General features: G+C 36.8%; 1 pseudogene; it reads left to right on the top strand.

Annotated features, from left to right (window-relative positions):
• Positions 1 to 42,405: 42,405 nt before the first annotated feature.
• LOC111894017 (protease Do-like 1, chloroplastic) lies at positions 42,406 to 46,710 on the top strand (annotated as a pseudogene).
• Positions 46,711 to 72,089: the final 25,379 nt, after the last annotated feature.

Raw genomic sequence — 72,089 nt, 5'->3', positions numbered from 1 at the left:
GATCTGATTGATACACAGGCAAATTAGGGACTTACAATTGGGCTACAAAAGAACATTGAGCTTGACATCTGTGTTTCGGATCTTCAAGTTGAAAATACAAAGCTTAATATCTGAACTTCAATCTGATAATTCAATGCTCGGTGTGCAAGTAGCTGATCTTCTTAAGGACAAAGCACTAAAGTCAAAGCAGATTTCTGATCTTCAAGATCATTTCAATCTTTTGACTTCAAGCTATTTTGAGCTAAAGAAGAAGCTTGAGGAAGACCTCAGTGATAAATATCCAACGTCTGCTGATGAATACAAAATCAATATTCATGTTCAAGCCTTTCTAATTACCATGCCAACTAGTCAGACATCAGGGGATGTTGCTCGCGTTGAGAATGAGGCTCCCCAAGCCCCTCATGTCTCAACAATAATACGTGATGCTCAGGAAGAAGCAGCTAAGAAGGGACAACTGTTGTTTAAAAGGAGCTATAACCAGAATGCTTCTTGGGATGAACCTGAAATTATTGTGACTGATCTTGAGGTTGTTTGATTTAGAGATACATTCGGCGATAGATCGGGAATTGTTTCTTGGGGATTTCATGATCCTCTCAAGATGTGGATCGTGCTAAGAAATAGTTGCAATTCTGAGCTTTACAGAGATAGTCATGATTTCAACTCATGGACTAGGGTAGATTTGATAAAATTGTCACGAGCTCCTTTTTCAAATCTCATAAACAATCCACAGGCGACCCAGTTCAAGCACTTCCTTGAAGATGAGGTTAAAAAGGGGTTTCCTGTCATGAAAACTACTGAGTCCGTTATGTTGGAGCATCCTGATATTATTGATCCAAAAAATGACAAACCTCTGGAAGTTGTGAAGTGGCCTGCAACTAAACAAGTTAAACAGTTCCTTGTGCTTCAGAATTATCAAGATAGATCTCTAAGCTCAATGGAGTGTTGGGTTTTCGATGAGACTACTTCAGCTGCGGTAATCAAGCTCAAGAATGGATGCATTCGACTCTATGATCGAAGAGATTTGTTACAATTCCGAAAGTGGGACATTCATCACCTAAGCAACTTTCAGATATTAGTTGCGGAGGATATTTTTGAGGATGCTGTGAAGTTATATACGACCATGGTTGCTGAGATTCTTAATAAGCGTATGTAGAACGGGGCAATGGGGCAAGCAGACGTTATGGTAGTCAACAAGGATTAACTTGAAGCTAACACCAAACCAAGGGGGAGATTGAAAGGCTCAATTAGTGGTTTCATCTAGGCTTTGCATTGTAATAGTGGTTTTGTATAGATAGAGTATTTTGGTTGGCTTGGTGGTTGTTTACGAGTCTGTAATGAGTTTACGGCCGTAAACACCGTACGGCCGTAAACTCTTTTCAGTCGTAGTTCCCTATATATACAGGGTTAGCCAGTCGTGTTTTGTTGTTGATGCCTAATTGTTCACAGTCGTGTATCGAGTTGTAGCAGACGTTTTCAGCAATAGAACGTGTGCAAGCTTGATTTCTTTTCGTTTCTACTATTATTCTCGTTTCTGTGATTGTGTTTGATATTGATCACTGGTAAGATCCATTCTCAGGACCTTATAATTTACTACCGGCAGAGTTAGGGATTTGACCCAACTATTCCACCAAGTCAATGCTCTATCGGTGAAGGTGCAGGCGACAAACGTCACTTTGATGGCCTCAGAACATACACAAATCTCGAAAATCGAGTCGATCTTCTTGAACCAACGGGTTAGGGCATTGACTGGTCCATTACCGTCGAAAGACTTGGGCTTCGCGTTCATGAAATCTTTGTAGAAACACTCCTTCTGGTGTCCCTGACCACCCTCAGGACTTTGGGGATGGGTACCACTCCCCGATCCGCTAGAGCCGCTAGAATTAATCTGCGACATCGCGGCAGCCACAACGACTTTAACTGCCTCCTGGAACATGGTAGGATCGAACTGAGGAAGTGGTGGTTGAGGGTCTGTCGGAGGGTTGTTGTTCTTTCTGTTGGGTATCTTCCTGGGAGGCATCTTTCTCTAAAAGATACAAGGGGAAAACAACTATAAGTCTTCTATATTGATCATCAATTGGATATTTCGAGCAGGATATTTCTAAATCCTATAGCAATAGTAGAGATCTACAATAAAGGTTTACTAACATAAACAATGAATTGCAGGTCTTTCATTTACGAGGATTTGTACTACTTGTGATAATTTTGTGTAGTGTTACAGAACCATAAAATACTCCTATAGTATTTTAACTATGTGCTTTATATATATATGACTTAGTGAGTTTTAGACTTGTCGCAACACCACAGTCACTGCCAAACACATGTTACTCATATCTCGGACAAATATTGTTGATCAGGTTATCTTGGGCCTACATATGACTACATAACTATTCAGGTTTAACTACAGTGTCCAACTCGCCGTAAATACTTTTATGTAGTTCTTAAAATTTTAAATCTTCTTGTACATATGTATACTTGTATACTTTTGTAAAATACTTTTAGTTTCAGAACGCTTCGTCCCCTTTAGTGTTTATAGGTGTATACCATGTAAGGTTCGGTATAATTAGTTCACTATAAACAATAGCTCTGATACCAATCTCTCACACACCTAAACAAAAATGGCGGAAACGTTCGGCGGTGGAGGACATCATATGTAGTATCACAACAAATGCATCATAGTAACCAAAATAAACATAACCATTACATTAAGATATGAATATTTACATTTGTTTGATACATAGTTTTTATACATCAAAAGTATAACAAAATATAAAAGACGTGATTCTATACGCTCCGTCTTCTCAAAAGTCTGCCGAGGTACCTGTCTACTGATTTCCTGAGAATACAAGCAGTTTTGAAAAGAGAGTATTAGCATAAAAGTTGGTGAGTTCATAAGCATGTTTTTGTAATGGAAATATGTTAATGAATTAGTGAAAATGTTCGTATGTCCTCAAGAAAATCCAATATTTTCTTAGTAGTGAAAAGTAGTCTCAAACCTTAAGACCAAAGTGTATGATTGTTACTAAATTATTTAATTGTATATGAAAATCTCTGGATGTCACAAGTAATGTAAATATTATATTGTATAAGAAAACCCTGGCCAACAAAAGTATGAATAGTTGTTTTATTACTTAAAATAAAACCATGTGTTTGTATCCCTGCAATCTTCCATTTAATGTATGATAGTTTTATTAATCAAAATAAAACTATTTGAAGAAATTGAAATCCCATAAACAAATGGTTAGTTTATACTGTTGTGAGTTCGTATAACCATGCTCGATATGACCTAGTGACCTCTACGACGTTCTTCATGCGTCGGATGTTAAGACATTTGTCACCCCAGGCATGCCTGTCTAACCATAGCTAGCGGTTCAGGTGTGGGATTGTCAGTCCATAAGAGATCTATTCATAAATCTCACGCTCTCCCTCCAGGAGACTCTCGTTATACTATGATAAGATTTAAACGACACCATGAAGGGTACAATTGAAGTGATGTCTCACAACTCTATATTAACTAGTTTACATGTCGTTCTGAATTGTTCTCTTGTATTTGAATTCATTTGTATACTTGTAATGTAACAATAATTATACTTAAATAATTGTCTAATGATATACCCTTGAAATCCGAAAGTAGTAATGTATATCAAAAACTAAGTCTGCCATACTTTATCTATTTGATAATGTATAAGCTCTGAGTTTGTAAAACTGTGTATTGAATTCCCAACTATACATATTATAGTTTGCATGAACATATTGTACTTGGTTCATGTATTGATCTGAAAACTATGCAATTTTGGCTGTAAGTTGAAAACGTCACTTATGCTCAGCATGTCACAAAAGGGATAAAATATTTAAATATTTATTAAAACATGGAAATCTTTTGGTTGTATCAATTGCATAAGTTTTAAACATGTTGAAATTCTTTTGTATAAGTTCACAAAAATCATTTGTGTTTGGCTTGAACTCCCCTTGAAAACATTAAAACAGTAAAAGATTAGCGGTATGAACTCACTGTTGGTCGTGTGATTAGTCGGAAGCGAGATAGGGAGTGGAAACCCTTGGTTGGATGGACGCAGTACTCCACGGGATCCTAATCAACAATTAAATACATAATTGTATTTTATCAGTGAAACCATTGTTTATAGTGTTAAAAAACACTTGTTATTGGTTTAGGAATATTACCAAGACTCGATCGATGTGGAAAAGTGGGTTTTCGTTCAAGGTTCATGGTGTGAAGGAGTTTGCGGTCGTGAAGGCTTTGCGACCGTGAACAACCACTTGAAGGGTTTATGACCATGAACACGTTGGATATAGTGTCTAAGTCCATATTTGTATTTGGTATGTACTTGACCCGACCCACCATGGTCCATTTGGGTTGCAAGGCATTCCAATACTTGGATAGACAAAATGAAAGAAAGGACACTTATGGTTATTAATATATTGTAAGTTCTAATATATTAATAACAGTATTATTTAAGTAGTGTTGATCAAGAATTAATTAAGAGTTAATTTGGTGATCAATATGAGACTAATTAAATATATAGGGTTGATTATGTCAATCATCTATTCTTTTATAGTGGGATAATGATCCATGGTTTATGAAAGTGGGGTATAACCAATTAAGAGCTCCATGGATAGTCCATGGGAGTTACAAACCTATGGATCATTAGAAATGAAGAGTCATGACAAATAAGGGCACTCATGTGTAAAGCCTAATTGTGACAATAATATAAAAGGGACCCTATGGCTAGCAAAATCGGATACTAGTTGATTCTAAGAGGGCATAACCGATTTTAAGTGTTAATGACATTCTCTCAAGTTATTCCAAGTCTTGTGATGTTGTGTGAAGCATTTGAGGCACAACATTTGGGGTGCTAGGCTCGCAAAGTCATCAAGGAATTTAAGCAACAACAAAGGTATGTACTTATACTAGTTGTATATTACATGTTCCCCATGCCATGCTAGTTAGGAAGTAAACCTTGGCAAAATAAAATTTTCATGCATATTAGAGAAAACATAGATCCAAGGTTTCTAGGGTTGCATGTACACCATAGGAGTGTTAGAATGCTTAAAACCCATCAATGGTATCAGGGCCTAGGATTGTTTTCTGTATACTTGATATAAATTGCTTGAAAAATCGAAAAAACGCTCACTGTTTGTTTGGACTTGCCGAGTTCATGGGGGAACTCGACAAGTCAAAGGCAAAATTCATCCTACTCGTCGAGTAGGATCATGCACTCGACGAGTAGGTCGTGATGTGCAGTTTTCTGAGTTTTGTTGCTGGAAATGGGCTAGAATCACTACCCCAAATTGTTTTGGACTTTTAAAATCTGTTTTCAATGTGGTAATGATTATGTTAATCCATTTCAAATGAGTATTAGCAAATTTCAAGTTTTATATATGTTAATATGATTTCTTAGTTTGATATGAATATTTGTTCTTATGAATTTTAAAAGATCATAGGAATTGTTTGTAACTTGCTTGGTTGCTTAATTCATGATCTTAATGCTTAATGATGGTGTCCATAACTTGTCCTCAAGTTATGGATAACCAAAAGTCACTTCTTTAAAATTGTCATTAAAGAATAAGAGGTTTTTATAAAATGAAGAGTCTTCATTTTTATGAACCATTAAACTCATAAGTTACAAATTAAAAAGTCTTGGAATAATTTCAAAACTTGCCCTCAAGTTTTGGAATTTGTAATGACTTACACTTTAATACTTTAATTCCAAAATTAAACCTTAGAATTTTAAAACTTTAAAATTCAACCCTTATACTATTATTGTAATTTTAATATATAAATATGTATAAGAATATGTCATTCTTACCATTAGTAGGCCTCTATCAAGAAGCCAGTCTATAAGGGGGTATAAGGTTACTGCCTATAAAATGGTGATTTAATGGGTGTCCACTCTCACCCACCGCTTCCTTGACTGGTGGAGGGTCATTAGCCGAAAAAGGTAGAATAGGACCTTAATACTCATTAAAAGTATAATGAAATTATAAATTAACTATACATTATAAATTCCCAATCTTAGTTACTTTAGGAAAATGTGAAATAGGTGCTAACCTATGAAATTACACTTTGTACCTTACCAAGTCATTAGTGGAGCGTGTGTGGTTAACTGACACACTAATAAGGACTAGTAAAAGTAGCAAAGGGTAACTTGACTTTATTATAGATCGGTGGAGCGTATGTGGTTAACCGGCACATCGATTATGTAATATAGTTAAGGGTACCAAGTCAATTAGCATGGTTATTCACACCTTGTTTCTGATCCTCGGCATCCCACTCACAAACTTGAGAAGGCACAATCGAGATTCAAATATGCCATTGAAAAGTTCAATGTATCTCAAAAGATCTAGGAGTTTCAAATCCAATAAAACCTAATAATAAATTTTGTTTTTATGATGGAAATTGGTAAATCGTCATTTAGCTACCTTCAAATATTTTATAGCTTAGACTACGGCATCCCTCTTCCAACTATAAATAGTTTGACGGATCCTAGCCTTAATATTTCATTTGGGTGACTTATTAAGGACTCTTTATCTAATAAAACTTGTCTTTCTTTCTTTCTGATGTCTTCCAACAATGTTGTTGGCTCAAACCCTACAAGCTCCTTTTCCCTTATGAACTTGTGTGGTACAGTCACTTTTCATGGATCCAACATCAATGAGTGGATCAGAAACATCAGGATGATTACCCGCTATGAAGACAAGGAGTATGTCCTCGATAGGTAGCTTAAGGTTGTAAATGAAGCCACTTCTACTCCTGAAGAGTTTGCGGAGTTTGTTGCACATGAGAAGGATGCTACTAAAGTGTCCTGCATCATGTCGGCCACCATGACTCCCGAATATCAAAAATCCTATGAAGATTTCTACCCCTATGAGATGCACTAGGATCTGATGGATAGGTACCATCAAAGTCTGCATTAAGAGAGGTATGAGATTATCTCCTCCATGATAATATCCAGAATGAAGGATGGTGAACCCATCACCGGTCACTTGCAGGAGATGCAAAGGGTCGTTGACCGGTTGCTAAAGCTCAATGTTGACTTCCCTGAAGACATGGCGATTGATATCATTCTCCATTCCTTACCTCCAAGTTATGATCAGTTTCATATGACTTATCATATGAACAAGGAGGAAGTCGCTCTTAGCAAACTTCAAGGAATCTTAAGGACAACTTAAAATGGCCTTAAGGGTAAAGCGGTTGTTACATCTACTCCTTCAACAACTCCTGTTCTGGCAATTGGGTAGGGAAAGGGGAAGAAGAGGAAAACCCCTTTGAAGGGTACCAAGGGAAAGTCCCTCGATGGCTCCTCTTCAAGTAGGACAAATAAAGGTCCCATCACTCCTTCTTTAAACCCAAAGGAAGCACAATGTTTCTATTGCCAGGAAAAGGGGCACTAGAAGCGAAGCTGCCCCAAATACTTGCAAGATATAAAGGATGGGAAAGTTAAACCCACCCATTCATGTATTTATACAATATTGTCTAATAACTCATCGAATGCTAATTCTTGGGTGCTTGATACAGGTTGTGCTATTCAAATTTGTATTGATTTGCAGAGCCTAAGAAGAAGTGAGCAAGTGGAGCACGAGAAAATAAACTTAGTCATGGGCAACAGGAAAACATCACCTATTACCAATATAGGAGTTTATTCTTTATTGCTAAATAATGGGTTAATGTTAGATTTGAATAAATTTTGTTACTCGTTTGAAATGGCGAGAAATACTATTTACTTTCATGGGTTGTACAAACAAGGGTTTACATTTTCGTTTGATAATAATAATCGTGCTATTAATGTTTTTTACAATGATGTATTTTACTTTAAAGCATTACCTTGTGATGGTGTATACGAAGCTCTAAATGTTGTAGACAATCTAGGAAATAATGAGTTGTATATTGATTCTTCAAATAGCTTTTATTGCATTGTCATCTTGGACATGTCAACAAGAAGCGCATAGGCTAACTCCAAAAGGCTGGAGTCTTGGAATCATTTGACCTAAAGTCGGATGATAGTTGCGAGTCTTGTTTACTTGGAAAAATGAAAAAATCACCCTTCATAGGTACTTGTGATGGGAGTGAAGGTTTGTTGGACCTAGTACACACAGATGTGTGTGGGCCCTTCAAAGTTGCTACAAGGGATGCTAATCGCTATTATGTGACTTTTACTGATGATTACAGCAGATATGGATATATCTACTTAATCAAGCATAAGTCAGAAACCTTTGAAAAAGTTCAAAGAGTTTAAGCAGGAAGTTGAGAAACAATTGGGTAGGAACATCAAGATGCTCCGATCCTTTCAGGGAGGAGAGTATCATAGCATTGAGTTCCTTGACTATCTTAAGGAATGTGGGATTGTCTCACAATTGACACCTCCTAGGACACCACAGTTGAATGGTGTGGTTGAGAGGCGCAATTGAACCTTTTTAGACATGGTTCGTTCCATGATGAGTTGAGCTTCGTTACCAATCTCATTCTGGGGGTATGCCTTAGAGACTGCCACCCATATTCTTAATCTATTCCCTACTAAAAACGTTGCCAAAACACCTCACAAGATGTGGACTGGGAAAGTTCCCAATCTCAACCACATCAAGATTTGGGGTTGTGAAGCTTTCGTGAGGCATGAGACTCACGACAAGCTTTAACCTCGAAGTGAGAGGTGTATTTTGATCGGCTACCCACAGAGATCCTTTGGTTACCTATTTTACCGAGCCAGTGATAATATGGACTTTGTAGCAAGAAGAGGAGTCTTTAGTGAGAGAGAATTTATAATCCAAGAAGATAGTGGGAGGCAAATTGACCTTGAAGAGCTTCAAGAGTCAAGTGGTGAAGGAACCTCAAATACTATCGGACAACTTGAGGAGGAAACTCCTGTTGAGTCGATAGATGAGTTTGTACCTCTAAGGCGTTCCACAAGAGTTAGGACCACACCTGATTTTCATTATGGTTATCACATCACTACTGAAGGTGATACATTTATCAGTGATAGTACTTTGATAGATTTGGATGAACCTAATAATTATAAGGAAACCATGACAGGCCCTAAGTCTAAAAAATGGAAGGAGGCTATGGGCAGCGAGCTTCAGTCTAGGTATGGCAATCAACTTTGGAACTTCGTTGACAATGTACCAGATCGTAAGACAGTTGGGTGCAAATGGATCTTCAAGAAGAAGACCGATATGGATGGGAAGGTACACACTTAAAAAAGCGACTGGTAGCGAAGGGCTTTACTCAAACTCCAGGAGTTGACTATGATGAGACCTTCTCACCGGTAGCGAAGATTGAGTCTATTAGGGTGTTGTTGGCCATAGTTGCATTTCATGATTATGAAATATGGCAGATGGATGTCAAAACCGCTTTCCTTAATGGAAAGTTGGCTGAGGATGTTTACATGGCTCAGCCAGTGGGTTTTGTCAATTCAAATATCCTAATAGAGTGTGTAAGCTTGAGAAATCCATTTATGGATTAAAGCGAGCATCTCGCAGATGGAATCATTGCTTTGATGAGAAAGTTAAAGAGTTTGGCTTTTCGAGGAGCAAGTATAAGTCCAGTGTATATGTTAGGGCTAGTGGGAACCTAGTTAGCTTTTTTCGCTATGAAGGACCTTGGAGAAGCTACATATATCCTAGGGATAAGGATATTGAGAGACAGGAGTAAGAGACTAATTGGACTTAGTCAAAGTACCTACTTGGATAAGGTGCTGAAGAGCTTCAGCATGCAAGAATCCAGAAAGGGGAATTACCTATCCAGAGTAATGACAAGCCGAGTATGACTCATAGTCCGAGTACAGAGGCTGAGATAGCTGAGATGATTCATATACCATATGCTTCTGCTGTGGGCTCCATCATGTATGCTATGACTTGTACTCGGTCTGATGTGGCCTTTGCTTTGAGCATGGTCAGTAGATATCAAGGGAACCCTGGCAAGGCTCACTGGACTGCGGTAAAGAACATTCTCAAGTATCTGTGGAGGACTAAGGTCTGGGTCCTTACCCTCGGTGGCAGTGATGACTTGAGAGTGGAAGGATAAAGCGATGCTAGTTTTAATACTGATAGGGATAATTTCCGCTCTCAGTCATGCTGGGTCTTTATCCTAAATGGTGGGGCAATTACATGGAAATGTTCCATGCAGGAGATAGTAGTTGATTCAACTTGCGAATCAGAGTATATAGCAGCAAGCGAGGCAACAAAGGAGGCGATATGGCTGAAGAACTTCATCAGAGACCTTGAAGTTGTACCAGCTATAAAGGAGCCAATGGAAATTTTCTGTGATAACGAAAGTGCGGTTGCTTTAGCTAAGGAACCAAGAGATCACGGAAGATCTAGGCACACTGATAGAAAATACCATTTCATCAGACATCGAATAGAATAAGGACTCCTCGTGGTAAAGAGGGTATCATCGGATAAGAACCCAACAGATCCCCTCACGAAGGGATTGAGTAGGGTTAAGCATCTACAGCATGCGAGGCGCATAGGGCTGAAAGATGATATTAGTTTTAATAATTAGATATTTTTCTGAAACTTGTAAAATGTAATTGACATTTGATGAATAAATAAAATTTGATATTTATTTATGAGTAAAGTGTTACTATCTTATGCTAATCGTTTACTATGGTTTCAATTTTGCATGTTTTGACTTCCTGAATAATTATGTTATTATTCGAACTCTCCACAGCCAGTTATACTTTGGAAGTAGGTATCAATTTAAGACTTTCATGAATTTGGCTTGTATGATTTGTCTAATGTGCATTAGACATAGCAATGGTTGTTGCAACGTTCATGAGTACTCATAAGGCTTGAGTATTGGATTCAACCCACGCTCACTTGCATCACTTCATGGAATTTATCTCGAGTGATCATGAGATGGTAATATCATATAAATCTTCAAACCTAGAGATATGAGTTGTTGACTATGAGTTGGTTATCCATTGATTGTACGAAAACACATTGGTAACTCGATATTATAAAACGTGATTTTGTGCATAATTCAACAAGTGGTCAGTATAAGCATATGAGTCGAAGTTTTTCTATTCCTTCTAGAAATAGAAGCGATATATGGGCCCCTCGATGATCTGGTTTTGACTTATGTACTGGGCCCGATCAGAACTAATTGATGTGTTCAATTTAGTTCTATGTCGAAACAAATCAGAGATCGAGAAACAAATGTTGGACAATAAGTAAGACCATGTTCCATGTATTTGTCCAGCTGATATCTTGAGAGCAGAGGATTATATGATCACTTATCTTAAATGGCGTATCATTATCATCTCAGTTCCCAGAGACTTTGAAAGAGCTAAGATTGCTAGTTGGATTCCAATGTCATATCTTCAAATATAGCTGTTAGACTTATCCAAGTGGGAAACTGTTGGATAAGTGTCTAAGTCCATAATTGTATTTGCTATGTACTTAACCCGACCTGGCATGGTCCATTTGGGTTGCATGGCATTGCAATACTTGGATACAAAATGAGAGAAAGGAAACTTATAGTTATTAATATATTATAAGTTCTAATATGTTAATAATACTATTATTTAATTAGTGTTGATCAAGAATTAATTTAGAGTTAATTTGGTGATCAATATGAGACTAATTAAATATATAGGGTTGATTATGTCAATCATCTATTCTTTTATAGTGGGCTAATGATCCATGGTTTATGAAGTTGGGCTATAACCCATTAGGAGCTCCATGGATAGTCCATGGGAGTTACAAACCCATGAATCATTAGAAATGAAGAGTCATGACAATCATGTGTAAACCCTAATTGTGACAACACTATAAAAGGGACCCTATGGCTAGCAAAATCGGATACTAGTTGATTCTAAGAGGGCATAACTGGTTTTGAGTGTTAGTAACATTCTCTCAAGTTATTCCAAGTCTGTTGATGTTGTGTGAAGCATTTGAGGCACAACATTTAGGGAGCTAGGCTCGCAAAGTCATCAAGGAATTCAAGCAACAACAAAAGTATGTACTTCTACTAGTTTTATATTACATGTTCCCCATGCCATGGTAGTTAGGAAGTAAACATTGGAAAAATCAAATTTGCATGTATATTAGAGGAAACATAGATCCAAGGTTTATAATGGTTGCATGAACACCATAGGAGTGTTAGAATGCTCAAACCCCATCAGAACAACCCCTTGAAGGATTTATGAATCTTTGATGGGTTTACGGCCGTAAACGGGTTTGTGGCTTTTGAAGATTTGAAGGTTTGAAGGGTGTACGACCGTAAACTCAAAAACAATGATCTTGGTTTTGATGAAAAACGTGTTTTAGATGCTCCAAAACAACTTCCAAAGGTGATTCTTGATGATTTTCGGAAGAAAAGAGGATGTTTTCGGTGTTTACGATTGAGGGGTTAGAGAGAGAGAATGAGAGAGTTTTCGGGCAGAAACGTTCAAATGAAGATGGGAGTCCCGTATTTATAGGCTGGGTGTATAGTCGGTGATCGGGGCCACTTGTCGCTGACCGTAAACGGGTTTACGGCCGTGAATATCACTCAGGCCGAAACTTTTGATTTTTCAAAGGAAACTCGGGTTTTTCGCATGATTTTGGTTCCGTCTCATATATATAAAATTCAAATTTTATCAATGGAAATCGGCTAATGGTAACGGAAAAAGTTTCGGGTTGTCATACACCAAGTTGTTTTAACATTAGGGTTTCACCGTAATGTTTAATGTATACTAATCTATACAAGTATATCCCTTTATTGAGGGGATAGTAACTTATTTATACTAAGAACCGATCTTCATAACAAAGATATTTGATCTACTATATATTTTATACTTATGTATATCATTACCTAAGATACAAAAGATTACATCGAATAACTATACTAAGCGTTGTCGTTGATAGGCTTGATATGTTGTCGTTGTCAGCATAGTAGACCCTAACGTTGATAAATAGTGTGTAAGAGTGTTTAACTCATTAGATCATAAGGTGTGACCTTACATACTGAATTGTTATCAACAAATTTTGGAGAATAAACATCACTTTGGTACCTCATTGCTTGATAGATATTGAAGTTGATGACCTCCACATCAATTTTTGTTCTTGGTGCTTTTTAATAATGGTCTACCTAAAAGTATGGAACTCAAGGTCAGGTTGTCATCATCTCCAGTATCAAGAAAATCAAAATATTCAGGAAGACAAGTTCATTAACTTGTACTAGAACATCATCTAATATGCCTTTTAGGAATACTATAGACTGATCTACAAGTTGGATAATCACCCTGGTTTTGCTTTGTAAACAGAATATGGTAAAACATTAATTGAAGCTCCTAAATCTAGCATAGCACGGGGGATATGAAGATTTCTCAATTAACAAGGAACAGTGAAAACAACAGGATCTAACACTAGCAAAACTACAGAAGCATTTTCACTTACTTTCACTGTTTCATTACCTCGCAACTTCTTTTTAGATGTGAAAAGCTACTTAAGGAACTTAGCATAATTGGTTGCCTATTTTATCATATCTAAGAGAAGAATGTTGACTTTAACTATCCAGAACACTGCCATGATCTCACTATCTTATCTTTTTTGTTGTTGCTTAATCTTGATGGCAAAGGTGATGGTGTGATCTTTTCTTCTTTCTCTTATGACTTTTTTTGGCCCCCATTTTTTCTTTCTTGTCAATTTTTATTGGCTCCTCTTCTATCACTAACTCCTTTTCTTTTTCTTTGGGTAACTTTGGGCCATCATATATCCTTACACTTCTTATATGATTAGAGAAATCCAGATGATACTTTTGAAGAATCAAAAGAAAAACTGATGCCACTTGCTAAACTATGATACCACATGTTAGGAAGTAAATAGGAAAACATGCAAAACGAAAATCACACAAGACACAGTATTTACGTGGTCCGGTCAAGGTGATCTACTTCCACGGGTAGGAGGGCAGTATTCTTTATTCATAGATTTCTCAAACAGAGATTACAATACAATTCAAAAAAGATTTGTCCTACTCACTAAGGTTACAAAGACCAGACACTTCCAAATGGCTTAATATCAATCCCTATTTGTACTTGAGGGATCAGACCTAAAAGACTAATGGGTCAAGCCTATTGGCCTATAGTCCCATGAATGGTGTCAACCAAATACATTCCACCATGTAGTAGCTTCTGGAATGTTCATCTATAACATACAACCCATGAGAATCAGCAACGCACATGATGGATACCTTGAGCTATAGGGGAGCATCGTGATGGATAAGTGGTACATCATGAACACCAGTAGGCCAACATCGATCTTGGTTGCATGACATGGTTTATTTATTGAGCATTACCAACTTCTGAGCATCCTTCAACAATCTTGAGCATGATAGAGGACATGATACCATACGTGGTTCATTAGGGATACTATGGCTCATCAACTAACAAAAATTGAGCACCTTGCACATTTTGCATGATAATGGACGATATTATGCATGGATGGCACACCATCTTTCAATCATGGTTCAACTTCCTTCGAAGTTACGCACCTTCCATCCAACATGACGCAAGATCTTCCACGTTTGCGCAACGTCTTCTACTTTGGCGCAACATATATCAGAATGGAGCAACATGGTTGCCTAGCGGCACAATATCTTTTCTAGTTGGCACAACACCTAATCAAATGGCGCAACTATGCATCAAATTTTACCATTCCATGCCAAAGTGATCCAAACTTCTTCTAGGTGCTCCATACCCCCTATTCGACGATCGTTCATTTGGCACTTATATATGTTAACATGTCTTGTGTGATTTTAGTTTTGCCTATTTTCCTAATGACGTTAACCTTCCTTATTCCATGACATTAAGCTTCCTAATGACGTCCCCTCTATCTCTGACATCTTTTATGTGTATGACGTGCTCTTTGATCGTTAATTGGGTCGTCAAAACATAGAAAACCATGATTAGAATCTATAATGTTCTTATGTAACATCGGGTCTTTAAGTGAATTTTCAAAAATCAAGTGTATGTGGCTTCTGTTCTGTTGCTGATGTAACCAACAGATGTGCAAATACACTTGGATGTATCACAAGTACCTTTCCATTCATATCATTGGTGTTCCTGTTGGCGCCAATATGATGTTAAAGTAACACTAGAAGCATGTAATGGAGAAAGTTCAAAACAAATTATCAATCTGGAAATCCAAATCCCATTCTTTTGGTGACTAATTTTCCCTAATCATGGTTGTTTTGAGTATTCTTCCTTCTTATGTTTGTTTCTCTTTGTTTAAAGCCCCTAAATGTATTATTGACTAGCTGCAAAAGTTTAGATGCAAATTCCTTTGGGACGGTTGTAAGGAAAAGCCAAATATTCATTATGTGTCGCATGACATATTATCTTAGCACCAAAAAGCAAGGGTCGTTTAGGCGTTTCACAACTAAAATTGAAAAATTGTTCTCTCATTTCCGAATGGTGGTATTGCATAAAATCGAGGGAAATTACACTCTGGAGCAAAACTGTCACACCCCACTAAAACGGAAACAGAGGTTCTAGCAGTACAAAGGGTTTCATAGAAAAAGTTAAAAGACAACACCAACCATAGTATTAAAATTATTACAATTTACAACGACTTTTAACAACTTTTTAAAATAAATTACAATGTAATTGAAATACAACACATATGAATGCTCCTAAAAGTGATGTGTCTCTATGTGCCACTTACTTGATCATTCCTGAAAAAGCATGTAAAATGAGCGTTTAACTACCGAAATAGTTGGTGAGTTCACAGATTAAAAATAATATTGGTTTCATGAATCGAAATCAATGTTTTGATAAAACTTTCCATAAATAAAGATATATTGCAAAGATGAGTAAATAAGTTAGCATAAACAAAGTTCGTTGTCATCATGAGAGGTAAAGTATGTTACCCAAATGAGATGCAACGTTCATATTCTCATGGGAAATAAAGTTCATTACTAAAACCAATAAACAAGTTTCATTTCTATAATGAGCAATCAAGTCATTGCTACAAGGAGCAAACAAGTTTGTTGCTAAGACAAGTAATTAAGTTTGTAATAATAAAAGTTTGCTGTTATAATGAGAAACAAAGTTTATTGCTATAATGAGAAAAAAAAGTTCATTTCTATAATTAATAAACAAGTTTGTAAGTATACGAGCAAACAATGAGTTCATAACCAAGCCTATGACTGATGCCCTATCAAGATCTTTGCTTATCGTTCCATATATGAATATGGTATCATGCACTCAAGCAATCAGGCAAGTGAGGATTTGTCAATTCCTAATAGCGGTATCCATAATGACCATTGTCTCAAAGAGTTAATGGTTGGAGTAAAGTGTAAGGCAAGGAACTTATGACCATGAGGCCTCATGTTTCAAGTTGCATAGACATACATAGGAATATATAACATTCAGGTTTAATACAAATCAATTTAAATACAACGAACAATAAATAGTTTTTCAGACATGTTTTTCCACCCCAAAACATTGAGATGATGCAAATGATCCCTTGATCTAAGTTCCACTTGTATCACTACCGATTCCTACCATAATGGTATACACTAGTGAGTCTCTAATCAGAATCTAACACTAGCATACTTAACTACTACAATAGAGTTACACCAATATTGGGTCAAAATTTTGATATTGATAAGTTACAAACATTTTTCTTTGAAATTTAGAATTCTGTGAATCAATTTGTTGTATAACAAATTCAAGTGGAAATTCCCATTATTGAAATGTTAAATTTTAACATTTTAGGTGGTGTTTAAATGATTAATTATTCAAAAACTAAATCAATTTAGTTCCAAAAATTTCCAAACTTTGTATTTTAATTCAAACAGAAGTCAAAGATCCCAATATAAATTTTCTTGAATTTTTGATTTGTCTAACTATTATCCACCATTTTAATTTCTTGAATAATCATAAAATCATGAAAAACACTAAACAATTACTAAAAATTACCAAACTTCGGATTATGGTTCTAACAGTACTAAAGGGTTTCCACATAAGTTTTCATGGATATTTGATATGTATAACCATTTTTCTAATATTTAATTCTCTAGATAGATATAAATTCATGAAAAATATCAATCAGTTAAGAAAATTCCCCAAACTTTGTGAACCACTTATATGAAACATATATAATTTGGGAAAAGTAATAAAATGTATTTTCAAACAATTTAACACAATTTTCTTATTTTTGTGTATTTATTCTTTTAAAATAGAGATAAATAGAAAACAGTTTCAAAAATTCTCCAAACTATTTATTCTACTGTTATTACATATATAAATATTGGAAAAATATAAAAGCTGGTTTCCAAACAGTTTAGACATTTTCTTTGTTTTATTCACTTAAATAAGTATTAATTCGTTAATAATTGTTAAACAGTTAAGGGAAATTACCAAACTTATTGTAAACTTCATATACAATGTACATAAGCTGGGAAAAATTCTAAATGTGACTTAAATATACTGGAGTCGGATATTTGGATTAATGTGTATTTAATCTTAGGAAAATAGAAACAAAATAACATACAGAACAAAAAAATCATCCAACATTTTATATAGCATCCTAATGTAATATAAGATCTTCGGGTAGAGTTTCATGATTTTTGGTTAAGTGTAGCTATTTTTCCTCAATTTAATCATTTAAACATTCATTAAATCGGGAAAAATAATAAATTATCTTGAAAACTTTTTTAAAATATTTCACGGAGTCTTTATGATGTCTAGAACATGTGTAAATTATCAAATATGGTTTTGGACATTCATAACTGCATTTTACAATTTATTTCTCTTCAATAAAAATAAATTTGAAATCAATAGAAAATTATCATAGAAATGTATGCAACTTCATGAAATGTCTTTAATCAGTGCATAGGTGATATCCGAAGTTTACCAGAAGTTATTGACCATCAAAAGTATTTTATATGAATTATTGCTCTATTTTCTTACAAAAATAACAATAAATCGAGAAAACTGATTTATTTTCTGAACATTTCCAAATCATCTTGCTTTGCTATCTGGATTCTGGGAAAAATCGGATTTGATCAGAAAAGTAGGTTTATATATTTATTTGTGAATAAATCTTTTATGACATATTTGAAAGCTTTTAACAACTTATATTGATCATCAAGAATCAAAGTTTGAAGATCATCACATGCATGTTGGTTTTTTGGTGAAATACTACCACCATCATCATAAAAATTGTGGTTATGAATATATGATTCATAATCCATCCATAGAATGGTGTAGAAGTAGAAAAATGTGCCTGAAATGGGGTAACATTGAAAGGAGAATAAGGGGTTTTCAGTTTTACCTTGATGAACACCTCAAAAAGGAGAAGTTTTTGAGTAACAATGGTTGCACTTTGCTAGAATTTTCGTGATTTTGAGAGAGAATAAGATAGAAAAGGAGTGATGGAGTATAAGAGATAAAGAGTGTAAGAAAAGTGAAGATGGAGTGTGAGAATGGCTCAAATGATCACTAGTTTGGAAAGAGTGTTAGTGGTAGAGAGAGAGAGAGAGAGAGAGAGAGAAATTGAGGAGATGAGAGAGGGTTTCATTTTCTTCCATTTTTAAAAAATACAACTCTTTTATAAAAATATCAATTTTTTTTATAAAATGTGTACGCTAATAAAGTTTTTATTCATAAAACCATGATTTTTGATTTATAAATTAAAGGTAAATGTTTATGAGTTAAATTTTAATTTCATTGGATGCATTTTTATAATTTTAGTTGTTATAAGATAATAGTATAAGGTTCATAATTATTTTTATAGAATTTTCAAGGTTAAAGTTTATAAATATGAGTTTTTAAGGCTTTTAGGGTTTTGGAGTTTAAAAAATCTTTGGATATAAAAATAAATTGAATCTTTGAGACTTCAAATTATTTTTTTGTTTCCTAACTCTTATTCAAGTCAGAAATAACATTTGTAATTTATTTTTATCGGTGTTTTGGTATTCTATGTAGTGGTTTTGAGATTCAAGTGAAATTGAGGAATCCAGTATACTAGCCCTAGTTTTCAACTTTAACTTAAGTTCCTACCAGACTCGGACCTAATTTCTACTACTAGGTCAAGTGAATGATGTGTCTAAACGATTCATACAAAGATGTTCGAGTCAAGGAATGACACAAATACATATATTTATTACAGTTAAGTAGTGGTAGAATTCACATATCAAAGTGAAATCTAAGTACACTATCCTTTGATTCTACTTGGTTCTAAGTTTCTAGTAGGTTATAAATTAGCTGCTAGTTACTAAGTCTAGTATGAGTCGTGCTTATACGTGCAACTAAGTTTATTCAAATCTAGAACTATCTCAAATTTTGACGGTTGTCACATTCTCCTGGATTGAAAGAATTTTGTCTCGAAATTTAATTTGTGACGTATTCTATTAGAATTTAGCCGAATACAATTATATAGTTGGAGAGGTGGTGACCTGAAGAGCACTTTGATTATTTTGGGTTAATTCCTCAAGGGAAGAGCCCAACTTTTTAGCTATAATCAAATTAGTGTTTCCCTAATTCGAGTTCTACAGTCAAGATTGTGGGAAATTCGGATCATGGGAATCCAGATCCAACCATGGCGACCTAGCAAAAAAAGATTATCTAGTTAAATATCACCTAAATTAAAGAGCCTTATAAGTTTTTTTTGAAGCACCAAATGCATTAAGTGATAAGTCTGCATCGATTTTAAATTCGTGTTCCGAATCAACACTAAGTGTAAATTCGCTATCTAATAAAGAAGAGATTAGAAACCATATGTTCACTTTTCGGACTAGCTACTATGTCTGGAAAAGGTATGTTCCAAAATAAAAAGGGGTAGCACGAATGAAAGAGAAGCAATTGAGGGTAAGTTCCTAATGATACATACTAAGGATAGGCAATGCAGTTCTGGTACATTGCAAGTGTAAGGACTATTTAATTGTCGTCTACTAAATAAAAGAATAAAACCGCCAAGGATTTCTGAAGCTATATTTACTACCACTGTTACTCTTGCTAAAACAAAACCATATTCGAAGAATATACATATTTAAAGATTCATGGTGGAAAATGGAAGCGATAAAGGTTTATGATAAATTAAATGACATTGTGTAGACAACATTTTGGGTGTTTAGAAATGGTAATTAATCTCACTGTTATCAAAATGTGTAATAATTCCAAGAAAATGAAGATACATGTGAGGCAATCAAACGAAGAAGTAAAAAAAATAAAGATATTTATTAATGTTAAAGGTTTTAGTCGTCATTGAGGGAATTTATATAGAAATATACATATTACAATTTTTGAAGAATTGTTAAATTGTTTAAGTCAGGACAAATTCAAGTTTACTAGTAGTCAGAATATTTATGAAAACAAGTTGGAAAGCTTAGGAACTCACAAGAAATTGCAAAGTATAATGCTATTTTAAGAAATATGTAAAAGTGTTGATCATTGAAAATCGTGCTTTCTTAATTCAGCGATTCTAACAAAAAGAATCATTTTAAGGATAGGTAATCGTAATATTAAAATCTTTTTATATTTTTAAGAAGAAGAAACCTAAGAAAATATATTCTTCACATATGCTTTCCGGTTTTTAGAAAAATGATAAGCACAAGGATATTAATCTTGTGTATTAATTGTAAGGAAAATAAAATGAAAATTACATTTTAAATCAAATTTCCGAATTTAGAACGAAAGAGTAAATATAAATAAGGATCACTTGTTTAAAGTAGATTTCAAAATAAAAACAAAATGTATATGATAAAAGACGTAATGGAATATATCAAAGTTGAACAAGTTAAAATTATGTCTCATGAATATACATGTATTAATCACTCAGGTTGATAAGGGTAGACTTCTAGTCTGTATGTGTACAAACATGGTATCAAAAGAAGCAAAATAGACAAAAACAAATTTAGACCATGCATTGTGTTATTATTATGAGTTTGCGATATCTCAAATCAGAAGGAGAGAGCAATAAATCAAGTTTGGGGGAAAGAAAAGGAAGGTATAGCAATGATTGCTATTCATAAAATTTTAAGAGCAATATATGTTGGTAGATTTAAAACCAGGTCAAGATATATTTCAAACTTTACCCTTTGATGTATGTTGATGCTTACATGGAAATGAAGAAGTTCTAAAGTGTTTGTTAAGGTTTGCTAAAAATTCATGAGTTATCTATTAAGTTAAATTTCATTTGTGAAAAAAGAAGAAGCACTACAACTGATAATTGAAAATCTGATAGTTTTGACTTTTTAGACTAGAGTCCAACAATGGTTAAAACGGATAAAGTAAAAACTCAATATATTTACAAGAATAATTACATTTTGTTAAAAGTGCATCACTGGAAATTAAAAAGTGAACACTAAGTTTTGAAATGCTGTAAATTTTAGAAGCTTTATAGATTATAAAACTAATGTGAAATAAACTAAACAAATGATGTATGTTTTGAAATGTACGTATAGGTGATGCCTTGTAAACACGTTTGGAGTAGAAATTTGTAAAAATATCATGATGGGTTTCATGAAAACAGATTTAAGTAAAGTATAATGCCTAAAAAAGAAAGTAGTCAAAAGTGTTAAAGCAAAAGTGGTTTAAAGATCTGATGAAGCTTTTACACATAATATGAACTTCAATGTCATATGTTTAAGTTTTATAGCATAGAGTTTAAACATTATTTTAAAAGAAAATGTTTCTAAGTTTTTCGAAAATGTGCCAAAATGATAACCAAGGTTTTAAATGGTGTATATGCCCTTTAAAAGCATATATATCCATTGAAATGGTTTTGAAATGAAATTGAAATAGCAAGGTTAAAACCAACATTGGTTAAATTGAGTTTTGAAGAAAAGTGTTAAGTTAAAGCAAGTTGTCAAAAGTAAAGTTTGTTGTTTTTAACGAGAACTATGGCCTACATTGTTAGGAATGGTCTAGTAAGCTGTATGAAGTGGTTATAAAGTATTGCACTGATGGTAAATAAAACTGGTGAGGTGAAATAGGCTTGGTGAAAGTTTAAGAAGCAATGGCTAAGCGGATTAGTGTAACTAGTCGAACCTAATACTAATGCGAGTATAAGGCGAGTACCGATGTCTTTTCCTCAAGATAAAGGACAAGAAAAATTATTTGTAAAATGTTTTATGGTGTCAATGTAGTTTCACGACCTTTTATAGAAGTCAAAGGTTAAGTTATAGGTTTGGCGTCTTGCTCACGACGTAAGAGGATGTAATCCTTGATAACTATAGAAATGTTAGGAATGTCGCTAAGGCTCAAACAAATGTATGAAAATAATAAGGTTCAAAGGAGGATTCAAAATTTATAGGAAGGATTCATACAACGAAGTAGTGCAATGTTGGTTAGGAAGCATGTTAGTAATTTTGAAAAGTATGAGATGATGGAATACTTGAGAAGATCACTACACATAGGGGTCTTGAACAAACACTTGTAAATTTTTTCGTAATGGGGATGGTTTGTAATTTAATACAAAGTAAAGATGGTAAGGTAAGAATCACCAAAGTTAAGGTTTTGGTTTAAAGAGATATCCTATGTTAAGTTTTAAGCTCAAGGTGGAAACAACCTAAAGCTAAACTCGTACCATAGTTTAGAAGTCTCATGTATTGGTAGCAATGGGCTAAACTTATGTAAATACTCGTGAGTCATATTAGGGATGCTCACCAATTGTATCCAAGTGACTACTCGTGGCGACTCATCTACCTTCTAAGATGATGCTCCAATTGTTATCCGTGTCAGTATTAGAATGCTTTTCCTAGTTGTAACTCTAGTACGGAGACGATGAAGAGGTATTGAGGTATCATTTTAGTTTTGACTTATGATTATTACTAGTGTCTATCTATCTACTAACCTTATATCTAAAGTCAATAGCTACCGAGGAATACTCATTCTTACTAATAAGTGGATTGCTCCTATAGTGGCTAGTAAGACAACCTAACTGGTTAGCCTTGCACTTGATAAGTATAAGAATATTTCTAAGTAGAGACATCATGATAGAAGTGTACTTATTTTCTAAGTGTAACTAAATGAATGCCTACAATATGCAATGCCCATACGCATACCGAAAAACTTTGTTTATCAAAAGTTTGAGTTGAAAATCGTCTTGAACATAATTATACTATAACCGTTTCCATCCTCGCATTAATTTTACTTAATTAAGCATAGTTGCCCAGGCTATATACTTAATTAAAGTCCAATAATGTGTACTCAACTTAGTTATACCAGTGGCTTGTTCAATATTTTGAAAATCATTTTCATTTTTTTTGCTATAGTTGTGGTTTTCCAAAGGAAAATCGGGCTTCTCTATAACCTTCGGCTTTGATACCATTTTTGTCACACCCCGCTAAAGCGTAAATACATTGTGTGGGAGTACAAAGAGTTTCATTGCAAAAGTTAAAAGACAACACCAACCGTAGTATTAAAAATATTACAATTTGCAATGACTTTGAACAACTTTTTAAAATAAATTACAATGCAATTGAAATACAACATATGCGAATGCTCCAAAAAGTGATATGTCTCTATGTGTCACTTACTCGATGATTCCTAAAAAAAGCATATAAAATGAGTGGTCAACTACCGAAATAGTTGGTGAGTTCACAAATTAAAAATAATATTGGTTTCATGAATCGAAATCAAAGGCTTGATAAAAGTTTCCATAAATTAACATATATTGCAAAAATGAGTAAGTAAGGTCGCATAAACAAAGTTCATTGCCATCATGAGAGGTAAAGTTTGTTGCCCAAATTCGATGTGATATTCATATTCTCATGGGAAATAAAGTTCGTTAATAAAATCAGTAAACAAGTTTCATTGCTATAATGAGCAATCAAGTCGCTGCTACAAGGAGCGAACAAGGTCATTGCTACAAGAAGCAAAGAAGTTCATTGCTATGACAAGTAAATAAGTTTCTAAAAATAAAAGTTCGTTGTTATAATCAGAGACAAAGTTTATTGCTATATTGAGAAACAAAGTTCATTGCTATAATTAATAAACCAGTTTGTATGTATATGAGCAAACAATGAGTTCACAACCAAGCCTATGATTGATGCCCTATCAAGATCTATGCTTATCTTTCCATAGATGAATATGGTATCATGCACTCAAGCAATTGGGTGAGCGAGGAGCTATCAATTCCTAATAGTGCTAGCCATAATGACCATTGGCTCAAAGAGTTAATAGTTGGAGTAAAGTGTAAGGGAAGGGACTTAAGACGATAACAGCTCATGTTTCAAGTTGCATAGACATACATAGCAAAATATAGCAATCAAGTTTGATACAAATCAATTTAAATACAACGAATAATAAATAGTTTTTCAGACATGCTTCTCCACCCCAAAACATAGAAACCGAAAATAGGGGGATACGTGAATACTCACAATGCATCGAGATGATGCAAATGATGCCTTAATCTAAGTTCCACTTGTACTACTACCGATTCCTGCCATAGTGGTATACACTAGTGAGTCATTAATCGAAATCTAACACTAGCATACTTAACTTTTACAATATAATTACGCTAATATTGGGTCAAAATTTTGATATTGATAAGTTACAAACATTTTTCTATGAAATTTAGATTTCAATGAATCAATTTGTTGTATAACAAATTCAAGTGAAAATCCCCATTACTGAAATGTTAAAATTAACATTTTAGGTGGTGTTTCAATGACTAATTACTCAAAAACTAAATCAATTTAGTTCCAAAATTTTCCAAACATTGTACTTTAGTTATAAATGAAGTCAAAGAACCCAATATAAATTTTCTTGAATTTTCTATTTGTCTAACTATTTTTCACCATTTTAATTTCTTGAATAATCATAAAGTCATGAAAAATACTAAACAATTAATAAAAATTACCAAACTTCGGATTATGGTTCTAACAATATTAAAGGGTTTCCAGATAAGTTTTCATGGATTTTTGATATGTATAACCATTTTTCCAATATTTTATTTTCTAGGTAGATATAAATTCATGAAAAATATCAATCAGTTAAGAAAATTATCCAAACTTTGTTGTAACAACCATAAAATTCAAGCCAATTTGAAACTTTTTAAAACATTGCAAAACCATTAATCATTACAAATCTGTTTTCAAAATAGTTCCATATCAGAGTATCCGAGAAACAAAGTCATAAAATGTAAGGAGTTGTACGATCACGCATTTGCCTTCTCGTGATCATCTAAGGTACCTGAAACCAAAATTGAAATTGTAAGCCCAAAGCTTAGTGAGTTTCCCCAAAATACTCATACACACAACATTATACATATAATCAGGAACAACATACTATGGTTCCAATCAATCGTCGGGTTGGAATACCCCGAGCCCTCAACCATCTTGTTGGAATGCCAACATACTATAGGTCAATTATCCTCAGGATGGAATACCCCAGGCCCTCAACTAACAGGTTGGAATGCCCACATACTACGAGTCCAATAATCCTTGGGATGGAATACTCACGGCCCACAACCATCGGCTTGGAGTGCCCATGTCTGTTGGATTTTGCACAATGAAGATAAGCCTCAACCACTAATCAAACATGTGTACGTATAACAGATATCCATGTAACAATCCATAAACAATCAAACCGATCTAAAAGATCATAACCGCATATAATACCGTATCTACTAGGATACTAATCTAACGGATCATAATAGCATATACCATCCTATCTACCGAGATACAGATCTAACAGATCATAAAATACTCAAGCATATAGCATAACAGGATAACAATCCAAAAGGACCGGCCGTGGTGCCTTAAACCTTGAGTATAGTGAGGAAAACTCAACTCATAATTGTCGAATTGAAGTGATAAGCTCAAACTCTCAAATCACCGCCACATACTCCACCGCCTATATTTACCATAGGACCATATTCATAATTTTCCAATTTACAAAAATACCCAAGAAGTCAAATGGTAAACCCTTGGTCAAAGTCCAAGTCAATGATCAAGGTCAACAGTCCATGTTGACCTGACTCATCGAGTGCAGTTAACCGACTCGTCGATTCCTTCCTGAACTCAAGAAGTCGTGAAATCCCCCATTGACTTGTCGAGTTTCTCTGCAACTCGTTGAGTTCATGCATGTCTAAATGTCGGGAAAACCCTATCTGACTCGCCGAGTCCATGGAGAAATCCTTGCACGACAATCTTCATCGGACTCGCTGAGTTGACTATGCAACTCGTCGAGTCCCTTTAGTCCATTATCCATTTAGATGATTTTTAAGCCATTCCAAAGCTCCATAATGCAGATCTAAGATCCTTAAGGCATACTTTTTACGTAAAGTTGCAAACTTTACGTACATGCAAGGTGATAATGACTCAAATCAAGCTAAAGAAGAGATTCTAGGCAAGGAAAATGCAGTAACAGGCTAAAGGCTAAAACTTTATGATTATAAGGACAAGATGTGCCTAGATCTGATGTTTCAACTTCAGATCTTGGTTCATCACCCGAAATGAACACCAACATGCTAAAATGGCCCTAAAACTCAAATATAGAAAGATCTGGGTAGAAAGAGATCAAGGTAATGACTTGATATATTCAAATGATGCTAAACTAGGGTAGACTTCTGATCCATACACATTTCTTGCCTCAAACTTCTTAATTTTCAAGCTCCTCTCACCAAGGTCCACCTTCCAAGCTTAAAACACACAAGTATGAAGATAAAACGGCAATTTAGGGTTTCTGGACTCACAAGGGGCTGTAAGGGAGGTCGATGACCCTTTAAATAGGGTGCACAACCCCAAAAATTAGGTTTTCATCCTCCAACTCCATCTCGTCGAATCATGCCTCCGAATCGACGAGTTGGTCAGTTAAACATGCGGCCAGCCTCGTTCCTACTTGACGAGTTAGGGCCTCCAACGTCGAGTAGACCTTTCAATATGAAACATAAAACTGTAAAATTAGTACCTGAGAGTTGTGGCGTTACAATTCTACCCCACTTGAACCATACACGACCTTTCAATATGTCATTGAGTAGACCTTTCAATATTATCCATACACGACCTTTCAATATGTCATCGATGTGGTGTTGCGTTTTAGTATACTACAACATGCTATGGTGAACATACAACCCTAAATGACTTGGATCTATGTTTTCTCTATTATACATGCAAGTATGAAGTTTCCAAGATATTACCCTATACTAGCATACTAATATCATATACTTGGGTAATAAAATAGATAGAATACATACCTTTTTGATGTAACTTGTCATCATGAAGCTTGAGTGCCTAGTGCCCCAAGTGTGGCACCTCAAATGGTTCACACAACACCATGAACACTTGGAATAACCTTGAGAATAAGGATACTTTGGTTCTCTCTAGTGAAATCAGCCTTGCCCTTTTGTGTACACACACTAGTGCCATTTCACCAACCGAGGACATCTTTATATAGTGTGGAGATTAGGGTTAAACACCAATACCCATGACCTTTCATTTCATATGATCCATGGGTTAAACACTCCATGGACTATCCGTGAAAGCTTAGCCGAACCTAAATGAACTTGGCCCATCAAACACATACATATTAGAGTCCATATTTAATTAGTTCCTTTTGATCACTTAATTAATTAAAAATTAATTCTTGATCAATACTAATTAAATAATATGATTATATTAATATATTAGAACTTATAATATATTAATATAAATCACTAGTATCCTTTTTCCTCATCTTGTCAATCCAATTGTCCCGATGCCATGCAACCCAAATGGACCATGTCGGGTTGATTCAAGTCTTACCAATTATAGTTATGGACTTAGACATTAATCCAACAGTCTCCCACTTGGATAAGTCTAAAACTATTATTGCAAATATGACTTCATAACCCGACTATCAATCGTAGCTCTGAAAAACTTCTGTCGAACTCTGAACTTGCCGATGAACTCTAACCTTTGTCAATGACATGTCCATTAGATAAGGGATCATATATTCCTCCATTCTAGATATCATATGTATTGAGACATGGATTATAAATCATTCTCTCTGTCCGTTTGTTGTTTCCCGATTTCTGATTTATAATGACTGACTAATTGAACATATCACATTAGTCCTGGCTTGGCCAAGCACTCACATGTGACATCATTAAATCATCGAGGGGCCCATAGATATCGCTTTTATCCCGAAGGTAAAAGGAATGGATAAACTTTGACTCATATGGCTTGTTCTACTACTTGTTGAATCATACACAAAGGCACGTTTTATAACATCGAGTTACCAATGCGGTTTCGTGCAATCAATGTACAACCAACTCATAGTAACAACTCATATCTCTAGGTTTGAAGAATATAAGTTATTATAGTCTCATGATCACTCGTGATAAAATCCATGAAGTGATTCGAATGAGCGCGGGTTGAATACAATACTCAAAACTTATGAGCACTCATGAGTGTTGTAGCATAACTTTGTCCACCAACTTGGACCTATACAAGCCAACCCATGACAGTCTTGATTCATATCTACTTCCAACATATGACCGACTGTGGATGGTTTGAATAACTTAGGCCTCATTTGATAATTGTTGGCTGAGAAAGTGCTGACTGGGAAATGTCTGTTTGGGTAAGAAATCTTGACTGAGTAAGAAATCATGTTGTTTGATTGTACATCTGACTGGATGTGCTGACTGATGACAAATGACCATTTTACCCTCGTTCCAAACAAATATCCTAAACATTACACACAAATCATTTAAAATCCAAATAAAATTTGTCATCCATAACTCTATCTATGAGATAAATATCAACCACAGCAACCTAAAAATCGAAACTTGTATCCATGTTGTTTGGTATGTATAAAAAGAGAAAATCGAAACTTGTATCCATGTTGTTTGGTATGTATAAGAAGAGAAAGAAAAGGATTGAAAACACTTAACAATCAACATCTAACTAACATTATCAAAAACATATCAATGTCTTTCCAACATTATCAAAAAATTATTTGATCATAATATTCATAACTTAAAAAAATTACAATTTCAGAAGAAAAAAAAATTATCCATATAAATAACATCAAGCAAATCCTTTACCCATCCAAATTTTTCAACATCCTTAATTGTGAAAAATATCACCAAAACAAAAACAAATTATTTGACCAAAGCATAAATATATCAAAAAGGTAACTTATCAAAGGGAAGCAAGAACCATTTAGCTAGACACAACTATGATTCTAAAACTAGTAGATTAAAAACAGGGTGAAGATGAAAACATACATAATATTGTTATGTAAGTAGAAAGCTACTTAACTGATATGGAAGAACAAAACTTATCGGTGCCGGTGACCACTTTTACCTCTTAGAAAACAAAAATGCAAACAAAAAACTAGTGACGCTAGAAGCATTCAACCAATCCGGTCAAAGGTAGTTGAATTTGGTTTACTAATGATGATACAGTTGAAGGCTACTAATTTGAGGTTCAATAAGGGTGCCTAATTTGAGGTTCAATAAGGGTGGCATTCATCAACTAGTTGAAATCTTTAAGGAAACATCAAGAGTTAGAAAAGAAATGGTACAGTAAGCAAAAAGTTTATTTTGATGGAAATAAATATAAATCTAATCAACAATTGTCTTGTTAAATTTACAGTCTACTATCCAAATAGCAAAAAGAGATGAGTAGGTAATGAAATCTACTATCCAAATAGCAAAAAGAGATGAGTAGGGGATGAAAAATGAATTCGATGGAAAATAAAATGTTAATTAATGCTTGACACCCATAATAAAGGGTTACAATCAAATACTTTGTAGTGGGGTATGATCGATAATTGCAATGTGATTTTAATTGACAGTGGGAGACTGGGAGTATGTGAAAATTAAAAGCATATTTGATCAATTAAGGATTCAATACACGATTAGGTTGTTTAAAATTCCAATTTCTCAAAATTAACCAAGTTCATTTGTTTTTAAAGAACAAAAAAAAGACGCAACAAGAAAAGCACAATTGGTAACGAGATGGTTTCATGAATTGGTTTCATGAATCAATTTAAAAAACAATTTTCATGAACGAGATGGTTTCATGAACCGGTTTCAAGAATTCATGGATCAATTTCAAAATCGATTTCATGAAATTGGTTTTATGAATCAATTAAAGAAGAAGAATGGAGGCGATGGATGACAAGAAGACGTACCTGATAAGAAGAGGAGAAGGAGTCGATCGATGGGGGGAAGAGGCGTAGAGGCGTGAAAGAAGAATGTAAGGAAGGGCACAATTGGTAACGCTTCCTCCTTTCTCAGTCATTCATTGGATTTCTTCTTACCGAGCCAGAGCTTTCTTTCCGAGTCAGATGACCAAAATTAATTTACCAAACATATTTAGTTGACGGAGTCAGCAAAAAACGTCTGACCCGACTCAGTCAGACGCATATCAAACAACCCCTCAGTCATTCCGGAAGAATAACCTAGTTATTATGGAAGTCAAAACATGCAAAGTGAAACACAAGAATAAAGGAATCAAATATGGTATCAAACCCTATGAATATAAATAGACCACTTTTATTTATCACCATACTGATTACTCATTATTCATTGTTTTGGTTTTATCAACTTAAACCTGAATTAAAAACACTATTTGTCCCTTGCTTCATGCATGTACACTATGTTTTTCTAAATAATAGCTTTGCCATACACCAAATATGCAATCTATGTTTGTATATGATCCTTTTCTTTGTGAACTATATCAATTGAACATAATTTCAATGATTCTCTTTTCACACTCCCAAATCGAAATCTGTTAGATTTTAAACTTAAATGCACTACCCTCTTGCAATGAATGTGTACAAACTCACAAAGACTTCTCAACAACCATTACAGGGTATTCCAATGAAGACCTACTCCATGGACACAAAGCCTTATGATCAAAGTATGCATTGCTTTTAACATGCTTCTTGCACTAAGTTTTTCCTAATCTTGCACAGATTGCTTCCATCTATGGAGACAACTCCATACTCCCATTTTGACTATCACTCCCGAACAAGAGTTGCCTCTTTTCAGAATATGTCAATATGGTCCTTCCAAAGTTAACAGTATACTTCCAACTGTCCTTGAGCAACCAATCTTTGGTAAACCTTAGATTGTCCTCGACAATTGCTTAATCCTTTTAGTCATATCCAATTCTAGACCTTTTCCCTTCTTAATGCCCTAGGCATTTGGAAAATTTTAGAAAGGATGAATATTATAGCACATGCAATCGATCCTATATCTGAATCATATGGGACACGATTCATGATGTCTCACATAAAGACATGATACTAGACCAATCCATTGCTATAGTATTTCCATTTCAATTTGCCAAGTTCTCATAACTCAAATTATGTAAAGGGATGTCGTCATCATAATCGAATTTTAGAATGCAAATAATGGACCCATATATAGAATTTCCTTATGTTGAGCCATTCCAACATAACATTCATATATATACTTTTCTAAATATGATTAAAATCTCACGATCTAAGCTTATAGATTTGAGATGAAGTATAATTTCATCTCCCTTAATTATAGCAAAACAGCTTTTTCCCAATTGAAACCTTTTGTTTTCTATAATTAATATTGCTAACTTGCAACCTTTATCATAATTATCATGCTCCCACTAACATGATGATTATTAGCAATACACACATACTCCCACTAGCTTTGACATGTACTCAGAAATCAGCTGGACTTCTAGAAATCAATACTTTATTGACTTTATTACCAAAGTTCAGACTTCTGAAACGAAATGATTGGATAGAACTTTATCAAATTCATACACTTTTCCTAAGATAGCACACATGTGTGTCTAAACAATTTCAGAACTATGAAAAGCGATGTCATAATCATAGTCTCAATTGTTTAGACCTTTGTCATTTCTCACAACTCCTTGTTAGTGTGCCGGTTAACCACACATGCTCCACTAACAACTTTGAGGATGCAAATATCACAATTGCTATCTAGTTAAAATCTACTTAGTGAAAGTGTTTCCTCACCATCATTTTCATGAATCGGAGAGAAAACTTATGACACTTAGATTTTATGGTGTATGTGTTCCTATCAATGTGAATTTCTCAAACCATAATCACAAGACTAGGTTGGTGACAAATCCTAACTCATATGGGTTGAGCTTGTACAATCTTAACCACTTGCCACCTGGCAGCACAAGGGCCTGCCATTGCTTCCAAGTATTTATGCAAACAATTGAGAACATGTAGAACTCAAATATATATAGCCAACTTAACTGGAATGGGCACAGAAATGTCAACACGATAGGTTATAAAACTCTAAGTTTGTGCTAGTACTGAAATACAGGTTTTATTATTGATTACTTCTTGAAACCCTTTCAGGATCGTTTAGACTCCCACTGTCTCCTTGACCTATAAGACTTTCATGCCAAATATTCAAGAGATAGTGTGGATTCTAATCAAGACAAACACTTAACACAATTGGCCTAAGTTGGTCTCTATTTTATCCAAAACATCACAACTTACCAAATTCAAATGTACAAGAGTAGAAAACCTTTTACTCTTACATTTCACTAGTGTTAATAAACCTTCTTTAAGATGTGTCACTCAAGTTACATTTTTGGTGGGCTTGATCAGTGCACAAGAATGTGTACTCGATCCCTTAGTCCTTTACTTGACTCACACATCCATGTGAACAAGTAATTAGTCTTAATTTTCCAATGCTTGAAAGTTCTCATTCATCATACTATACAACTTGCATGATTCCAAGTTTCTATCCAACTGAAACTTGGGTGATGTGAATATTTCCATATTTGGAAAATTTAGACACTACCACAGATGAAAGAATCAAATTCATATTTCCACTCTTGCTATTAATGGAATCATATAATCAACAATTTTTTTTCTTTTCACAAATGCCATTGTAAGGATGTTTTAAAATAAATAAAATCAATTTTTTTTCTTTTATATTAAAAACATTGCAGAAAAACTATCTTTACAGTGCAAAAGCACATGAAAAACTTTGTTGTTATCTATTCCTAAGCAATATATCATAACTTCTAAGCAACAGCTCAAAATTCTGATTACAGACCCATGCGATCAGAATCAACATTTACTTCCTTTAAGTTTCTTCACTTTTCTTTGATTCTTAAAACATCAACATGTGACCCAGTCACATCATGTAACAAGAATCTCAGAATAGAAACTTAACAGAGTTTGATAGTGGACTTTACCTGAAGTAGAGTCAATCTTCTTGACTTGATCAACCTTATGATCTTTCAGGTAAATAGGCTGCTTCGCAATCAATGCCCCTTCGCTTGGCAAGAGAAACATATGGACTCTTTGGGAATGGTACATGGGACTATCGCAGACTTAGCCTTTCTCTTTACCATTTGGTCAACCTAGTTGACTATGGTCAATCCCTTTCCTTGGGAAGAGAAGGCTTTTCTAGATATCCAATGTTACAATTGTCAATGTCCATGGTAGTTTGGGAAGTTGATCTCCTAATCAAATTTGCTCTCCCAGTGCTCCAAATTATTGTTGATTCAGCAGCACCAAGCAAATAGATAAGATCATTAAGGGTCATGTCATAGTCTGTTTCATATTAGTCCCAAAGGAATTCACTATGTGACTTAGAAAGTGATTGAACCACCAACTTTCTCAAGAGTTTGCACCCAACTCTCCCTGCTTGTCAATATCAGACTTTATCTCCAAGATGCGATCACACATAGACCTTGCTTGCCAATAGGGCTTGAGTGACCTTGAACTTGTGGGTTAGGGAGAATAGTTAGAGGAGGTGGAAGAATTGAACTTCCAAGAGATTTGGGAGGATTATAGATGTCTGAACCAAACATCTTTTTGGGAGATATTCAAGATAGTTGATCTAAAGTCCTTAATATAACACCCAATATGAAATATTAAGGCTAGGACCCAACAAACTATTTTATAACTTGGAAGAGGGATGCCGTAATCCAAGCTATAAAAGATTTGAAGGTAGGTGAATGACGATTCACCAATTTCCACCAAGATAAACAAAATGTATTATTAGGTTTTAATTGGTTTCGAAACTCCTAGATTCTTTTGAGATTCATTGAACTTTTCAAAGGCATGTTTCAATCTCGAGTGTGCCCTTCAGGTTTTGTGACTAAGATGCCGAGGATCACAAAACAAGGTGTGAATAACCATGCATATATACTTGGTACCCTTAATATTTACCACTCAATCGATGTGCTGGTTAACCACACATGCTCCACCGATACTATGATAAACATTAAGTTACCCTTTGCCTACCTTGTTAAATCAAGCTAGTGTGCCGGTTAATCACACACGCTCCACTAACTGACTTAAGCAAAGTGCAAAGTATAATTTCATGGATTAGCACCTTATTCACATTTTCCTAAGTAACTAAGATTGGGAATTTATAAATGTTTAGTTACTTAGTATTTATCATTAATACTTTTAATGAAAGGAGAATTATAGTCATTGTCCTACCCGTTCGGCTAACGACCCTCCACCGGTCAAGGAAGCGGTGGGTGAGAGTAGACACCCATTAAACTACCATTTTATAGGCAGTAACCTTATACGCCCTTATAGACCGGCTTCGTGAATGAGGCCTACTAATGGTAAGACGACTTGATCTTATACATATATCACTACTAGAAAACAGCCCTTTAATGACGCACAAACAAAGACATGCGCTGATAGAGTACATGCATTTGTGTGCGCCCTAAAAAATAACGGCAGTTTTTCAAAATATGAAGGATAGAGGACACACATTTTTACGTGCCTTAAAATTAGTGTCAGAAAAGAAAAAAAATGGAAATGCAGAGGGTGCCTTTCATAAAATGTGTGTCATCTAAATGTGTCGCTTTATAATTTTTTAACGAAGCACGCGTTTTAAGTGGGATTTCATCCGCCTATTGGATCCCAAAAATTAACCCCCCCCCCCCCCCCCCCGCCTCTTCCAATTAGCAAGAAAAAGCCCTAGGTCCTTCGTCTTCATAGCAGAATTGCTCTTGCTTTCGTGATCAAATGCCTCGCAATGACGATTGTTTTGATGTTTCCAATCTTTTTCTCAGTGTTGTAAGCCACTATAAGGAGTGGTGTTATGCATTTTCTTTACTCATTGACTCATACGCATTTTGCAATCAGGGAGCTGAACTCATGGAGTCGACGATTAGGGCTCACACTCAAAACGGCGGTGATTTTAAGGTTTTTTATCCCAAGTATCAAAGAAGGACTAGGTCTTTTATGCTCTGGATGTCACAAGTGCACACCCACAAACTAGGGCTTTTATGTCGGCGTGTTCAGCCCCATCATTCACTTTCTCTCTCCATCGCTGGCATAATTCTTAGGTTTATTAAAGGGTTTCTCTCTAAATTCTTCATCAATTAAATCACTATGTGAATTGAAATTATCTTCTGATTCCGAGTATACAGATACAATTTATATATCTACACAATTGTAATTATATGGTTGCTTATCAGCCGATTAGAGGAAGCAGATCAAGTTTACGGTTCTTGAATCATCCGTTTGGGGACACTACATATACAAAGGTGTTCGTTGGAAGGCTTGCATGGGAGACATAGATCGAGATGCTATAATGTTATTTTGAACAATTTGGGGAAATTTCGGAGGCCGTTGCTATAACTGATAAGCATAGCGGAAGACCAAAAGGCTATGGATTTGTGAATATTTATATTTATTCTATTTGAGTTTCACTCGTATCCAATAACGATGATTGTAGATACATGTTTCTTTGTTTACTACATTTCATAACTTCTAATATTACAATCTTATCAAGTCCACATTGTAGCACCTGGTTCTTAGTACGTATTCTGTTGTTAAATCTTCATTTATTTTAGCATTTTTAGCCTTGGAATCGGCGAGTCAAAGGACTAACTCGCCGAGTAGAAGCGGGATGAGACGTGGAGTTTATGTTGCGGACTCGGCGAGTAGCCGCTGTCTGGACAAAAACCCTAGGGGTTTGCACCCTATTTAAACAACCTTATGCAACCTCCATTCCCCCTATATGCTCCCAAACACTTCTCATAGCGAACCGTAGCTGTTTTTGAGAAAATCCAAGGCTTTTGAGTGATTCTTGTGAGTTTTGACCTCAAGGTAGAAGGAAGAGCATAGAAGGATCAAGCGGAGACTGAAGGATTCGAGTTTGGTTCACCATTTGCAGTCTACAGAAGGTATAAAGTCTGAACCTTGCTCATTCATTTGCTAGACCCCTCTTTAGGGTGATTTACGGCTTTTATAAGCCATTTTCGGTGGTCAACCATGTTAGCAAATATGGTTGGGGGTTTGAGCTTCTGGATCAAGTCCTTATTGGAGTCACAAGACAAATTTGGGTTGCTTTTGCACTCAAGGAAGGCCTCATGCAACAAAAGAACCATTTTAGAGCCTTTTAAGCTCAAAAGTCCCATGCATGCACGTAAAGTTTGTAACTTTACGTGCTAGATCGAGTTTATGGGCCTGGATCTATCTTTTGGTCAAGTGTTGTACATCAGAAATCAAAGTTTTAAGGAGGGGATGTGACCGACGAGTTGTTCATACAACTCGGCGAGTCGGATGAGGATTCAGTCGGTGTTCATTTAGAAGGAAAACTCGTCGAGTTATCGCCTAACTCGACGAGTAAGATGGGTATGAGTTCTAATGGAAGGATAGGGACTCGGCGAGTTGGTGAGCCAACTCGGCGAGTCAGGTCAACTAGAAGTTGACTTTGACTTTGACTTTGGTTAGGGGTAAAACGGTCATTTTACCCTAAGAGTAGATGTCAGTTTATGACTAAGTTTTTTGTGGGAATTATACCCGCAGGATTTCCGGAGCAGCAGCGGCAGCAGTCAGAGGATTCCCACACAGTTCAGCAGCTACTACGAGGTAAGTTACCTTCCAGTAGCGGTGGGTCTACGGCCATAATGTCGGCCCACCAGTAGGGTTCGTATGATAGATGATTGTCTTTGTGATATCATATAGGATAGCTACTACCTGATATGTTATATGCTAGCATGATATGTTTTATGTGATAGTAGTAGAGTTCGGTTGTTAGAACCGTAGGGTAGTCAGACACCCCAGATACGTCTGACAGTATGTGATGATATGTTTGCATGCTGGCGTGTTATGTTATATGCGATAGAGGTAGTAGGAGGGGACCAGTCCCCGAGTTCGGTTGTTAGGACCGAAGGGTAGTTCAGGCACCCCAGATATGTCTGATAATATGTTTATGTTATGTTATATGTGATAGTAGTAGTAGGGGGTGAAATAGTCCCTGAGGTTCGGTTGTTAGGACCAAAGGGTAGTCAACACCGCAGAATGGATCGACATGGGTAGGTCAGCGCCCCAAAATGGCTTGACATGGGAAGGACGGCACCCCAGAATGGTCGTACCGGGTAGGTCGGGCACCCCATAAATGACTGGCAGTATGTATGTGATATGATTGTATGGTATGTGGCACGATGGTGGAACTTACTAAGTTTCGTGCTTATAGTTTTCAGTTTTGGTTTTCAGGTACCTCTTCAGCGAAGGGGAAGGAGATGGCGCGGTAGCGGCACATCATACACACACACATTGGTTTTCCGCATTTGTGAGATGTTCTGGGATTGTACTCTGACATTATTATTATTATTTTCATGTTTTGGGTTTTCAGACACAAGATATGTTTTATGAAATGATAAAAATGGATGATGTTTTACTACGAATGTTTTACAAACCACTTAATTTAAATGAAATTTTTTGGGCGTGAAAATTGGGTCGTTACAAGTTGGTATCAGAGCCTTGGTTTGAGGGATTCAGACACACCCTCAGGGGTGTCTGAACTCAAATCAAGGGATTAAAAAGATTTTGAAAAAGGAAATGTTTTCTAAAAGTTAACTAAAGAGTTTTGAGAAAGTACGAAGTGTGTGATGTGCGCAACCGGCCGAGCTCAAGTAAGTATTCCCCAAAGTACCCATACAATATTATGCTATGTTTATCAGATACAGTAGAACATCATGCTAGAATAGGTCTAAGGATCTAGGAGTGATGCCTTATGTGCCTGCTTTATGTGCTATGAGAATTGCATGCTAGTATTGAGTAGACAGTAGTAGGATAGCCTATTTAGGTTATGCCTGGTAGTATGAGCTTAGCATTATATGCTAGTTCAGCTTCTCATTATGAGGACAGATTTGCTTGAGTAGTTTTCCTGCGTCCGAATGCTGCTTGCTTTGTGCTTGGTGGGACTCTAAGTGATGGGAGTTAGTCATAATTTATGGGAGTTAGTCACTAGGCAAATACATCACATTACATGTGATCAGGGTTGAATAATCTCAGAGTGCTGGATTTGGCCCTATTGCGCCGCTCTTGTTCGAGTCTAACCGTTGTAGGGACGAGTATGTTACTCGAAGGATTATCTGAGCCTCATCACATGTGATGGTATTCAGGTAATGGCTAATTGGCATTACAAGGAGGCCTTCAGCAGCTGAGGACCGGTTTGGGTGGAGCCAGAGATTTTCCCTAGGGCAAGCCTTAAATGGGAATAGTAGAGGATCAGCAGTGGTGAAAGGGATCTGGTGGAGTCAAAGCTATCCTTAAGGAAGGTACGGATAGATGTGGAAGGTAGTATGGGCCCGCACTACTAAAAGCAGAGGATCCGTACCCGAACTAAGGAGAGCTGAGGCAAGACTAGGGAACTTGTGATAAATGTGATCCCTTTAGAGGTATCAGTATCACTAAAAGTTGCATGTATGTATTGCAGAATGGTGGTACTATGTCAGAGGCCAGCAGTTGGCAGTTCTGGAGAGGGATCGGGTTCGGGATCAGGTTCCGAGCCAGTAGATGAGAGGCTACGTGAGTTCATCACGTCAGAGATCACCAGAGGCATCCTTGAGTCGACCCCCATCATTTTCGGGTCGATCAAGGAAGGGATAGTTGAGCTGATGCAGGACCGTCTTAGGGCGTTTAGGAGTGACATGGCATCTGGCCAGTCAGGATCTCGCACACTATCCTTTAAGGACTTCAGGGGTAGTGGTGCGCCGGATTTCCATGGGGCGAAGGACCCCATTGCTGCCAGACGATGGATTGCGGACATTGAGTCCGCACAGCTGACCAGCTTTTGCCCCGAGGGGTCGAAGGTGAGATATGCAGAAGGATGTTTACGAGACCGAGCTAGAGACTGGTGGGAGTCTGTCGGTGACTCATTGGGAGCCTTGGCTGTTGAGGCTATGACCTAGTCGGACTTTGTGACCAGGTTCAGGGCAGAGTTTCCGCCGGTTGTCGAGCTTGAGCAGCTGGGCAGGGAGTTTTTAGATATGAAGCAGACGACGGAGACTGTGGCGGAGATCACCGCCAAGTTCTGGGAGAGGGCATTGTTAGTGCCCCAGTACGCGGGAGACGAGGATATGAGGAGGACCCGCTACCATGACACGCTACGGGCTGACATCCGAGAGCATGTTAGCTTTTCAGCTTGCCCTACCCTGGAGTCCATGATTGCCAGGGTGAGGGAGAGGGAGATCGATCTGGAGCATGTCCGGAAGAGGAAAGTGGAGGAGGGGCAGTTGATTGGGGCTTCGGGGGAAGAAGCCCAAGGGATCAGATGGTAGGCCGAAAGGCCAGTCAGGACCGGGCCGATGCAGGAAATGCGGCATGCCACATTAGGGGGCATGTAGACTGGGATCGTCGGGCTGCTACAAGTGCAGCAAGACGGGGCATTTCAGCAGCGATTGTACTGCCCCTGCATTGGTCATTCAGACGTCTAAGTTGCTATGTTTCCACTGCAACCAGAGGGGCCATAAGAAGGCCAATTGTCCCCAATTGACAGCAGCATCAGCGCCGGTGAAGGCACCAGCTCCAGTGACCCTACGGATCACTAATGGACGGCAGGTCAAGGCAGAGGCTCCAGTGGTGAGGAGCCGGGTATTCCACTTGACTACCGAGGAGGCACGCGCCGCACTCGATGTGGTGATGGGTATGACTTCTTATTTATGCTATTATGATATGTTGTTGTGATTTTGAGATGTTATGTATGTGCTTTGTTTAGGATCGTTCCATGTGAATGGTATCCCAGTTCAGGTATTGTTTGATTCAGGCGCTACCCGATCGTTTATTTCTCTTGCGCTCAGCAAGAGATTTTCCGAGTCTTCAGGCATGTTGGATTGCCCTCTAGACGTAGAGATTGTGGATGACTGTTCGGTGCGAGCATTAACGGTGTTCCGAGATTGTGGGCTGAGGTTATTTGAGGAGTGTTATCTAGTGGATCTGGTTCCCATACCTTTGCGGGGGAACAAGGTTATTATCGGTATGGACTGGTTAAGCCCCAATGGGGAAGTGATCGACTGCGCACAACAGTTGGTGCGGATCAGGAACTCAAGTGGGGGAGAGCTGGTGGTTCAAGGCGAGAAGCCACAGCGAGGACCAGCCCTATGTTCAGCAGCGAGAGCTAGGCGTTACGTCCAGCGGGGTTGCGCATGTTATGTCGCGTATGTCGGGAGGTGGGTAGGGCGACAGTGGGCGAGGTGCCCGTATACTATAGTTCGTGGACGTATTCCCCGAGGAGCTTCCTGGGATACCTCCAGAGCGCCAGGTGGAGTGCATGATCGACCTAGTCCCTGGTACGGATCCGATAGCCAAGGCACCCTATCGGTTGGCTCCTCCCGAGATGCAGGAGTTGTTTATGTAGCTACAGGAGCTGCTAGACAAGGGATTTATCAGGCCAAGTAGTTCGCCTTGGGGAGCCCCGATTCTATTTCTAAAGAAGAAGGACGGGTCGCATCGTATGTGTATAGACTATAGGGAGCTGAATAAGGTAACGGTGAAGAACCGTTACCCACTCCTGAGGATTGATGACCTCTTTGACCAGCTACAGGGAGCATCTTGGTTCTCCAAGATTGATCTACATTCATGATATCATCAGATGAGGGTCACGGAGGAGGATGTGCAAAAGACTGCGTTTCGGACACGCTATGGCCACTACGAGTTTGTGGTGATGCCCTTCGGGTTCACCAATGCTCCTGCCGCGTTCATGGACCTCATGAATCGCGTTTGTAGACCGATGTTAGACCGGTCAGTGATAGTGTTTATCAATGATATCTTGGTTTATTCCAAGACGCAGGAGGAGCACCTGCGGGAGGTGCTGGAGACTTTGAGGAGGGAGAGCTTGTATGCCAAGTTCTCCAAATGTGAGTTTTGGTTGCGTGAGGTGCAGTTTCTTGGGCACCTTGTCAACCAGAACGGGATTTCGGTAGACCCGACCAAGGTGGAGGCCGTGATGAGATGGGAGGTTCCGAAGTCTCCATCTGAGATTCGGAGTTTCTTGGGATTAGCAGGCTTTTATCGGAGATTTATCAAGGATTTCTCCAAGATAGTCGTACCATTGACTAGGCTAACAAGGAAGGTCGTGGTATTTCATTGGGGGCCTGAGTAGCAGGCAGCGTTCGAGACATTGAGAAAGAGATTGTGCGAGGCGCCAATCTTAGCCCTGCCAGAGGGCATGGAGGATTTTGTTGTGTACTGCGATGCGTCCATCTCAGGTTTGGGCGCAGTGTTGATGTAGAGAGGGCATGTCATCGCCTACGCGTCGAGGCAGCTGAAGCCTCACGAGGCCAACTACCTGTTGCATGACTTAGAGCTGGGGGCCGTAGTGTTCACCCTCAAGATTTGGCATCATTACCTCTATGGGGTTCGCTGTACCATTTACATGGACCATAAGAGTTTGAGGTACCTCATGGATCAGCCGAATATAAACATGAGGCAACATCGATGGATGGATGTGGTAAAGGATTACGATTGCGAGATCCTTTATCACCCGGGTAAGGCCAATGTGGTGGCCGATGCGCTTAGCCACAAGGCGGCGCCGATCAGGGATATCTGCATGCGGATGACAGTGGTGACTCCGCTATTGGAGCAGATTCGCTAGGCCCAGCAGGAGGCCATGAAGGAGGAACATCGGACGAGTGAGCGCATAGTAGGTCAGGTTTCCTCCTTGGACTATGACAGCAGGGGATTATTGACATTACACCGCAGAGTGTGGGTGCCATACCTCGGAGGCGTGCGCCAGATCTTGATGGAGGAGGCGCACAAATCCCGATTCTCCATTCATCCCGGGGCGACGAAGATGTATAGGGATCTTCGTCTGGACTATTGGTGGCCCTGCATGAAGTGGGATGTGGCATGGTACGTGGAGCGGTGCTTCACCTGCAGGAAGGTCAAGGCCGAGCATCAGAGACCTCACGGAAAGATGCAGCCGTTGGATATCCCGCTGTGGAAATGGCAGGATATTACGATGGATTTTATCATTAAGCTTCCCAGGACCGCACAGGGAGTGGATTCGATATGCGTCATCGTGGATCAATTGACCAAGAGCACCCATTTTATCCCGATTCAGGAGTGCATCTCAGCCAAGATATTGGCCGATATCTATATCAGAGAGGTGGTGGCCCGACACAGAGTGCCAATTTCAGTGATTTCGGATAGGGATGTGCGCTTCACATCCAAGTATTGGAAGAAATACCACGACGAGTTGGGTACTCTTTTGCATTTCAACACCGCCTTTCACACGCAGATGGATGGCCAGAGCAAACGGACCATCCAGACTCTGGAGGACATGCTGCGGGCTTGTGTTTTAGACTTCGAAGGTAGGTGCGATACCTACCTTCCGTTGGCGGAGTTCTCGTATAATAATAGCTATCATACGAGCATCGACCGTCCTCCCTTCGAGATGTTGTATAGAAGGAGGTGCAAGACCCTGATATGCTGGGGCGAGGTTGGCCAGAGGTTCATGGGGAGCACCGAAGTAGTGCTCAAGACGACAGAGAAGATTTAGCAGGTCCGGAGCAGGCTTCAGACTGCTCAGAGTCGGAAAAAAATTTATGCCGATACGCGTCGATCTGACCTGGAGTTCCAGGTCGGAGATATGGTTCTCCTAAAAGTGTCACCTTGGAAGGGTGTCATTCGATTCAGGAAGTGGGGCTAGTTACGCCCAAGGTATATTGGACCGTTCAGGGTTATAGCCCGGTTGGGCAAGGTGGCTTATAGGCTGGATTTGCCAACCGAACTTAGTCAGATCCACACCACTTTACACGTCTCTCAGCTACGGAAGTGCCTGGTGGACGACATAGCGGTGATACCCTTGGAGGACATTCAGTTTGATGGCAGCCTGAATTACATCGAGCGGCCTGTAGCGATCCTTGACCGGATGTCGAAGGATCTGAGGAACAAAAGAGTAGAAATCGTAAAGGTGCAATGGCGGCACCGGAAGGGGTCGGAGTGGACTTGGGAGCCCGTGGATGAGCTGATGGAGCTACCTCGAGCTGTTTCAGGATCGAGCAGTAGACTTCGAGGACGAAGTTTAAAATAAGTGGGGGAGATTTGTAGCACCTGGTTCTTGGTACGTATTCTGTTGTTAAATCTTCATTTATTTTTGCATTTTTAGGCTTGGACTCGGCGAGTCGAAGGACAGACTCACCGAGTAGAATCGGGATGAGACGTGGAGTTTAAGTTGCGGACTCGGCGAGCAGCCGCTGTCTGGACAAAAACCTTAATCCAGGGGTTTACCCCCTATTGAAACGACTTATGTAGCCTCCATTCGCCCTTTATGGTCCCAAACACTTCTCATAGCAAACCCTAGCCGTTTTTGAGAAAATTCAAGGCTTTTGAGTGATTCTTGTGAGTTTTGACCTCAAGGAAGAAGGAAGAGCATAGAAGGATCAAGAGGAGACTGAAGGATTCGAGTTTGGTTCACCATTTGCAGTCTACAGAAGGTATAAAGTCTGAACCTTGCCCATTAATTTGCTAGATCCCTCTTTGGGGTGATTTAGGGCTTTTATAAGCCATTTTTGGTGGTCAACCATGTTTGCAAATATGGTTGGGGGGTTTGAGCTTCTGGATCAAGTCATTATTGGAGTCACAAGACAAATTTGGGTTGCTTTTGCACTCAAGGAAGGCCTCATGCAACAAAAGAACCATTTTAGAGCCTTTTAAGCTCAAAAGTCCCATGCATGCACGTAAAGTTTGTAACTTTACGTGCTAGACCGAGTTTAGGGGCCTGGATCTATCTTTTGGTCAAGTGTTGTACATCATAAATCAAAGTTTTAAGGAGGGGATGTGACCGACTCCGCGAGTCCATTCCTGGACTCGACGAGTCCAAGGGTTCTGTCCCATATCAGTAAGGGTCAAAAGGACCAGATGAGTGTGGAGAGGTTTTAACGAGTCCCGGAGAGTGACCCAACGTTCTGAACTAAGCAAATAGTTCTGGAAATTCATGGTACTCGACGAGTGCATGAACGGACTCGGCGAGTCCAAGGAAATCTTCATAGAACTCGACAAGTTGTTCATCAACTCAGCGAGTCGAGGACAGAACGTGTTCATTGGATGAAGAGTAACTAGACGAGTTGTTCATATAACTCGGCGAGTCAACGGCAGGACATGAGTATCAGTTGATGATGAACTCGACAAGTTGTTCATACAACTCGGAGAGTCGGATGGGGATTCAGTCGGTGTTCATTTAGAAGGAAAACTGGTCGAGTTATCACCTAACTCGACGAGTAGAGACGGGTATGAGGTCTAATGGAAGGATAGGGACTCGGCGAGTTGGCGAGCCAACTCGGCGAATCAGGTCAAATAGAAGTTGACTTTGACTTTGACTTTGGTCAGGGGTAAAATGATCATTTTACCCTAAGAGTAAATGTCAGTTTCTGACTAAGTGTTTTGTGGGAGGATTTCCGGAGCCACAGCGGCAGCAGTCAGAGGATTCTCGCATAGTTCAGCAGCTACTACGAGGTGAGTTACCTTCCGGTAGCGGTGGGTCTATGGCCACAATGTCGGCCCACCAGTAGGGTTCGTATGATAGATGATTGTCTGTGTGATATCATCTAGGATAGCTACTACTTGATATGTTAGGACCGAAGGGTAGTCAGACACCCCAGATACGTCTGACATTATGTGATGATATGTTTTCATGATGGCTTGTTATGTTATATGCAATAGAGGTAGTAGGAGGGGACCAGTCCCCGAGTTCGGTTGTTAGGACCGAAGGGTAGTTCAGGCACCCCAGATATGTCTAATAATATGTTTATGTTATGTGATATGTGATAGTAGTAGTAGGGGTGAAATAGTCCCTGAGGTTCGGTTATTAGGACCGAAGGGTAGTCAGCACCCCAGAATGGCTCGACATGGGTAGGTCAGTGCCCCAGAATGGCTTGACACGGGAAGGATGGCACCCCAGAATGGCCGCATGGGTAGGTCGGCACCCCAGAATGGCCGTACCGGGTAGGTCGGGCACTCCTGAAATGCCTGGTAGTATGTATGTGATATGATTGTATGGTATGTGGTACAATGGGGGAACTCACTAAGCTTCGTGCTTACAGTTTTCAGTTTTGGTTTCAGGTACCTCTTCAGTGAAGGGGAAGGAGCTGGCGCGGTAGCGGCACATCATACACACACACATTGGTTTTCCGGATTTGTGAGATGTTTTGGGATTGTACTCTGACATTATTATTATTTTCATGTTTTGGGTTTTCAGACATGAGATATGTTTTATGAAACGATATGAACAGATGATCTTTTACTACAAATGTTTTACAAACCACTTAATTTAAATGAAATTCTTTTGGGCGTGAAAATTGGGTCGTTACACCCATATTCAGGTTCAAATATAATTTGATACTTCTTCAAGGAACATAATCATCCAAACACAGTTTTAAGTTAATTATCTGATTTAATGAGAAGTTCTTACAGAAGTATTACTCTCTATCTTGTTGTTCCAGACCACTTATGATGCAAAAGTTGTTGGTTTTGACCAAGATAAAGATGTTGTTGTATTGTCTATCAATGCACCAAAAGACAAATTTAGACCAATCCCAGTTGGTGTGTGAGCCGACTTGCTTGTTGGGCAACACTTTTTTGCTATTGGAAACCCTGTGAGTGTAGATATATATATATATATATATATATATATATATATATATATATATATATATATATGTATCATATATATATATATATATATATATATATATCATATATGAATGTATGTGTATGTTGTGTGTTTTCTACTAATATCTCCATAACATCTTATCCCACTACAGTTTCGGCTTGATCACACACTTACAAATGGTGTCATGGGGTATGAAATTAGTTCAAAAGACCTACTTTTTAAAGAAACATGTTTGGAATTTGATCCTTATACATTTATAGTGGGGTAAGGAGAGAAATTAGCTCTGCAGCAACTGGGCGCCCAATCCAAGATGTAGTTCAGACAAATGCTGCAATCAACCCTGGAAACAGTGGAGGGCCACTTCTTGATAGCTCAAGCAACCTTATTGGTGTAAATACAACCATATACTCTCCATCTGGTGCATCCTCTGGTGTTGGGTTTTCCATTCCGGTTGACACAGTAGGTGGAATTGTTGACCAGTTGGTGCACTTTGGGAAAGTTACATGACCAATTTTAGGGATAAAGTTTCCACCTCCAAATGGCCCAGCTGGAAAAGCGGTAATTTTGTGGTTGTGTTCTTATTAATTATCTCACTTTCACTTTTGCTTCCAAAACTTGATAATTTGAATTTGACTTTGTTCAGGGTATTGTATCAACAAAACGTTATGCGTATGGGAGACTTGTATTGGGTGATATAATAATATCTATAAATGGGAAAAAGGTTGATAGTGGGAGTGATTTATACAAAATTCTTGACCAATGCAAAGAGGGTGAGAAGGTAAGTTCATGGTGAACTTTGTCAGATCCTTCGGTTTTTTAAAGATGCAATTAGATGTTGTTTGTGGATGGTTTTAGGTGAATGTTGAGGTGTTGCGTGGTGATCATGTGGAGAAGATTCTTGTTATGCTTGAACCAAAGCCTGATGAAACATAAGAGGTCGGTTTAATGTGTACTTATTATATGTTTGCTAGTTGTTGGGAAATGGGAATAATGATTGATGTAAAAACTTCAAGTAATAAATAATCATAAATAGGATGTCATGTAGGTTTTGAATCTGAAGTAGAATAAGAAAATTACCATCTGTATCTATTTGTTTCTGTTGTAATCGTAAAACATTTGTAAGGAAGTCGGCAAATTGAGAAAAAGAGAATGCATCATCTGTACTTTAAGGTATGGTGAAAATCTTTAAAGAAGTTGCCATTTATCTTGATTGTCCTTGAATTTCAAAATTTGATGAGAATAGGGAATTTATGCTTGTGGGGAGTACTTTGTTTTTATTCAAAACTAAACCCTGATCAGGTCTTCCTGCATCAGTCACCTTTAGCCCTTCCAAAATCTCTTAAGGTAATGTATTAAAGTATTTAAATTGGATTTTAATTTTACTATTTTATCCCCATTTTAAGTTCTTTCTACTCATATATCATGTAATTCATGGTGACCTTTGTTCTTTTCAACTTCAAATTTTCAAATTCAATTTTATTTCCGGGGGTAGTATTTGCATAATGATATGCTGGTTTCTACTATATAATCTTCCATAGTTTCAAAATACCCATTTTCCCTCATTCTTTTTAGAATCCTGTAGAGATGGAGAGCCGAAAAATGCACATATATGTGATGGTGCAGCTGTTGTGTAATATTTGGCTTGGCTGGATAAACATATATGCTTTCAAAATACCTATTTTTCCTTTTTTTCAGAATTCTTTATGTTTTTTTAAGCTTCTGTTTGTTATGATGGAATGGAATTTGAATGTATGAAATGAGTCATTCAAACATGAACATGATTTCCTAGATTTTAATATTTTGGTTCTAATTTCTAACCAAGTTTAAAGCCATTCATCTTTATATGAAGATAAAGGCCAAGGAACAGAAGCCGAATCTACAGAAGAAGACAACATCATCCAGGATGAAATTTATAAATCCCGCCGTGCAAGCATTAAATGTGTAAGTTTTTATTATCACTACATATATATTTTTTCCAATATAATTAATTTCCAGGAAGAGGAAAGCTATGTGCGTGAAAGCGATCAATATGAACTAGAAAAAGGATGACTTATATGTGAAATGAAATATCAATCTCTTTCAAAGGTAATATATACAGAAATTGTTGTTTTGATTAGTGTTAAAAGGGTGAGTTCAGGGCCTGAACCAACTGGTATCACTTTATATTCTCAAAACAATAGAAGAGCTTGGATTAGAAAAAAAAACTCATTCAAGGTAAGTTTGATCTTATTTTATGATTCAATGTACTAAATTATTCTTGACTTGTTTTAACTACTGTCTTCTTGAGGAATTTTTGGCCTCTTTATGAAGCATAACATACCTTAAATGGATAGCATAGTTTTTTTCTATATAAAGATGAACAGATCATCATTTAAGTTTATTATTTCAACTGCTAATTTATATAGTTAGATCACATGCCTATATTGTTGATGTTAATTGTTCTTTGCTGCAGACCACTTAGAAAAACTGGAGCGACTTTTTAATGGGTTCTCTGTACTGAAATAGTTCACACCACTGTGGGGAGTGCATCTCCACCAAGATATAGTTGTTGAAGACCAAGTTATAGCTGTTGAAACTATGAGGCAAGATGATACTAAATATAAGTCATATAAAAAAAGGATGCAAGTGGGATCAAAACCAGTTCCTAATACAACACAGCAAAGACCCGAAACCAATTTAAGGATAAGTTTGCCTTCTATCCAGCCACAACCTGAAGGGTAACTTTTTTTATAATTAGTTAAAATGCCTGGTAAGACTACTAGACATGATTTTTAGTACAAGTCAAAAGAGAAGTTAGTGAATTCACCTAGAAAAGCTTGAATACTGAAGTTGAAAAGGATTCGGTTTGAAGTCAAAGTCCAAGTTTAGCTATTTCCTTTTCATTATTCTCATGTTTTCCCTGGATTGCATATTATCTTTACTTGTTTTCATAAATTCAAATGTTTTTGATTATGTTGTGTTTAGTCTTGAGAAGGATTATCGAATGAAATATTATCCATATGAAGTAGGTGTTGATGTTTTCTTGTCTGGATACGTTTTTCACTTGAAGATTTTACATGAGAGAGGCCTAGACTTGTTAAATGGAAAATGTAAGAAAATCTTGTCATTTTCATTTTGAAATTCAATTAAAGGTTAAAAATAAGAACAATGTAGAAATATAATGATTTGTATTTAGTCTTAATGCAGCTAAAAGTTATCAAGTAAAGAGAGTTTCCTCAAAGGTAGCAAGGAAAGAATTAAGAATGTTGAAGTTGGTGAGTGGATTTTTGTAAAAAATCCAAGTATTATATATTACAATTTTATCTAAATGCTTTCAATTATAAGAATAAATAGTAATTAAAAAATTATAATATGTTGTCACAGGCTGCAAGAGATGTTGGAGCTCTTAGAGAAGCTAAGGACAAACTGAAGAAGTGAGTCAAAGAGCTGACATGGAGATTAGACTTTGAAAAGCATTTGAGGGTATATTTTTTTATATTTCTTGTATCTAATTAGTTTGTAAATTTTTGTTACAACTTCTATTGATTTGTTTTATCTTTCCATGTAATGATTATTTGTATGACATTAAATTTTATGCAATCGATTGTATTTTTTTTTTGTATATGATATTTTATTTTCTATTATGAGACATTAAATACAAATTTAATTTGAAAATTAGTAAATCTATATATAATATTTTTTTTAAACATATAAAATTATGATACGCAAAAATGTGTGTCATATCATTTATGACATGACCTTTCTTGACAGAGGCTTTAATGATATGCAATGCGCGTCGTAAATAGACGACACGCAAAAGCGTGTCGTCTCTCGTTATGACAGGGTCTTTCTTGACACGCATTTGGGCGTCGTCTGAGCCTTTTACGACACGCATTGCACGTCGTAAAAGGCTGTTTTTCTAGTAGTGTATATAAATATTATTAACTTATAATATTATAAAGTATAAGGGTTGAATTTTAACTTTTAAAATTCTAAGGGCTTAACTTGGAATTAAAGTATTTATGGGAAAACTTTACAAATTCCAAAACTTGAGGGCAAGTTTTTGAAACTATTCAAAACTTTTGATTTCATAACTTATGAGTTTAATGGTTCATTAAAATGAAGACTCTTCATTTTTTTATGTAACCTCTTATTTGTTTAATAACACTTTTAAAGAAGTGACTCTTAAACATCCATAACTTGAGGACAAGTTATGGAGTCATAATACTATTTAATGAAAAAGACTCTTCATATTTTTTTTATGTAACCTATGGCACTTTTATGAGTTTTAAGATTGATAAATATGACCTTTTATGTAACTTGAGGACAAGTTACAAAAACACATTTTATGAACTACCTCTAGATTAATTAGGATTGAAAACAACTAAAACAAATTTTTTTTTCATTAATATAAACTAACTCATAAATCAAGGAAACATAAACACTTTTAGTAATCCATAACTTATGGAGTTAAATGCTTGTTTTATGATGAAACTTTTCATGTTCTATAACTTAAGAATAAGTTATGAATTCTTTAAAACATTAACACCAAATTTTGTAACTCCATAAAAACTTTGAATCAATGTTTTTTAAAACCTTTTCATATCCATAACTTATGGAGTTTTTAAAACACTTAAGATCACAACTTAAAAAAAAAAAAAAACTTTTGAGCTCCAAAATTTTATGAAAAAATTTGTAACTCCTTAAAACATTTAGATCAAACTTTTAAAACTAATAAAATAATCATATCATTTTATATTTTACTAAATTTGACCTAATTCAACTGTTATAGAAAATTATTCAAATTTTACAAATAATTAGTTTTTCACAAAACAAGTAATTATCTTAAAATTTGACAAACTTCATGTTTTATTTTTCCTTTTTTTTCCAACTTTGAAAATCAAACATTTGCATGAATATAAAAGAAAACAACCCATGGCTCTGATACCACTGTTGGGTTTTAGTATGCTACAACATCCTATGGTGCACATACAACCCTAAATACCTTGGATCTATGTTTTCTTTATTATACATGCAAGTATGAAGTTTCCAAGATATTACCTTATACTAGCATACAAATATCATATACTTGGGTAATAAAATAGATAGAATACATACCTTTTTTATGTAACTTGTCTTCATGAAGCTTGAGTGCCTAGTGCCCCAAGTGTGACACCACAAATGGTTCACACAACACCATGAACACATGGAATAACCTTGAGAATAAGGATACTTTGGTTCTCTCTTGTGAAATCGGCCTTGCCCTTTTGTGTACACACACTAGTGTCATTCACCAACCAAGGACATCATTATATAGTGTGGAGATTAGGGTTAAACCCTAATACCCATGACCTTTCATTTCATATGATCCATGGGTTAAACACTCCATGGACTATCCATGAAATCTTAGCCCAACCTAAATGAACTTGGCCCATCACACACATATATCTTAGAGTCCATATTTAATTAGTTCCTTTTGATCACTTAATTAATTACAAATTAATTCTTGATCAATACTAATTAAATAATATGATTATATATTAATATATTACAGCTTATAATATATTAATATAAATCACTAGTATCCTTTTTCCTCATCTTATCAATCCAATTGTCCCGATGCCATGCAACCCAAATGGACCATGTCGGGTCTGGTCAAGTCTTACCAATTATAGTTATGGACTTAGACATTAATCCAACACCTGCTACTTTAACTCTGACCGGCGTCAGTCTGCATAGCTCTTCTACCGACTCTGTGTGGTCTGCAACCGTTGTCTAATTTGTTGAATCATCTCGGTGGTCTACAAGACTACCTCGGTTCAACCCATCACCTTGTGACCCACCTTGCCCTAACAGACTGGGGTGTGACATCTCCGTCCATACAACAGCTCATAAGGTAGGGCACCAATGCTGGAGTGAAAGCTGTTGTTGTAGGAGAACTCTACAAGGGGTAGGTAGGAGTCCCATCCCCCACCAAAGTCAATGACACAGGCCCTCAACATATCTTCGAGATTCTGTATGGTCCGCTCACTCTGGCCATCCGTTTGTGGATGGTAGGCTATACTGAAGTACAGTCGTGTACCCAGTTCCTCGTGGAACTTCTGCCAAAACCGGGAGGTAAACCGAACATCACGGTTTGAGACGTTATACCCCCTAACAAGCGACAATCTCGCGTATATACATGACGTCCAGCTTCTCGGCTAATGAACTCTCCCGAATAGGCAGGAAATGAGCATTTTTGGTCAATTGATCCACGATGACCCAAATAGTGTCGAACCCTTTCACCGTTCTCGGCAGCTTGGTGATGAAGTCCATCGTGAATCATGATCTGCTCCCATTTCCACATGGAAATCTCTAGATGCTACAATTTGTTGTGCGGCCTCTGGTGCTCGGCCTTGACCATTCTGCAGATCAAGCATCTATCCACATGGAAATCTCCAGAGGCTAGAATTTTAGATAAAAATTTTAATATTAATTTGATATAAACCTAATTAAAATATAAATTTTGATATAAATATGAGTTTAATAGGTTAACAAGGATATGTATATAACTATAAACTTTGAAAAGATATAGACATAATGTTTGCAATGGCGTGTATGAAAATTTCCCTTGTTTATAACTATACATTTGAAATGTCGAGCAAAATAAATTTAATACTTATTAGAAGAAAAAATAGATAAAAATGCATGGTGGAATTTTCATCGGTCGAATTTCTAGATTTATTTTGATTGATGGAAACGTTTATCCACCAATTCCAACACAATGATTGAAGGTAATATTAAATGTGAACAATTGACTCTTTTATTGTCTTGGTAAGCATTCATACTTGATTTTTTTTCTTTAAAAAAAAAAAAAAAAAAAAAAAAAAAACTTTAAACATGCATATTTGATAAGGATATGCTTTTGCATGGGACTCTTCTAGCCGATATAATATATTTGCGTGTACATATGTTTAGGGATGTCAAAAAGTCTTGAGGGACCCCGATTCCGTGGGGGCCCCGTCCCGTATGGGGGCATTTGTTGAAAAAAATCGAGGACGGGGGGGGGGGGGGGGGGGGGGGGTGAGGGCAAGGTTATCCCCCGTTTTAATTTTGGGGGCGGGGGCGGGGGTTGGTAGTCCCGTCCCGAAACCCCCGTAGGGGGCCCGTTAATAAATTATATAAATTGATATATGTTAATTATATAAGTATAATAAACAACGAAATGATTTTTACGTATAAAAATTCAACAAAAACATGTTTTTAAGTTGTCTGTAACATGTAAAGTTATGTTATAAATATCTATTTGTTATCCAAAAAATAGTTTCTTTTAACCCAAACAAGAACTTATTTTAGCCCAAATAAGTTTGCCCAAAATCAATCGGGGGCGGGGACGGGGGTCAGAAGGGGAATTCGGGGGCGGGGGCGGGGGTGGAAAGGATGGAGATTTTGGGGGCGGGGGCGGGGGATGCAATCCCCGTCCCGTTTGCCCCCTTTGACATCCCTACATATGTTGATGTATGTATATATATTCGGATTTTGTGCATGTTAGTTAAGTCATATATATATATATATATATATATATATATATATATATATATATATATATATATATATATATATATATATATATATAGAGAGAGAGAGAGAGAGAGAGAGAAAAGACGTAAAACATTAAATAAAAAACATACAAGGTTAAGGAACTCTAAAAATCATTTATGTTTATATTATCCTTAAATATTCTAATATATATATATATATATATATATATATATATATATATATATATATATATATATATATATATATATAGTTTTGATAAATGGAAACATAAAGGTATAATTGTCAATATGATTTGACTTTAATATATCTATCGGACCAAATATGTAACAATTTATGAACTACACATTTTAAAACTATTTTTTCCAAGAAACTCTCTTAAGTCCTTTCAAACTTTCCAACCAACACAAACGTACCACCACCTTTGTCACCTTTTGTCGTCACTGTCACCTACCATTGTCGTCGGTAATCACACTTATTTCGCCGAAATGTCATATGAAAGACATTTTCCGCTTCAGATCAAGAGCAACCAATAAAAACGACCTCATCAAGGTGTTTTTGACTCAGGTCCATCGTGGATCTTGCATATCTGGCAACTCTTGCTCCAGATCTATTATTTTTGCTTATATGTCTACATTTCTGCATCTAGATCTAGGATTTGTTAAATCATATCTTGATATTTGGAAGTAGTTTCAGCAAGATCGAAGTACTTCCGGTGAAATTCAGTGTTTAGACGAAGTAGACGAAGGAGTTCCCGCGAAATCCATGTCGACACCAACGGAGCCATATAACTTTGTGATTTCTACTCCAGATTTACAAGTTCCAACGGAGCCATATAGCTTTGTGATATCCACTGGTAGCTTCGTCCTCTTCCATATCTGTGATTTTTTCTACTAAGCGCCACTATTGACGACGATCGCAACACCACTAGCGACCGGCGTGGCCAGATCCTTGAGTCTGGGCACCCAACGAGTCAAAATTTACAAGATCCAGCGACCAACAAAGCTAGATCTACGAGATTCGATGGTGTTGTTACAACCTTTGTACCTAACTCGATTCACAATGTGTCACTCTTCTTCTTCAGAACATAAATGTTTATGATGAGGCTTTGATAAGTGTTTTTTTTACCTTCATACAATTATTTTCGTGGTTATTTATGGTGTTTTGCATCTTACTTCATCTTTTCTACTGATTATATGTTTAAATGTTTACTGAAAATCAGAACAAAAAACCATTTTATGATGCACATAAGGTGCTGGGAAAATGACTTAAAAGTCCAACGAATAAGTATATTACATTGGACTTTTAAGTCATTTTCTCTAAGGTGTTTGATGATTTGCCTGAATGAAAATTTTAAGCTGTGAATAAGTATATTACATTATGTATTAATTGTTCGTAATAAATAAACCTTTTAATTGGGATAGAAGTGGAACCAAAAATCTGAAATGGGATGTTTGCTAATCCATGACTAAAGTTCATGTACTCTACGAGGAGTAAAACTAGAAATACAGGCAAAACATAATAGTTGGCCATCTGGAGGGCAATTTTAGAAGTTTAATTAATAGAGTTTGTTACTCTAGCTTATTTGTTGGTGTGGAGAATAAGAGAGTGGGTGTCAAATATGTTAGTAGGATTTTAACCTTTGGGAAAACACTAGCCTCTCGAATTGCCAAAATCCACTTTGAAATGTTATTTCCCACAAATCAAACTTGTTTGTCATTATCCTTTTCCTTACTTGTGCTTACTGAATTCATATTTGTTTGAGTCTTAGCATCAAAGTGGGTTCTCATTAATATAATAATTAGTGAAATTGTGTTTGAAATAATCTCAAATTAATCATACATCAAATAAGTCGCTAAAGGAGGTTTGTGGATGTCCACTTAAACTTATTATTACCACTTGAAATAAATAAAGAGTTTAAAGTGTTTGCTAATAATTAATTTTCATTATCATGACCACATTTGTGGACGCATATAAACAGTTTCCATTAAAAATTATATATAATTTCATAATTGTCCCAAACAAATAACTTAAATTCTATTGTGATTTTGTGTGTATTTATAAAACTTAATTTTATTTATAGGTAATGTTAGCTGTATAAATATTGTGAATGACTTTTTTGATGTATACAAGATGTTATCTTATTTTTTATATTATTTTTATAAAATGTTACATTGTGAATCCACTGCTATTAAGTTGTGAATCGAAGTTTATTTATTTATTTTTTTTATAATATTTTCCTAAAATTTTTATTCATAGCTTATGTTTTATAGTTTTTCTTTGTCAATTAAGTTTAAAATGTGTGTAATTATGTTAGGTTATTCTAAAAAAATTAGGTTTTTTTAAGTTGTGATTTTTATTATTTAATGTTGCAGTTATTGTCTTAAGCTTTGAACCAAATAGGATCCACTCTGCACGCAGTACTGGGAACCTTCATGATAAGATGTCTTCCCATTTCTATATGTGAATCTCCAACGACTGCATCTTGTCATGAGGTTGCTGGTGCTCAGCCTTGACTTTCTTGCAAGTCAAGTACTACTCCACAAACCATGCTATATCACACTTCATGCAGGGCCACCAATAATCAGGTCGAAGATTCCTATACATCTTCGTCGCCCCGGGATGAATGGAGAAGCTTGACTTGTGAGCCTCCTCCATCAGAACTTTACGCACTCCACCCCAATAAAAAACCTAGACCCTCCGATGCAATGTCAATAATCCACAAGTATCATAATCGAACGAAGCCACTTGACCCACAATCTACTCTCACTTTTGACGCTCTTCCTTTATAGCCTCAACTTGTGCCTCCCGAATCCGTTCTAGTAACGAAGTGATCATTGTCATCCTCAAGTATATACCACGAATCGGAGCTGCAACCGCCTTGCGGCTGAGAGCATCGGCCACCACATTGGCCTTCCCTGGGTAATAAAGGATCTAGCAATCATAATGCTTCACCACATCCAACCAACGGCGATATCTCATATTCAGGTTCGGCTAATCCATCAAATACCTGGAACCAAATCGATCGTGAACTCTACCTGTCTCTCCGGAGGTACCTTAGGAAAATCCTATGGGAACACATCCGTATACTCCCACACCATCAACACATCGTCCACGGTCGCTTTACCCTTATCTCGGGTATCCATGAAATAGGCGACAAAACCCGCACAACCCTAATGAAGGTAGCTTCTGGCCCTCGCTGCAGAACACATAAACGGCCCATGTTGCGGTCTCTCACACTGAATCACCAACTCTCCCCCACTTAGGGTCTGAACCCAAACCAATTGTTGCTTACAGTCGATCACTTCCCCATTAGGGCTCAACCAATCCATTCCCACGATAACCTTGTTCCCACGCAAAGGAAAGGGAACTTGATCACTAGATACTACTTGCTGAATAACTGAAGGGCACACCCTCGATGAACCCTTGCAAGCCGAATAGACCTATCATCAGCAATCTCAACATCTAAAGGACAATCCAGCTTCCTTGGAGCTCCAGCAAATCTCTTGCTAAGCGCAAGAGATATAAATGATCATGTAGTCCCCGAATCAAACAATAATAAAGTAGAGATGCCTTTCATAAGGAACGATCCTAGAAAATAAAGCACAAAAACATAAGCAACAATTCAATATAAATAAAGAGATAAGGAGAAGACACATACCTGTCACCATATCAGGAGCTGTACGTGCCTCCTATGTTGTTAGCTGGAAAGCCCTGCTCTTCTCCACAGACGCATCTGCCCGGCCCAAACGGCTATCAGTAATCCTCAATGTCGCAGAAGCGGGTGCTGACACCAGTCCTGCTAAAGCCAAACTCGGACATTAGGCCTCCTTGTGGCCCCTATAATTGCACTGAAAGCAGATTAGATCAGATATCGAGGTGATGGTGGTGGTGGTAGTACAACCCTACTGATATGACCAGTCCGACCGCACTTGAAGCAGCCAGAACCACCCATCCTACATGTCCCCTCGTGCGATCTGCCGCACTTGCCACAATGGCCTTGGCACTGCTAGCCCTTCCCTCTCATATCAACCACATTGGGCCTCTTGCCCGAACCATCAACACTAGACATAAAATCAGGATTCTTCTTATTCTCCATCTCCAAATCGATCTCCCTCTCTCTAGCCCTCGATATCAAGTCTTCTAGCGTCTTGCAGCTGGATCGACTAACGAACTATCGGATATCGCTCCTTAGCATCTCATGGTAACGGGCCTTCTTCATCTACTATCCGCCACATATTGTAGAAATAGAAGTGCCCTCTCCCTTAACATAGCTGTGATCTCAGTCACCGTCTTAATAGTCTGACAGTGATCCTGGAACTCTCACGCCAACTGCTGCACCTCAATAACTGGTGAAAACTTGGCTTAGAACCTTTTCAAGAAATCACTCCAGGTCATCGAATTAATAGCAACATCATCTTGTATAGCGTGCCCTACCTCCTCCCACCAATCACGTGCCATGTCCTTTAGAAGGCAGGAAGCTAGTCTGACCTTGTCCCCCCTCGGGACAACGGCTAGTACGAATGGCATTGGCAACATATGCCAACCACCTACTTCTCGCAATGGGGTCCCTAGTCCCATGATAGTCTGCCGCTGCATATGACCGAAACTCCCTGAAGGTCAAAGAGCACGTCCCGATCAATGCCACAATCTCAGCGCAAAAGGCGCTCAATCTTTCATCAAGAATAGGGATGTCAAAAAGTCACGTGGAACCCCGATCCCGCGGGGGGCCCGTCCCGTATGGGGGCATTTGTTGAAAAAAATCGGGGACGGGGGCGGGGGCGGGGGCAAGGTTAACCCCCGTTTTAATTTTGGGGGCGGGGGCAGGGGTAGGTAGTCCCGTCCCGAAACCCCGTGGGGGGCCCGTTAATAAATTATATAAATTGATATATGTTAATTATATAAGTATAATAAACAACGAAATGATTTTTACGTACAAAAATTCAACAAAACATGTTTTTAAGTTGTTTGTAACATGTAAAGTTATGTTATAAATATCTATTTGTTATCCAAAAAATAATTTCTTTTAGCCCAAACAAGAACTTATTTTAGCCCAAATAAGTTTGCCCAAAATCAATCGGGGGCGGGGGAACGGGGGCGGGGACGGGGGTCAGAAGGGGAATTCGGGGGCGGGGGCGGGGGTGGAAAGGATGGAGATTTTGGGGGCGGGGGCGGGGGCGGGGGAACGGGAAAATTTTGGAGGCGGGGGCGGGGGATGCAATCCCCGTCCCGTTTGCCCCCGTTGACATCCCTAATCAAAGCTTAGTGAGTTTCCCCAATATACCACATACCATTATATCACATAACGTGCCACGTCCATACTCATAAAACAGGCTTTGCCTAGTGAGATATGGGCCCCGTCCATACTTGTAATATGGGACCCGACCAATAAGCATACAAATAGTACACATACAAGTATCACACAAACAACGAGTATATCAACATAATCAACAAGGGTTGACATTGGTGCCTTAGACCCGCTAAACCCGTTCAGGAAAACTCACCTCAAAAAGTTGATCGAAACGAATGATCCCTTTCTGCTGGTCCTATGCCTTTCTGAGCTAACAATTTCCAAATAAAATCTATTCAACAAAGTGATCTGCCATATTAACCAAAAATCCCTACTTAGGGTAAAACACTATTTTACCCCTAACATAACTTGGTCCTTAAATCACAACCCATGGCCCAAAAGATAAACAATCCCATGAAGCCCAACATATGGCCCAATTTCCAATTGGACCGAATCCTTTTGCATGGGCATTAGCTTAATGCCCAATAATGGTTCTCTAGCCCATTGGTCTAGTTCCAGATTTTCCACCACGGCCCAAGTCACTAATCCATGGAAGTGACCCAAACTGAGGCCCAAACAACGCAATGCCCAAATCAGTGAGTACGTGGGGCGTACTCATCTGTAGGCTAAGCATACAGGCTGCATGGGTTATACGCTACACGTACGAGCTTGTACGCCCAACATACTCTTCTATTAAGCCATAATCCCCAAAAGAATTTAAACCCTTAAGATCTGAGACTCCAAACACATATCTGAGCCCAATGAAGGGTCTTAACCCATAAATTCGACCACTTGGTGGCTTGCATGCCCCCAAATCAACCCAAACATGGAACAGGACAAACTACTTCCTTAAAATGACCAATACTCATGCATGGATGCTTCAAGACCTCCAAGATGGCAACTTTCTAACTTAAGGACTCAAATAACACCAAGAGTGGCAACTCTAAGCTTGGGAAACAATGTTGATCAATAAAGCTTCATCCATGGGACCAAAAAAGGTCCAAAAACTCAAACACAAGAGATCTAAGCATTCATAAGGCAATTTCTGAACTTTATACCTCAAATGAGTGCTAAATGATAATGATGTTTCGGATCTTCAAGCTCAAGCTTCACTAACTCTCCTTCATCAACTTCCTCTTCTTTCCAATGCTCCAAGCTACTAAAAATGATTTTCCCAAGATCAAGAACACACAAGGAGGATAAGGTTTAGATTTTAGGGTTTATGAGTTAAGGAGGCTCATAATAGGCTAGGGCATGGGCATAATGACATATTTATATGGCTTGAACCCTAAAAATAAGGGTTTTGAGTCAAGACACGTACGATGCGCGTACCACTTTGTACGTTGTGCGTACATGTATGGCTACGCGTTTTCCTTGATCTTAATACGCCCTACGTACGCCATACTTACACCCAACTTACGACTTTAGCTAGCCGAAACACGAAGAGGCCCAACCTCTAAGCCCCAAACAACTTCATGGCCGAAAACAAATAAATGCAAGATTAAGTAAATTTGCAATACCTTGGAATCACGGATGTTACACACACACACATATATATATATATATATATATATATATATATATATATATATATATATATATATATATATATATATATATAGAGAGAGAGAGAGAGAGAGAGGGATGATTCAATTAAGAAAAAAGAGGTTGAGAATAGAGGAATCATTCTCAACCACACATTAATTTTGTCGCAAAACACTTACGCGTATGGGAGGAAATGTGTAACGGATACACATGTGTTTTCCAACCAAACATGTTTCCTTAAACTATGCTAATCATTTCCTTACTATATACAAAGATATACTTTTTTTGTTTTTTTATTTTTATTTTTGGAAAATTACTTTTATCAAAAAATTATTTTAAATATTTCATAATTCATAATTTTTATTCTCTATAAATAGACATACATATTGATATGGTTTTAAAATAAAATTAAAAAAAATTATTTTTCTAGAGTGTCAACTCTCGTTATTCATAAGTGAATAAAAACGCATCAAATTTTTATTACGGTACATTCATTATTCACTTATGAATAAAATGTATGCTTAACTTTTTTATTGTTTAAGTATCATCCAGATATCAATATTACATGTAATAAAGTTTTCTTGCCTAAAATATTTTTCTAAATCATCTTTCGTCAAATGTGATATTTATATGTGAATAAAACATGTATTAGTGTTCATCATATGTTATATTTATATATGAATAAAACATTTATTAGATTTTTGTAACAGTTCGTTAGTTATTTATATATGAATAATTAGTATGTTAATATAAGATGAAGTGTTTTAAAAATTTGAACTACTTATTCGTATATCAATATCAAATGAACTCTAACAAAATTCCGATAAATGTTTTCTTCATATATGAACATAACTTGTGAGGAAAACTAATACACATTTTATTCATATGTGACTATAACATGTGAGGGGAGCTAATGTAAACTATAAAGAATCTATTATCTGTTATATTAATATATGAATGATACTTAAACTTAAAAAAAAATCATACTTTTTATTCATGAGTGAATAACTATTCAAATTATTATCTCTAACGGGAGGAATTGTAGCTTCTTCAATTATTTGCCTGATTTCATGAACACTTTGCATCGGTTGATCGGGCCCACCAAATTGATCCATTAAATCTTCTTTTCTTAATTCTGCTGGCAAGTTCTTCAAAAATCATTCATGGTTTCTTATCTCATCCATTACTATCCGCTTAGTAGGATAATAAAAAAATTTGGAGATTAAATGGCAACACTCGGTGGAAATGTTAACATAAGATGGAATCGAGTATTGGACATTCATAATTCGCTGTATAGCCTTGAAGAAATTCTTGGGTTCATCAAGGTCTTCAAAAGTCTAAGCTCCAACAAGCATCACATATAATGTTACACCACATAACCACAAATATGCAATATTGACATCATATTCTTTTTTAAGAAGGAATTCATCGATTCGGTTTGTTGCAGGTTCAAAATAGGTCAAGAAGATGAACAGTAGCTTCGTTCTTGGCTCGGAAGAAGTAGTTGATAGGTAGTGATGGTTGTTCGAAGGAGGTGGCGACTGGTTGGAAAGAATCTGATTTTGTATTTTCTGCATAAGCATCCCAATGATTTTTATCAAGGATGATAGAACGTAATCGCTTAGGAATTTTTTAATTTTATCCATATTGTTTAAATAGGGCTTTATGTCCCCATTGTAAACTTTATGTCTGAAGTTCCTTAGAAGGCTTCCAAGCCGACTCATTACATTTGGTTTTCGACTCACATCAATTTTATAGTAACGTTGCAACAATATGTAGTTTTCTGTTAGGTATCAAACTAAGCTGCAATTGACCATAAGAAAAAAAATGATTGAAACATTCTATTTTATACCATCATCTCGCCCCATAATTTCTCCTTAACATCTTTAGATACCTTCTTCCAGCCAGTAACACTAAGACCAACCGTCTCACGTACTAGGTAACCGAAAAGGCTTGGAAATTCTGACATATACTTCCTTTTGGCCTTCCATATCTGTCAAATCTTAGATGATTACTTTTGCAACCAGAATATACAATGTTTCATTAGGGTTTTACAATTTACTCAGAACTATACTTGTTACCTCAATCGTTTCAATCGTTTGTAGATCTCAGATCTAGATATCTTTTTTCCCTTGAACTCGATTCAAGTTTGCATATCTGATTCGATATTTTGTTTCGTTGAATTCTCATTAATATGCCGAATGACGATCTTCACTCTCTCTCATCCAATCTCCCAAGTAGCATTGGATCAAAAACAAGGATTCCTATCCTTTTTCCAAACGATTATGAGTTCTGGGCTCTTCACTTTGAGGATTGAATTCTTGGAATAAAAGAACATGGATCTAGCATATGACATGCAATGACGAATGAAATATATATGCATTCAGGTACCATAAAAGAAATCAAAACTCAGACTGACTACAATGCACTCATTATTGAACATACTAATGTTCGACATGATCAAAAAGACAAGCTGATGTGTAATTTAAAGGCAATGAGAATCATTAGATTTTCTCTTCCTCTTGAAACATTCCATCTTGTTAGTTCATGTGACACTGCAAAACGAATCTGGGACAGACTTAAGGAATTATATTCAGGTGACGTTGACTTGGAACATTTTTTGTAGACAACACTTTTGTCAGAATTTATATCTTTTGTGCAGAAACCAAATGAGAATTTAGAAAAGACAGTCAATCGCTTTAATCACTTGTTAAGCAAAATGCTTAAATACAATCTTAAGCGACAAGTCATTAAAGAAAAGGTAACATTCATGAATGGTCTCAGATCTGAATGGAAGTCTATAGTTTCTACTATTAAGGCACATGAACAATTCAAAAACTATTCGTTGGCAAAACTCGTGGTATTTTGAAATCTCATGAAGGTGATGTAACTAAAGAAGAAATGCTTGTCTCTAGTGTTGGATCTTTAGCGTTGGTTACTGAAGGTAAGAAGTCAGTCGTTGAAGATTTCGAATCTGGCGTTTTGGATAATGAGCTCTCAAAGGAAGATAAAGCACTAATGATATCTAACCCCAAGAAATTCTTTAAGAAGAATTTTTCTCGATTCCTAAATAAGTACAAGCAGGGAAATTCGAGTTATGAAAAGCCAAAAGAGGAAAGTTACAACAATTTTCAGAACGAAGAAAAAAGAAAGAGAAAAAGTTGCTAGCTGATGGATATGACTACAACTATTGTCATGAAAACAATTATTTTTCAAAAGAATGCATGTTGCATAAACTAAATGAGAAGAAGGAGAATGTTAAAGAAGAAGCTTACTACACTCAGAAGATAGAAGAACTCTGAAAGAAGAATGCATCAGCTGCGAAAGCTATCCTAATGGTACAAGATGACAGTGATGATGGACAAGTTGAAGTGTGGTCCATTGAGTCGGAAGTTGAAGAAGTAAGGAAACCGGCTCATGGCCGATGTTTCGTGGTGATTTCTGATAAGTGATGTTATGCAGGAACATGTGTGATGATTCAGAGTGGTAGTTCAGAGAAGAAAGGATATGCAACTGATGATGGAAAAGCTTCAGATATCTGCTTTGCCATGTAGACAATCAAGGAGCAGGTGAGTGAATGTGAGAAGGTTGTCACCAAGGTACACTTTATTCTTAAATCTCTTAATATCCCTACATCTCGTTATGATTCTAAATTGAATGATTTACGTTATAGTATTTGTGATTTTAGTGATAGCTTAAAAAGGACTCGTATCAGTAATTCTAATCTAAATGATTAATTTAAAAGGGTACCATTTAAGGAGGAGAGACGAATGAGAATAGAAGCCTCGAAGGTTGAGCTTAATATATCAAGAGATGATATTATTTTCCTTAAAAGATAGTAGAGCACTTTTGAAATAGACAAATATCTTTTGTTTGATTGCTAAATGTCTATATTTTAATATTACTTAGCTTCATTTGAATTGTGAAATAAGTAAAGGTTTGCATAAGATGATTTTGCCTTTTGTTGAATTGAAAGAAGATGAAACTGATGTTGAATGCTATAAATGTGAATCAATTGTTTCTTTAGATGATGTTTCTGAATCTTACAGAGTTGGACTTGAGAAAATTGAAGAATATATTCAATCCAAAGAACATAAAAACATGTTGAAAGATAATTTTACTAAAAAAGGTAAACAAGAAATCAAATTAAAACTATGTAGAAATATGACTTATTATGCAAGAGATTTAATTATGATAATATTGTTGATTCTGAGAATATTTCTGAATTTGATGAAAGTGAAATGAGTGAAATATCTGTAAAGGACGAAATTGATTGTTCTGCTTTTGTGAAAGATCCTGATGAACCAAAGAAAAATTTAATTTCTGAAAACTCAATCGAATTTGTTTGAATTGTTGTAAACAAAGTTTCAAAAGTTTTGAAAGAAGAAGCAACATGTTTTTCAAAAGTTCAAATAGTTCCAAATCAAGTTTTTGTAAAGAAAGGACTGAACAAAAATTACACTTCTAAATTATCATCAATGGTTGCTGAGGATAATGAAAAAGGGTGTGATGAACTTTTCTGGTCAAAGCCAATAGATGATGTTGATGACACAAAAGGTCTCTCAGAAATGACTTCCTGGAAAACAAAAGGGAAATACGTTTCAAAACCATTGAATCGTGTAGACTTTTGTTACGATAAGGCCTGACAAAAAGTGGTATAAAATATGTTTAATGTGAAACTTCATCAGAAAAGAATGACAGACCGATTCGAAAGGAAAAGCGAAAAGCTAACATTCGGAAATCAGCTGAGGAATTAATTGCAAAGGAACGACAAATGAATGCAAGATACAAAAAGAATTGTATTAATTGAAAAAACAATTTGGAAGAAATTTGGAATAAATTCAAATCAAAGTTTTGTCAATTCATCAAGATCTTTTAATCAAAATGCTGATTCATCTCAAAATCCGAAACCAAAATCAAGTTTTTTACCAAAGTCACCGTTTTCAGAATCGCTTGCTAAAACGAAAGATTTTAAGGTTGAAAACAAATTTTCTTCAGAACCAGAAATTACTCTCAAAGAATACGATGTAAAGTTGAAAAAGGAAGAAAAAGAATTTTTGAAAAAGATGGCTCTAAAATTCAAAGAATATATTCTCTGAAAATCTAATTTTGTTGAAATCTATCTTTGTGACAACAAAAATTGAAGTTTTTAAAATGGAAAAAGAGATGAATTGTAGTTTCAAAAGAAAATACTTTTGGGTTGTCAAAACAAAGATTTTTCCTGTGCAAAAGGAATTCTCACATGGACCCAAGTTGGTTTGGGTTCCTAAACCTTTTAAAATTTTACAGGTTATGTGTGACGAACAATATGATTTAGACTGGTACATCGATAGCATTTGTTCTTGTCACATGACATGAAGGAAAGAGGAATTAAGAGAGTTTGGGCGGAAAAGTGAAGTATAGAAACAGTGCCACTAGAGATAATTAAGGGATATGGCATGATAACAAATGGAGAATTCACAATTCGGAAGGTAGCTTATGTTGAAGGCTTGCAACACAATCTAATTAGTGTTTCTCAATTGGTTGTAGGTACAGGTCTCAAAGTGTCTTTTGATGAAGAAGGTTAAGAAATCATAGAAAAGAAATCTAAAGTTGTTCTTCTGAAGTCAAGGATGAAAAAAGAAATGTATCCTCTAAATCTAAATCCGAACCAAGAGAAACCATCTATTTTCTTGCTTACGAAATCTTCTTTGGATGACAGTTGGTAATATCCTAGAAGACTTTCCTACCTAAACTTCAAGGATATTAACAAGCTCGTATTTGGTGATCTTGTTCGTGGACTCCCTGTTCTGAAATTTGAAAAGTAACACTTATATGTTGTTTGTGAGCTCAGAAAACAAAGTCGAAAGATTCATTCTTCTATAATAAATACCAAGATCATTGAACCAATTGAATTGATGTATATTGATCTTTGTGATCCATCTGCTATTGAATGCATTAGCGATAACAAATACATTTTGGTTATTGTTGATCATTTTTCATGATTTACTTGGATATTTTTTCTTAGATAGAAATTTGATGCCAATCAGAAGCTCATTGATTTCATATAACAAGCTGAGCTACAATTGTGAAAGCCAGTTCGGAAAATTCGTAGTAATAACGGTTCAGAATTTAAAAATCATGCATTTGAAGAATTCTTGACAAACAAAGGAATTTCTTACAATTTCTCTTCTCCTTACACACTAGAACGGAACGCTGTAGTTGTAAGACGAAATCGCTCTCTTTACGAAGCTGCAAGGACAATGCTCTCATTTGCGAATCTTCCTTTATATTTTTAGGTTGATGCTATTTCCACTTCTAGTTTTACTCAGAACTGCTCTTACATTAATAAACGATTTATGTGTACTCCATATGAAATTCTGAACAATCGAAATCCTAACCTTAAATTCTTTCATGTATTTGGGTCTAGGTGCTTTCTGTTCAATTCAAAAGAACATTGGAACAAATTTGATGAAAAAGCTGATAAAGGAATCTTTCTGGGGTATTCATTAACATTCAAGGCATATCATGTTCTAAACACGAAATAATATAAGATTGAAGAAACCTATAATATTACGTTTGATGACAATTACGTGAAGAAATATCAAGAAGGTGAGTGTCAAACTAAATAAATTTACCATCAACAAATTCTAAAACTACTCCTATTATGAATCTATATGAGGATTTTCTAAATTTGTTTGATGAATCTGATAGGGCAGTTTCATTAGAATCAAACACCAAGGATAATCATGAGGATAAATTAATCAAGATTGTTGATGAAGCTATTGAAGATATATGTCACACCCCCAAACTGGAATGGCGGAAACGTTCGGGGGTGGAGGACGTCATGTGTAGTATCACAACAATTGTATCATAGTAATCAAAGTAAACGCAACCATTACATTAAGATATGAATATTTACATTTTTTGATTCATTGTTTGTATACATCAAAAGTATAAGAAAATATAAAAGACGAGACTCTGAATGCTTTGTCTTCTGAAAGCCGGTGCAAGTACCTATCTACTGATTTCGTGAGAATACAAGCGATTTTGAAAGAGTAGCAGCATAAAGCTGGTGAGTTCATAAGCATGTTTTCATAGTGAGAAGCAATCGTTTAATTTTGTATAATGAATGAATGTTTCCCAAGAAAACCGAATATTTTCTAATCATGTAGGTTCGGTGTAGAAAACCTGGCTATCACCAGTATGTATAGTATGTTCTGTTTGAAAACTCTGACTACCATCAGTATGTATTGTAGTTTTATGAATTAAAATAAACTGAATGATGTATCCCTGGAATCCTCAAGTGTAATGTATGGTAGTTCTATTAATTAAAATAAAACTAATGAAGAATAAAATTCCTTAAACAAAGGTTAGTTTATACTATTATGAGTTCGTATAACCATGCTTGATATGACTAGTGACCTCAATGATGTTTCTTCAGGCATCGAACGGTATGATATTTGTTACCCCAGGCATGCCTGCCCAACTGTAGCTAGAAGTTTAGGTGTGGGATTGTCAGTCCCGAATAGATCTATTCACAAATCTCACGCTCTCCCTCTAGGAGACTATGGTTATACTAAGTCTCGAGGACTTTACCGGTACCCCAAAGGGTACAATCGAAGAGATGTCTCACAATGGTATATTAACTAGGTTACATGTACTTCTGTATCGTTTTCTTGTAATTGAAACCGTTGTATACTGGGTAAAGTATTAATAATTATACTTAAATAATTATTTAGTGTTATACTCTTGTCATCTGAATGTAGTAATGTAAATCATAAACTAAAACTGTCATAGTTTATAAGCTTGCCCATGTATCTAATCTGGATTGGTAAAAACTATATGATAAACTCCCTAAACTATACCTATTATAGTTTGCCTGAAATGTATTGTACTTGGTTTGTGCATTGTTTCTGAAAACTATGCAATTATACTTTCTAGCAGAAAGTGTCTCTTATGCTCCGTATAATACAAAAGGGATAAAATATCTATGTATAATGTAGAAATCGTTGGACTGAAACAATTGCAGAAGTTTTAAACTTGTTAATATCCTTTTGTTTTAGTTCACAAAAATTGTTTGTGTTTGGCTTGTATTACCCTCTGAAAGCGTTTAAAAATCATAAAAGTGTAGGGTATAAACTCACTGTTAGTTGTGTGCAAGCGTCGAATCAACGAACTGGAAACGAAGACCCTCGAGTTGTTGTATGTTGCACTTAACGGAATCCTAATAACAATTAAATACATATATGTATCTAAATTAGCGATTTCGTTAGATAGAGTGTTAGAAAAATACTTCCTTTCGGTTAAGGAATGTTATCGGGACTTGATTGAATCGAGAAAAATGGGTTTTCAGTCTAATGCATCACTAAGGAGGTGTTTACGTCTGTGAATGGGGTTTACGACCGTGAAGGGAGTTTACGGTCATGAACGGCCTCTTTGAAGGGTGTACGATCATGAACTGGTTTACGGTCAATGAAGATTTGCAGACTTGAAGGGAGTACGGCCGTACACTCAAGAATAAGGATGCTAGATTCGATCAAAAAACGTGTTCTAGCTGCTCCAAATTAACTCCTAATGACGATTTTGATGATTTTCGGAAGAATAAGGGTGTTTTTGGGGTTTACGGTCAAGAGGTAGAGAGAGAGAGAATGAGAGAGTTTTTAGTCAAGAATGTTCAAATGAAGGTGGGGGTCTCATATATATAAACTGGGGGTATGGTCGGTGGTGGGGTCCACCTGGCACCAACCGTAAACGAGAGTACAGCCTGATGAGAATTGTAATCGAGATTTAGAAAGCAATCATGATTATCTGAATGAAAAATAAGAAGACAAGGAGTAAATATTAATCAGATCTTATATTCATGAAGAAACTGATTACAGACTTAAGCAAAGAAACATGTGAATGACTAGTGAATCACTCGTTGAATCAATCGTTACTCTACTTCTAACCTCAGTCCCTATTTATAGGAAACATGAGTGTACAAAAAATATACTAAGTCCTTAACAATACGCTTCGCACAAATAAAAACTTAGTAAAATAATTAACATGCGAAACTAAGAACAGACACTTCGACTTTTACAATTTCTAGACTCTACATTCTCCCCCTTTGTAAACAGTCGAAGCTATTCAGTTTGTGATATTCTGAACAGCTGAGTGCATTGTTCTTCGGATTTCTAAATACCAAGTGATAATCTTTTTAAGCTCCTTCTTGTCTCCATCATTATTCTTCATGCAATTATTCATACGAACAATGAAATTCGTATATTGCGAAGTGGTGTATCTTTCAATCTCAGAGACTTTAAACAAAAATCTTTTAGGCTTCCCCTTGGTGTCTTTGCCTGCGAAAACCATGCCAAAAGGTTTAAGGCATATCTCCCCGTTTGCAAATTTCTTCAATTCTGGTTGAGGCAATGTTGATTCCCAAGGAACTGTGACTTTTCTTCCATGGCCTGATGTGAGTTCTTCATCAGTTAACGCTAAGCAATCATAGTAGTTATCTATGAATTTCTTGATATGTGAGAAACCAAGTCTGAACACATCAGTATCATGTCCTTTGAGCTTGTTTTCTTCCATGTCTTTCAGGATAAGAGCCACTTGAATGAGATCATTTAGATTCATTAAGGGAAAGTCAGCAATGGTAAAATCGAAAGACTTGTTATCTACTCGGACAACGTATCAAAACTTTTGAAGCATATTCTCAAACATTTAATCCCTCTTGATATTTAGCACTTTCTTTATCTTCATCAGAGACCAAACTTCCTCTTGATCCTTCGCAAGTACAACATGAAATCTGATTTTCATGTAGGTGTATTCATCAGCATTTTCAAACTTTTCACTGATCTTGTACTGCGCTGTGATAAACATCATTTCGTTTATCGGAAAGTCATGTTGGCATCTGTCTGAATTCGCAACATCATAACTTCTTCTAGGCTTTTTCTCAAATTCGTACATGTGATTTCCCAAGACTTTGGATTCGATGGTTTCGAATGAGTGCAACTTCGCAGGATTACCCTTGTTTAAAGTTGGTGGATCATTTGCTCTTTGCCTTAGAATGCTCTGAATATGTCTTTGTTTTTCCATTTCAGCTTCAGCCTCTACTTTCTTTTCTTCTTTCAACTTTTCATCAGCCACCTCTTTACCTTTTCTAGTTTCCACTGTTTGAGGTTTCGCACTCGAACTCCCTCCTTCCGTTGAACCAATTATAATTCCCTTAGGAATTGGCTTTGTAAATGGCTTTGTTGTTACTATTGTTGAAGGAATTGGTTTCGTGAGTACAGGCAAATTTGTTTTAAGTTGAGTCGAATGTAGCTTTCCAACGGTTTTCGCATCATCCCCTTTACTTCCTTTTCTTTCTCCCCCCTTGCACCCCTATGAAAGCAGGTGGGGCATCCTTAAGTAAAACGGAAGTAAAATTTGTGATTGGGGCCAATGCCTTCTGAATAGCTTGCTCCGAAGTATTGACTTTAAGCGTTAAGAATTCCGGAGTAAGAATTGATTGTTGAGAAGGTTCGAAACACAACTTTTTAATTCAGTCACCAACTGAATTAGTTTTGCGAACTGCTCCTTATTTTCTTTGTGCTTGGCTTCGATAATTGGAGCAGGTAACTGATAATTAGTGACAATCTTGGTAAGTGCATCACCGACAACATCAACACGTTTTTGCACTTCCAAGTTTTGCGAATTAAGATCTTGAAGCTCTTTTGCGATCTCCTTCTTTAACTCCTCAACCTTGAAGTTGACATCTTCCCTGACCTTCTTCACATCTTGTACGAAAAGAACATGTCGTTCTTTTGTAGCAGTTGTCAAATCTTTTATAGCACCATCAAAAGATTTCCCTTGATCTTGAATGTGAAGCTCATTTATTCTTATTAGAGTCATCAACTTTAACAGCTATTCTTTTCTCTGCAGCTTTAATCATTGCTTCAACCTCCAAACCCAAGACAGAAGACTTTGTACCAGAATCAGCTTGTTATTGAAGGATTGCATTCAACTTTCGATTCAGGATTTTAAATTGTTTACCTGAAATAAGCATATGATCAGGGATTTCCTCATCCTCTGAATCAAAGTGTAAAGCTTCAAATATTCCTCCAAAACCTCTTCCTTCGGTTTCTTCATCATATTGAGCTTGCAAAGGTATAGGTTGTGGTGGTTCAGGGGATTGGGATGGAAACAATGTAGTGAATGGATTTTGTAAAGGATGATCAAAGATTGATGATGTGGTTATATTTGTATTCGGGAGAATGAATGGTGGTAATGAAGTAGATAAGTTCTCAGATGAGATGGGTAATGATGTAGATAAAATGATTGGCATTGTAGTTTCGACACTCGTGATAGGTACCCCCGTATCTGATACATTAACAACTATATCAGAAGTAGGTACCTCCTCATGAACTGATTTGGTAGTGACTACTTCGAGTGGAAGAGTTGTTGTAGTGGAAATTTGCGAAGTAATGGGAAGAGAGATGTTTACCATTGGTGAAGTTGAAACAAGTGGAGTCTCAGGAACCACTTCATCTTCTGATGACTCATTGCGAATAATCATCTTCCTTTTCTTGTACAACTTCTTAGTGATGTGCTTCGCAACATCTTGAGCTCTTCTTTTCTTTGACATAGGAGAAACAGGAGCCGAAATTTCTCTAAACATATCCCCCTTACTACTCACTTCAGTTTTGCAAATAGTAGGAGAGGCAGTCTTCTTATGTGACAACTTGCGAAGCTTCTTTAAAACCCCTGACTTAGTCGGTATGATCTCCTTCGCAGGTTTGGTAGAAGGCTCCACTTTCTCAACCTCTTCAGCCTTTGATACTTTTGGAGATTCGCGTTTTTCCTTCTTTTGAGTCTTCTTCTTCTTCTTGGATGACTCACCACTAACTTCAAGTAGCACTCCAGTTCGCACATTAGGATCAAAAGTCTTCATGTATCGAACTAACACCTTGTGAGTAGAGGACACTTTGCGAAGCATTGCATTAGGAATTCT

Source organism: Lactuca sativa, chromosome 7 (genome assembly GCF_002870075.4).
Source record: "Lactuca sativa cultivar Salinas chromosome 7, Lsat_Salinas_v11, whole genome shotgun sequence".
NCBI lineage: Eukaryota > Viridiplantae > Streptophyta > Magnoliopsida > Asterales > Asteraceae > Lactuca > Lactuca sativa.
This window is presented reverse-complemented; position numbering and strand designations above follow the sequence as displayed.